Raw genomic sequence first — 72,089 nt, forward strand, 5'->3', positions numbered from 1 at the left:
TATATAACTTTTATTCAGGCAGAATATTCATCATCTGTATATTTTTAGCATCTAGGATAGGAGTCAAAACCTATGATCCTTGGGTCAAACCCAGTGTTCAGCCTGTTTTGTAAATAATGTTTTACTGGAACACATCCACCGCATTCTTTTATGTATGTCTGCTTTCAAGCTACCATGACAGAATTGAGTAGTTACGACAGAGACCAATGGTCTGCAAAGCCTAAACTATTTATTATCTGGTTCTTTATAATAAAAAATTTGTCAACCCCTATTAGGACACAAACTCACTCAAAGTTCCATTCCTTAGCAAATTTTTAATATCTTTCATAAAGTTCTTAAATTTTGTATGGTCTTGTATAATTTTATAATTAAAAAGTTCTATCAACAGTACTGCTCCATGTTGTCACCTTTAATCTCCATTTCTGAAACATTTTTAATAGTTTATAGACTAAGGCTTTTTGGTGTTGTTATAGAAGTTTTGATGCTTTGAACCAAACTGTTTATATGTATTTAACTATTTATGCCAACACTTCTTATTTAAATAAATTAGAAACTCAATAAATTTCCTTGGGAAAGGAATGAACTAAGAGCTTGTTTGATCTTTCTTGAAAAAAGACACTTACTCTTTATATTAATTTGCTTCAAACCTAAAATTTTTCTATTTTCCTAGGCAGGGTTTTTTTTTGAGTGGAGTTAGGGTATATAGTCATATCATGAGATTTACCAATTCCAATTTCTGACTTAGAATAATAGTAAGCCATCGCTTTCCTGATTCTCTTCATTTTCTCTCTTTCTGCCCTCAGCTTTGGCAGGAGAGCCATTCTAGCATCCACAGGCTTTACTTTCTGGAGAAACAGAGGGAGAACTGGCAAGGACTGATCAATAGGGATGACTTTCCCACACTGCTCTAGCAGAGACTGAGAGATCAGGGACATTATAAAAAATACATGAAGGAGTATTCCAGAAAGTCAGAGGCAAAAAGTTGCCAGAGTCCAAGTTGTCCTGTCCTGAAGAATTTCAAGCTACAGTTAGTTTGTCTTTACTTCTCCCCCAGGTATCCTGAAATTGCAATCCTGCTTCACTTTTCTTTAGAAAATATCTGACCAAACTAGGATCAGAACAAAAGCTCAACTGTTTTTCTAACACATATGTACACGAAAGCTACACAGTCCTTACAGGTATCCTCAAGATTGTTGCGTTTAGGCAAAAAAGAAGAGAGAAAGAGATCCCTTCGCTCCTGGCTGTGTACCATCATTATTCAATTATTAAAACTTTTTATCTTGAAGACGCCCTCCATTAATCCAAATAACATACAGCTGCTCTATTCTCTTTTCCATGGCAAGTTAAATTTCTTGAAATAACCAATTGAACTCCTCGTCTCCTTTTCCTTCTTAAGTGATTGCTATTCGTTTTCTGCTCCCGTAAATCCCCTGAATCTGGGATCCAAAATCATTTAACTTGTTTACCTTAAATTCACTGGAGACATTTTTTTCTATTTTCATTTGCATATAAGGTGATCTTTTGACAGCATTTGTTTCTTTTGATCCCTCTTTTTACTTCTATAAAGCCACAAAGCGACGCTCGAATCACACCACTCTCGTTTGAGAAAGATCTATGTTCAACTGCCTATTGCGCGTGTGTGCGTGAGAGTCTTCCAGACACATCATTGTCTCCCAAATCTGCCTGCTACCCAGTGGTCCATTTGAAGCAACTAGTGTTGATATTTACCAGTTGCCTAACATGGAAGACGTCCATTTGATTATGGCACTTCTCTGTTTGCAACTTTTCAATGGTTTGCATTTTCTTTTAGGAGGAAGTCTATACTCCTAAACCTCACTTATAAGAGCCATGATGATTTGGTCCCTTCTTCCTTCTCCAACCTCGCCTCTTAAACTAATATCCTTTACCCTCTATAATCCGGTAACTATCCCTGGATATTTATTTCAGTCCTTTCATGGTCCTATGTTTTTCTCATCTAAATCTTTATGCTCTCTCTCTGCCAGGAATATGTATCGCCACTCTGTGTGATGAGTATAGTGGGACGGGGGAAAGCATGTCTGTTGTATTACCATTATATCCCTACCCACAAGACAGGGCTTGGCATTGAGTTCACACTTGGTATAAGAGTGCACAGAAATACTCACACTTAGCAGTTACTCTGTTTCTGGATATTTTGACCCTAGAAGTTTTTGTTGTTGCTGTTATTGTGAACTTTTTGCTTGCTGGTTTTGAGGCAGACTGAAGAATTTTTTAATGTGCCTTTATGGAATGCTAAAGAAGCTTGAGAAAGAGCAGGTACAGAATTTATCACAGTGATGTTCTGCAAAGTCACCTTGTTTTGTTTTGCTTTGTTTTGTTTCCCTCTGGTGAGGATTAGCTCTGAGCTAACATCTGTCCCAGTTTTCCTCTTTTTTTTTTGTGGGATGCCTCCACAGCATGGCTGATGAGAGGAGTGTGTCTGCACACGAGATCCAAACCTGCGAACACTGGGCTGCTGAAGTGGAGTGCGGGGAACTTTAAGCATTCAGCCGCTGGGCTGGCCCCAAGTCTCTGTGTTTTGATGAAAAGCTCCAATCTTATTTTCTAGGGTCAGAACTCCAACCCTGGCTGTCCTTACTGTACGAGAGCCACCTTCCCAATGACAGCTATGGGGAAGGGCAGTTACCCTTAAAGGCTGCTACCTTGGACACCACAGTTCCTGACTGTTCTTTCAAGTATCAGAGAATTATGTAGATTACGTAAGCCAACGTCATGATATACCTGCACAGGAAAGGTTATATTTTCAATGATTTTACATATGTTGCAAATATTTTGTCATATTCCCCCCACCTATCTTACTTGTTGAGTTTATTATTTGACAATGTAGTTTTAAAATTTTAGATGCGTAGACTAAAAACAAAGAAAGAATGTTAACATTATTTTAACTTTCGTATTTCTAGCTTTAAATTGGTGTTACTAAATATGAATTTGAAATTGTATATATTTTATTTACTTTGTAATATTCAGTTTTTAAAACAGATGCTTCTGATTTTTAACAAAGAATATTCTATATTCATAATGGTAATAATAAACTTACCCAACATTTTTACTAGTTTAGGTGGTTGAGGTGCTTGAAGACGGCAATGTAAACATAGGCAGTATGCTCAGCTTTCTTCCACATGAGGTAATACAGACTTACAGAAGTTCTCAGACATTGAAACTGATACACGCCCTACCAATGCATTAATACTGCTACCTTTCCAAACAAGTAGTCCTAATTTTAGTCTATTAGATTCTATAACTGCAACCAAAATAAATTAAAAAAAAAAGGCATCAAGATAATTTGGAATGATGTGTGCAATTCAGTTCAAACCCAAAATATTCCTTCCAGCTTTTGCAGATTTTGCCACTATCACCCTTAGATTTTAAAAGTAATTTCAATAGCAAGATGATTATGTCAGCACCACTGAGCCCATCAAAGTGAAAGAATATCTTAAAGAGATACTAATACATGTGTATCATTAGCCATTAAAAATTTCCCCCCTGGTTATTGGACCAGATGGTGGGAGAAGCACATCTTGGAAACTACTTGGCTAACAGGATCATAACTTATCCAGAAGAAATAAAGATGCAAATTGACATACTTTGCTCCAAATCTTACTGAAAAGATATTCAAAAATAGAAAGAGTAGAGATTTGAAAATAAAAATTACTTTTTTAAAATGCAAGGCAAAACAAAAGATGGAATATGACCTAGGAAAAATATAGAAAATTAAATGCAGAAATGAAGGCATATAATCCACATGAAAACAACTATGGTAAGAGGTGGCTATATCTGTTGAATACACTATGGCAGTGGCAGAATGTCCAGACAAAAGCAATAGTATTTGATGAAGACAGTTACTATTTAAGCAATGACTACTTTCGATGCTGCTGCTACTAATATGAACAGACTTTTAACTTCACACAATTCAGCGAGTGATTGGTGATACACATGCCTATTAAATTTAATTCTGTCTATAAACTTTAATGGTGTTAGGGTTGAATAAACACAAGTTTTTGATGTAGATAAGGCAGTTCAGTGTTTGGAAGAGCCACAAATTTATCAGCTGACCTGCTGACTTACTACATAAACTTATCAAAGTTAATTATTTCCTGGACCTATATGATGAGCTCTTAAAGCATGGTGGTAATACATTATTTGCATAAATTGTGAGAAGGTGTGAAATTCCATTTATTTTATATCAGAAGGAACTTTTGTTCATTATAGTAAAGATGCTATGATAATTAGAAGGTATCGTGGATAGAATGTTGTAGATGACAACTATTTTCTTCCATCATGGCCCAGGTTTATGATTTATATATTAAGTTAGCACATACATATCACATCTGTGCAAGTAAAAATAACGTATACTCCTAAGAGATATAACATTTGAATTATAGAATGTATAATACCATAAGGTTAATTTTCTTGTACTTATTATTTTTTAAAATGACAAATGGCTTAGAAAATTGATCAGCTTGGATATACGAGCCTCACATGCTCCTATAAATCTTCAAATATATTTGCAAAGGTCTCATGTTCCTGTCACAAATACCAAGACCCGTCACCTCTCTGGTTGTGCTTCTCTCGGGACAGAAATAATTCAGCTGCCAGAAATAAGGATAATCTATTGGTCACCCCTACCTCTACCATCTGCCACAGCAAAGAATTTGTTCTGAGTTGGAGACAGATTTTAATCAACAACAAATTTGATTTCAATAACTTCTCAGGAAAACTTCTCACCAATTCCATTTTCTCGCTAAATGACAGACTAATGATCTCCTTTCATATTAAAGGGTCGGAGAGGAGAGTGAGTTTGTCCTAAGGCAGAGAGAACTTGAGCAGAGAGAGAAACTGATGCTACAATTCCATCCCATCTCTGTCCTACTAGTGGTTTCTCCCTCTCTTTCATTCCTCTTATAATACTTTCTTTTCCCCTAGTTCTTATCATCTGGCACACTATGTAGTAGTCCCTTTATTTGCTTATTATCTGTCTCCTTTCTAGTACATAAGCTCCATAATGCCAGGATGTTGTCTGTTTGCTTGACTACCATATGCCCAGTACCTGGAACATAGTACTGCCTGCCAAATAGTACACACTTAGTAAATATTTATTGAATTAAACCTTTCCCTTTATCCTGAAGTTCTTACCTCCTTAATTAATATCCCAAGTCACCTATGACCAGATTGTTTACTGCCTTTGCCACATTTCAAAAACAAGCTGGCTACTTAATTTATTGAGCCCAATAAAAAATAAAATTTTTCAAAAAGTTCTTAAGAATTTCAAGACAAAGAGAGCAGAGCATTCTACCAAGTGTGGGCACTTCTGAGTGTGGGGTCCTGTGCAACTGTAAGGGCTCGCACATCTGAAGCCAGATTTGTTCAAAATCCTTTATGTTTATATTTTTATATAACCAATAGGGGAACAAAGATATTCTTTCACATTCCTGGATATGCCATCATTTATGGATACCCGGCTAGAAAAGGGATCAAACTTTGGATAGGTGTTTGTTTAAGTGAAGTAGATGAATCAACAGAGAAGAAAAAGATTACAGGGAAGTCAAGATAGGGTGATATTGCCATTTAAAGTACACTTAAAAAAAAGGAATTTTATGTACCTCCAAGTTCACTGTTAATTATACATTAATATTAGACCTCTATAAGATTAATGATATTACATCTCAAAACTACACATATGTTGAGCTATGACATAGAGTGCTGTGCCAGCTGATGGTGATTCCATGTAAAGTGGTGTTTACTCTCAGTTTAACAGCCCGTGGATACCCAGGACTGGTGGAATTCGACATCTTTCTAACTTGAGGGGACAAAGTTGAAAGATTGCAAAGAAGACAATTGATATGCCAAGTAGGACTGCCTCAGCAGAAGAAGAGACAGAGTTAATCAGGACTCAAAATTAGTGTGGTACAAGGGAAAATGAGATATAATGGATCAAATGAGAAATGTTGGTGCTAGTGTCAAATTTCCCATTCTGTTGCAGCCTTCCTTTTGTGAGCCCTTTGGCACGTCATGCAGAGGTGAGCCTAGCAGGGTCAGAAGACAAAATTTAATCATGTGCATTTCGGAACCCAGATTTTTCCTGGAGTTTAGCGTTTACATAATCACAATCCCATAAATGCCAATCACAATAATTGCATAAGTGTATTTAATCTATTGTAAAACTACTTTAACTTAATAAAATGCTATGTTTAAACTAGATGTACAATTTCAGACTTACACCTAGGATTTATTCCAACGCCCTTAAGTGTCACTCCAAAAGAAAACCCATTTTGCTCACGCTTCCACTCCAGGACCTTAGAATCCCATTCTGTATGTGGTGCTTCTGAATATTCCAAGTATCTGGAATTAGAAAATATAGCTAGTCAAAGACACCATGAAGGAGAAGGAGCACTTCCTTTTTAACGTATGAAGAAACGCTAACTATTCATTTTAAAAAGAAAAGACACATTCAGGATAATGCAGTCTTGCTTTCTTATTCCAATGTGAAGTTTGTGTCTTGTCTATAAGAGTAAAAAGAAGAAAATGCTATAAAGACGTGAATTAAACATGTTTATACCAATTTAACCATTTAATGATATATTGGTAATATGTTTTGTTTCTTCAGTCTAGAAGTTTCTCTACCTTAACCTTCTAACAATAAAATACTACCATGCCTGTTTCTGGTGATTTACTTTATAATGATGTGACAGATGAATAATAGTTGTGAACAGCATTTAGTGGCTAATGTTAAGAATTTCCCCAAAGGAAAAGGATTTACGTGTAAAAAAAGGATGAAAGAAATTCTCATGGCAAAATTACATTTGAAAATAGGGTATTTAGAGGTGGGAAAACAGGTTTTCACAAAGCAGTGATCATACAAGAACAGCTGTGATGACTGGATCTCAGCCAAAACCTTCACAAAATCTCAATCCTGTTAGGACATAGCGACAAGGTGTCAAATTCCTCCATTAGTTAACAGCAGATAGGTCTTAATTAAATATTGGGCTCCTGCCATCATCATGTTGAAGGCAAATTAGACAGTAGACTTACTTGAAAATAATTATAAGACAAGGTGAGAAATACACCTTCGTAACAATATTCAATTCAGGTGACTTAGAATTGTGCCCTTTCTGACTTATTTCTTACACATTTTGTCACTTGATTTAGAAACTGAAAATCTAATTTTGCGATTAGACCATTGAGGTTTAAAGAGAAGGTGATGAATCCTTTTGTAAATGAGCCACGTTAGGCCTATGGTTGCATATTTTCTCCTTGAATATTTTTGTCACTTGCGTGGAAGCAAGAAATCAAGAAAAAAAAACACGCTTTTTTCATATCATTCTCCACTTTTCAAAGAGAGCCTTTTTGTTTTTTACTATCAGAAAATCAAAAAGTTAAAAGAGAAGGCTGTAGTATCTTTCCAATCAGCCCAAATGTCTTTTCTCTCCTAAGCTTCCTGTGCCTTCATTCAAGCTGCATCAGTGTTCCCTTACATTAGGGTCAAAACGCGATTTACTCTTCATTGAAACTCTAACTTTTTGGAAAAGTTAAGAAGTAACTTGTAGTTGTAAGACCCATGGTGCTCTTACAAACAAAATGTGGGAAAAATGTGGCAAATCATAATATCTAAAATTTTTAAATAAAGGTAATTTAAAACAGAAACTCCACCTTTTAATTTAATTTAATGTTTGTTTTGGCAGTAAAACTCTTATCCACTAGTTACTGTGTGAGATGTGTACAAAACATATAACAGATTTCTGTCTTCATGTACACCATAATCTTAATGAGAAGAAATGATATACCACACATATTGTTTAATAAAAGGAAAAGATCCTATGAAACAACTGCTCAAATGACTGTCTCCTCTACTAGAATGTAAATTCCACATAGGCGGGATTTTGAACTTTTTATTCACTCCTGAATCCACAAATCCTAGACCGGCAGTAAAACACACCCAGACAGTATCTCAGACACATGCACACACGCACACACACACAGAATAACTAATTTGTCACAGACAATAAACGCCATAAGATAGTAGTTAAGATAAACATAATCAAGGATTAGAGTACTCAAGAAAGTAAATATCCATGCTGGGTCTAGCTCTATACATTTGATTGTTGAAATATGAGCAGTATTTGGATAGACAAAGTCCAGGTGGGCATTTCAGGAAGTAGAAACTGTAGAAAAAAGACATGGGCCATAAGATGGACATTATGTTATTGTAGGGTGGTGGTGCAAGCAGACTGGTTGAAAAGGCAATCAGCAGCGGACTGGAGTGTGTTTATGTATGTGTGTGTGTGTGTAGAGAAGGTGTAGAAGGAATACACTGAGGACAGATAGCAAAGAGTTTCCAAGTCAGTTTGAAAAATTAGTCAATAAAAGAATAGTATATATATTTCAGGGTATTTTTCTTAACATTTTATTTCAAGATAATTTGCTTTCCTGATTTTTGTATCCTGGACTTTTATTTCTAGACTATTCAAACTGAATATAAGTGTGGCAAAAGGAGACAAATGATATAATGATGCTCTAAATCAGAGGTTAGCAAACTACGACCCATGGGTCAACTTCATCAGCCACCTGTTTTTGTAAATAAAGTTTTATTAGAACACAGTCACATCCATTCATATTATCTATGGCTGCTTTCACACTACAATGGCAGAGTTGAATAGTGGTGACAGAGAACATCTGGCCCATAAAGCCTAAAATATTTAACATCTGGCTCTTTACAAAATAAGTTTGTAAGCCCTTGCTCTAGATAAAGAGCAGAAAGCAAGGTGCTCACTGGAGGGGGTGTATTTCTACAAAAATTTATGCACCGTATGAAGATAGTTCACAGACAAAAGAGAAAATAACTCTTTCTGAATGTGGATAAACTGGGTTTCAAGGAGTGGATTAAGTTCCTAGAGTCACAGTCACATCTTTAATCCTTGAGTCTCATGTCTCAGGACGTGTAAGGCATTGCCATCTGTTAAAGTGAAGCCTAGTGTGAGGGACCTCACAGCTGGGAAGAGATGAGTGGTTTAGTAACTACTGCAAGAATATCAAAGAAGCCAGTATGGCATAATCAGTATGATAGCTGTTTTCTGCTGCTTAAGATAACTCTTTGCAGGTCAGTTTCTGTCTCTGTCTCTCACACACATATGAAAGCAGTATTTTACTAAAAACCCCCAATACACTGATAAATTTTATCAATTCAGGGAAAAACATCAGATAATCTGCAGCTGAATTACTTTAGCCCTTCATTTCTGTGTAATTCAGGAAATCTATATTTTAATAAATAGTATTGGAACTTTCGATTTGATTTTGAAGGTACCAGATGTGTGCATTAGGTTTCTTCCAACCCAACAAGATTTGTTTCAGAGTAAAAATATCAAGGAACAAATGGATAAGTAATTAAGTTTATGCCCTTGCTCTCAACTGATGCCCAGTATATATATATATATATATGCTGCAGATTATGATACTGGTGATAAAAAATATCACAAAGAAACACAAAATATTATACATGATATTATTAGCCATATTTGCAAAGTTAATCTTCGGGTCTTCTGTATGTCTTTCTTCAAAACCTTCCATGATGGAAAGACCATAGTCTTTAGAAACCAAAGAGATTTGGGATTACATTTGAGCTCTCAGTTATTAGGTACATGATTTTTGCAGCTTGCTTAAACTCAGTGAATCTCAGATTCCTCACCTGTAAAATAGGGATAATATTCCTGCCAAGTTAGTATTTCGGAGACTAAGAAGATAAAATGATGGAAAGGTCTAACACAGTGACTGACACAGAATAAATGCAGGTACCATAGTTTTTGTTGGCAGGTGCTTATGCCATTTATTTAGCCTCATTTTTTTATAAAAGTTTTGTTCTCTAAAAGTGTCATATTTTAAGGCCTTGTCCCCCAAACCACAAGCCCACTTATTGTTAGACAGCTATGTATAGAGCACACTATTGACGCTGACATCCCAACAGGCTGTACAGTCCGTGTGGGAGCTCTCACATGAATAATCCTGCAACAGATTACTGGTCATTTTAAAGCATCAAGTTTTAATTACATATCAGGTTTAATTTAATTTCTTCAATGCCATAGTTTGTATCATGTAGTGCAAACCCGCAATCCAAGTAAGAGCAGTAATCTTTTAAATGGTCTCCCTGCCCCTAATCATACCCTTCTCCAACTCCCGTTCACAGTGTTATCAACCAGGGTAAATTTTTACTACCAAAACCCTGCTTGTAATAGAGAGATGGAAATCCAGAGCCAGTGCTGGCTTTATATTGATTCATTTAAAACCTAAGTTCTTTCTCTCTCTTCTGCTTGCTAAATTGTCAACTTTTTCCTAAAGTAGTTGTTTCCCCCCTCACGGTTCTAGGATGGTTGCCAGTAACAACCAGGGCAAGAGAGTACTTTTATAAGATTGGCTAGCATTACATTGTATTGCATGACGGATCCAATTTCTTGGGTTGGTTTATCTTTAGACCAAAAGTTGCAACCCTAGAGCTGAGACTACAGCCTCCTCTTAGACACTGGAGCTGCGTGTTATCTGTTAGGATGAGGAGGAAGATAAATGGATGCTAGGTAATATTCACAACACAAAAAACATTTCTTACAATATTGCTTTCATACTCCCTTAGGTCTAGGAGGTCTAAGGCTCTTGCCCATTTGTGGCAAAGATATGGGCCACCTTCAGTTTACAGAACGTGTGGATAAACACATCTCTTATCCTGTGCAGCCCTATTGTCGGCAATCAGAAAATTCAGCCCATATCTTTTGCGGATTCTGTGCCACATGTTTTTCTGTCCCACAGGGGTGACTATGTGTATCTCCTGCAAGGGCTTTTGACATTGTTGCTCTGCAACACCAAAGGGTCCTTCCAATTGGTGTCCTCGATTGCCTTCAATTGACGTGGTGGTGATGTGCTCTCTTGGGTTAGTCTTAAGCCCCGTCCAAAGAGAGTCTGACAGTCCTTTTGCAATTTGGACTTCACTTCATACTCCACCCACAGGTCCTTTGCCAATCCTCCTCACTGAAGGAAGGCAGGGGTGCCATCAATTACAAAAGAGACCGTATTATAGGAATGCAATGATTCTGACCTAAAGAGCTCGAGAAGACATGGTGGAAGATAAGTTGTTCTACATTTACGCTATAAAATTCCAAAGGGTAGATTTAACATGACCAAAAAATGAGTCATCTTGCAGTTTCCTGCACACTCCATGTAAGACTTCTATTGTAGTCATCATCAATGAATCGCAATGACAATCTTTGAGAGAGTCGTTGAAAGCCAGTACTCATGGGTGACATGTTAGATGATGAACATCATCAGTGTAGCAGTTTCCTATGACTGCCATAAAAAATTACTACAAACTGAGTGGCTTAAAACAATAGGAATTTCCTTTTTCATACCTCTGGAGGCCATATGTTCAAAATTAAGGTGTAAACAGGCTTGGTTCCTTCTGGAGGCTCTGAGAGAGAACTAGTTCCATGCCTCTCTCCTGGCTTTTGGTGGCTGCTGGCAATCGTTGGCATTCCTTGGTTTTTAGCTGCATCGCATCAATCTCTACCTCCATCTTCACAAGGTCTTCTCTCCTGTGTCTTCTGTTTCTGTGTCCATATTTCCCTCTTCTTATAAGGACATGAGTCATTAGATTAGGGCACACCCTAATCCAGTATGATCTCATCTTAACTTGATTATATCTGCAAAGACCCTATTTCCAAATAAAGATCACATTCACCAAGGGTTAGGACTAGAACATATCTTTTGGGGAGACACAAATGAGTAATGATACAAGTGACATTAAATACATAGTATTAAGGAGTTTCAGAGGCATGCAAATCTATATAGTTTAAATATAAGTAGGTCCTGAAGCACCATGGCATTATGAGTGCTAACAGCATTGTTGCCTGTATTTCTTGGTGAGAGATATGAAATTAACCAATTATGGCATAATTGACAATAGAGAAAAGATGGTGCATGGGCACTAAGAAGGCTCTTCATGTGTACTGGTTGGGTGATAAATACATAAGAACCTCATCTCTACCAATTACTCAATCTTCATTGACAGATCCCTATAGCTCACACTGTCCTATAAGTCTTTAAATCTAATTGTTTATATAGAAAGGACTATCAAAAAGTATTTTGCTGAAGCTTCAGTCACCTGGCAGACTTAGTAGCAGCCCTAGTTACTCCCTTGATAAAATAATACCAAAGATCATGCATTTCCTGTGGTATCACCTAAGTTACACAACATTAATTTCTGTTCTTCCAGTACATGAACTAATTCAGAATAGTATTGTGTTGGGTTTAAACAGCTAGCCCATGGAATCTCTGAAAAGACTTTATATCTCCCAGAGTTATTCCTAAGAAAAAACATAAAAAAAGTTCCATTTTATCCCACTACACATTTGTAACAATATATTCGTGCATCTTTATTCACACCCACAAATTGTAGTTAGATTACATCTTCCTCTATGTTCCAAATTTGATTTACAATGACAGCTGATTACGTATTTCATCAAGTCTTCTAAGCAACTTATTTATAAACTATTTCTTTGGAAAGGCACACTTGTGGGTGGTTATGCCATTTGTTTTAGCCTAATTTTTTATAACAGTTTTGTTCTCTGAAAGTGTCATTTTTCTAGGCCTTGTCCCCTAAAGCACAAGACCACTTATTGTTAGATACCTATGTACAGAGTACAATATTGACACTAACATCCCAACAGGCTGTGTAGTCCATGTTAGAGCTCTCACATGAGTAATCCTGTAACAGATTATGGATCATTTTAAGGTGTCAGCTGTGTGCTGGCAACTAAACCATATCTTACATGAAGCCAAATCTCTTCATAAGGGGTACAGCACGGAAAGCTGTCATTGAATTCTCATGCTTCAACAGTAAGCTTTTAACTGATTCATTGAAAGTCAAGTCAAATCAAGAACTGAAAGATAACATGAAGCAAACCAGATCAATAACATCCTCGTGTCTTTTGGGAGACCCACTGACAGACTGTGGCTTCAATGCAGCATGAAGCTCCCAACCCAAAAAATGTACTCTTTGCACTTGTCTATTCTACAGCTGTCCAGGCAGGAGGCTAATGCTACAGTTGGACAGACAAGGGACATATATAATGGATGGGGGGAGTGGGGGTGGGGTAGTGGTGGTGAGATTTTTAGGATGCTCCACATTAACTAAATTTTATACCTAGAGTACAGAAGAGAGTTGCAAGAAATATTACCAAATATAACCAATTAGCAGCTTTCAAATCTAATATTTCGGAATCCAACCATTTAGGATGCATAGATGAGGTTTTCCAAAATAACAGCTCAACATTTATAGAGATAGAGGCCTTTAATTGGTTTTAGCCTATCTTTTCTAATTGTAATTCAACTAGAATATAATGTTTCTTTCTAAAATCAGTAGCATATTTGAAAGATTTATGTGACGACATTGGGAAAGGAATTTGGAGAAGAAGTTCATAATGGACAAGTGGTTGTAACTCCAGTTGTAAAAATTAGGCATCCTCTTTGATTTTATCTTCCTGTCACACACAGAACAAAATGACTTTATTATTTACTTTGAAATGTCTCCTCCATGCATTACTTCCTTTCCTATTTGGTGGTCACAACTACAATACAAATGCCATCACTAATGAACTTTTACATATTTTGTAGCACTATTAGAAAACCACTTTTTCAAGTAAGAGATGTAATATAAAGGTAGACTATTTTATTTGTAATAAAGGATAACACATTCAAAGTTACCATGATAACTGAAATATGAAATATAAATCCATACATAATAGAGTACCTAGAATTCAGTTCTGTCGTAAATCACCTAGAATTTGGTGCTGAAAGGAAAGATATTGACAATGAAGTTTTTTAGTCTAATGGGGTAAAGAGATATCTTGAACAGATAGCATGACATCATGCTGTTTTGAGGCATACAATTCTAACAGCCCTTTAGAAAATTAGGAAATCAAATTAGAAGGAGTTAATTTCAGATACAAAGCAGACATTTTTAAAAGTTTCTCTTTCAAAAATTATCTGATTAGGAATCTCAAATAGGGACATTTAACATTCAGGGGTTCTTTAAGACTGATAAGCCTATGAATAATCTGTCCCAAAATTTAAGAATTGAACTTCATAGATGCAGAGTTAGGGCAAGTTCATTTGTGAAAATCAATCCCTCTTCACAGGAGAGTTTTGTTTTAATGGCAACACCAAGATGGTCAGAATTTTAATACTGCCTATGAATTTTAATTAAATTAAAAATAATTTAATTATTAAATTACTAGAATTTAATAGTTTTAATACAAAATTTTGACATTGACCTAATACTATCTTCTGTCTTAATTTCTCATTTATTTTATACATGTTTATTGCAAACATGACATATTCAAATGCATATAGGAGCCAGGTAGATAACTCACAGCAGTGAAATTGTTGAAGGAAAAGATGTGAGAATCTCTGGAGCATGACAAACTGGATAAATGACACAAGATCGGTTAAGGGTGAGGGAGAAGCTTCTCTTTGCAGATACCATTTGGGAATGTATCTAGGTGGGACTAGTGTTTTGCAAATTTTTTTCTGAGAAGCCAAATTATTGTGTAAAATTTCACAAATATTAAATATTTATTCAAAATAAAATTTAAATACTATGTAGACCCAACACAAAAAGTCTGCAGGACAGATCTTGCCCAAGAACAATAAGTTTGCTAGTTCAGGCTGGAGAAAGTTTGCTAAATAATAATAAAAAAATGCCAGGTCTTGGCATAAAGATAATTAAGTTTCTTTTTGTCTTTCAAGAAGTTCACAGACTTAGGAAGGGAGATCAGGCCCATCCATCATATCTGCATTTTCAAGGCTAAAACAAGAGTACAAATGTAGGCACCTGGTTGTCCCCTCTCTTCCTCCAATCCCTGCACCTTCCCTCACCAAACAGAACATCTTAGCCCTCACATCCAAGCTCCATCCACAACCCCTTAGTCATCAGCGGAGGCTCAGGCCCAACATTAGGGCCTCGGGGTGAGCACATTAGCAGTAAAGTTACCTTTATGTAGCCTTAGGGAAAAGGACTATGGAGAGACTATAGATGAGTCTAGGGTCTAAGTTCCATGGTGAAGGAGCTGGGGCAGGCAACGGGTTCCAGGTAAGCATGTCTGCTTAGTTCCTACAGTTTACTCACAGTGAAAAGAGTAATGACCACTGGCAGGCAATATGGAGGTCTGTAAAGCATGCTACAGACGGCAGGTTCACAATGGCTGACTGTAAGGGTTGCACTAAGGGAGAACAAGAAATCGCATATTTTGGGCATTGCTTGATCACTTACCCTTTGTCCTCAGCTTTATGTCTAAAGAGCTTTATCCCCTGTGTAATGTACTTTGTGGCCACTTACTCTTTCAACAGGACATTCTGTTTGTACTCGGAGGTAGAAAAGTCTGTATAATCTGCTTTCTCATGGCTGAGTGAATGACTAACGTGCTGCATTGTAAAGAAGAATTATTTATTTTGCCCAGAAAATATTCTGCTAAGGAAGCAGCTTATGAATGTGTCTTAGAGGACACAGTGACAAATAGTTTTTCTATGGGGTTTCTTGTCTCTCCATGTTAAAGCGCTCTGAACTCAGTAACACTTCAAAGTCATAAAACATTACCTTCAGAGACATAGTTCTAAATGTTAAATTTTTGCTACCTCCTATATGTGAGTTGCAGGTGTTACGTTTTTGTACCTTTCAAAAAAGGGATTTTTGTAAGATATTATTAAGGTAAAGAAAGAAAGAGAGGAGAGAGAGAGGAGGGAAAAAAGGAAGGGAGAGAGGGAAGAAGGAAAGAAAGAAAGAAGGAATCTAATATTCCATTAAAAAGAAAGGATGCTTTTAGGGATGCTTAGAAACCTAGTTTGGAAATACTTTCATAAGCTGAACAGAGCTCTCCATTCCCCCTGCTAATGGCTTGTTAGTCCACAAGGAAGACAGTGCAAGAATGAGGTGCACGGGTTAAGCATCTCCGATAGCATAGCAATAAAATTGAACCAGCTGTTCTGAAACTCGTGGCAATTTTCAAGCAGAGTCAGTAGCACAGGTCCAGAAAAGAGCATTCTGGCATCACAGGGAATAATTTTAATAGTTTCGCTTATGCCCAGTGACTTGAGCATCCTCATTTGAGGGCTGAAATAGCAGTCATAAAGGCAACAAAGTTGTGATAAAAATGGATAATGAAGTTTGTTTGCCAGTATTTTCCTGTTCATTTTAATGTTATATTGTTCATAAGCGTTGAAGCATTGGTGTATTTGAAAAATCATTTTCATGAATGTATAAACCCATAAAAACCTTGAACTTAAAGTTTTAATTATTAATATATGTATGTTGTCCCACATGGGAGTACTCAGCAGAATTAAGATCACAGGCACTTGTGGAAACTGAAGTACTTATAGGGATAAATGTAATGAATACAAATGATATTTAGAAACAATTTAAAGTTCAAATGTAAATGAAACAATTCTTTAAAAATTTATGAGCATTTTTTGGGTTCAAGAAATATACAGGAAACTTGGTTTCCCGTGCTTGAAAAGTTGAACTATTCATTTATTCAAATTATTTCAGGAAGTCCAGGGTGGAAAATCTCCTTCTGACAAAACCTTGAAATCAAGAATTAGATTATGTAGGTCAGATTATCCAGAGGGGACCAAAACTGATTTCCATCCAGTAAGATATTCTATTGGCTGGTTATTTGAATTTTTTAAAAAGTTGTGATATTGAAATATCTCAACTGAAGCTAAGATAATACACCTGTTTGACAACAGAAGTAGCTGAGACTAGACATGAGAAGATAGAAGAGACAAATAGTGAATACAATATTTGTATTCTTAACAATACAAAACCAATTGTAAAATGGCATATGCAAAATTCAAGTACTCTCTTGTGTAATGTTTTATGTTGATTTTTAATTTTTTCTTCTATGGAGATAATTACTTTCATTAATTAATGAGATAATTTAAATTTCTAAATCAGGTACTAAATGTATATGAATAATTATGGGATACTCCCTCTAAAAGTATTGCTTACTTCATCTACGTTTTCATGTCTTCTGTCATTAAGAATACTCATGTAACCGTTAAATACAATTTTATAGCTTAAAGTGCCTAGCAAATTTTACTATCAAGCATTTGGCAATGAACTGCTTATCTATTTGTTTCTAGACACTACTACACATTTTTCCTTACACAATATGTTAATGTAGCACATTGTCATATTGTTTACAAATAAACCACAAAAATAAAACCCTGAAAATGTGGAAATTGCATGTGCAATAGAAGCTTCCTTAATGACCTACTAATGCAGCAGCTTGCTGGATTCCAACCTATTTCCTCCATTCTCTGCAATATATTTACTAGTAAGCATGCCCTTGGAACACTGATGACTATTAGGTTACTTACAAACAGATCTTGGCACCTGTAGTTACCAGGACTTGAGCCGAGTGCCAGTCAAGAGTCCACTGAGGCTATTCTCAACTCACTTGTGCCAGTTAAAACTGCGAAAGGTACTAGGTGATTTAATTAAGTACTACATAGTTTGCAGATATCTATGTGCCAAAGAAACGAGTGTGTGTGTGTGTATTTACATGGAAACTATTTCTAATGCTTTGGAAAGACTCAGTAAAAGAAAACTAATTTTAAAATGCTTTTAAAATATCTGTGGTTATGGGGCTGGCCCCGTGGCCGAGTGGTTAGGTTCCCACGCTCCGCTGCAGGTGGCCCAGTGTTTTGTTAGTTCGAATCCTGGGCGCGGACATGGCACTGCTCATCAAACCACGCTGAGGCAGCGTCCCACATGCCACAACTAGAAGGACCCACAACGAAGAATACACAGCTATGTACCGGAGGGCTTTGGGGAGAAAAAGGAAAAAATAAAATCTTTAAAAAAAAAAATCTGTGGTTATTACAACTCTAAAATGTTGGAGGAAATGATAAAATTTTAAAAAATTTGTATTCAAATTTAATTATGAGTTGACTTGTAAAAGATTTTTTGTTTTGTTTTGTTTATCTCTTCTCTTTAATTTCTCACCTCACTTACTCTAAAAAAACCTTAAAATCACTGACACCATCTTGAATTATGGGGAGAACACCAATCTATAAATCCATTTTCAATAAAAAGGCTTTGGTTGCACTTACAAATATTTGCCAGTAACTGTGTATTAACATGCTTTAAACCAAATATTCCAAAAATATGCATGAACATTTAAAAAAAATTCAAACTTGTTGTGACTATTTCAATTCAATGGCTTCAGAATAAAATGGTTTCTTCTCTGTGTTCTTTTGGGTCTTTTTAATGCAGGGATGTAAGACGCACTTCTGAAAGAGGAATTAATACTCAAAGAATTTAATATGATCATATTAATTTTCTACAAAGATGAGATGACTTCAAATGTAATGAATTAATCTATATATGCATGAGTAATCTTTCAGAAATAGTTGTGAAAAACATGGAAGCATACCTCTGCTGGGTTTAGTTGGCTCCATGCTCTTATGTTATCCTTCTGCAAAGCAATGTTCATTTTCACTGCATTTGTTCATTTTTCTATTCAACCATTTTACTCATTGCCATGCAGATATCTTACTTAAAAGAAATCACTTTCTCAGTTCAGAGACCTTATTAAGTTGCATTTAGAAGGACTTGGGCGAGGCCAAGATCCATTGTCCAGTAAGAAACAGATTGAATAAGCTGGTGGATTCAACATGCATCAGGGGAACTTCTGAGGAAGATGAAAACATGAGCAGGTCCTCTAACTTTCTTTCCAAGACCAGGACTAAATGATCAAAGAATATAAGAAGAAAAAACCTTTATCTGTATAAATGTGAAAATCAGAAACGGCCGCCACTTTCTATGCCAAACTCCTAGGAATTTCGTCCTATTAAGTCAAGATTTAAAAAGACCATAAAGAGCAACCTCAAACTTTTTTTCAAAAGAAAGCAGGAAGTCTGTAGAGAAAAGCCTAGCAGGGCCTCTGCAAATGTCTTTAATTGTAGAAAATTAAAGGCTCTGAGAGAATGAGGGACAGTCTAATTTAAATAATTTTCCATTGAACATTAGACAGCATCTGTGGAAGCTAAGAAAACACATCCCTCAGACCTCCCCCCACATAAAGCATAACTGATTGATGACCTCATCTGGTGGTCTTTCTGGATCCATCATCACTTTCACACAATGGTCACCCTTTCCAAAGGCCTCTGCCCGCTAGTGACTAGGCACAGCAGTGGTCCTAATGCAGTTCCAGTTCCATTCCTCTGAGACATGAGACTCCTCCAACTGGAGATTTTGGCTCCAGGACTCCCTTTCAGCCTGGCTGAACCTGCTTTGGAATTGTGTTGCAACTGAGTTGCAGTCTGCATCTCTACATACCAAGCCCCCTTCCCTCCCTCTCTCCTTCACTGATGGAAAACCTACATGGTGTCTGAAGGCTCTCCCTGCCTTCTTTGGTTTCCTGCTAATTGTCCTTCACAGTTGTTTCCATACATACATCTCTTGCACATGTAATCTCACTCACTACCTGGCAGGCAAAAAGATACCATTGTGTTCAGTATGTGAAAAGGTGGCAGCCCAATTGTTAAAGAATTAACGTGTCCCAGGGTGACCTGAGAAAATCTCTTAACATAGGGAAATGCCCCTTCAGGTGCAATATTTCAGGCATTTTGAAAGATATGGGGGAATTGTGACTACAAGGAAAAAGTGGAATTGACTAGTGACTCTTACACTGAATTGATGCCTGTTGAGGAACATTAACAAACAGTTATAAGTTAAACACAAGGACTCTTATCCCTTGCAGTGAAAGCAGACACAACAGACCAAAAGACTGAGCAACTGGTAGTTACAACCACAGAGTTCTAGAGACACTTACATGTGAAATTTAATGTTCAGCTAAAGTAGGTCTAACAGGCTAAGATCAGGGTGGCCATTAGGAATTCCTGAGATTCTGGAACATGAAATGGGGAAATCTGTAAGGATGCTGTAAGGATTTTTGTTCTGAGGATCTCCTTGGAGCCTTCAGAGCTTGTAGAGGTGATGCATTCTTCCTTAGTAAGAGCTAAAACACATCCATTGTTGGCAGATACTGCAGAGGGCTCTCCCCAGTAAGTCAACAGTTACTTCCCAAAGAAGACTCTCCACTTATTGTCCTCACTGCCAGGCCAATAGCTAGGGTTAAATCCCACCATAACACTGCTGAGGAAATGCTGGGCCTGAAGATGGAAGAGAGACATTATTCACTGAAAGAGCTACAAGCATTAGCTAGAATGTTCCATAGGAACCTAGGCAGTAAGAATGGGAATAGATTTTCAGAGTGCTCTCTCAAGAAGGGCCGACTGCAGGACTGGATTAAAGAATTCATTGATTTGGGGGTACATTTTTGGGGGACATTGGCAAGTACACCAATGGATGGAGAAAACTGTCTACTAAAGACAGTTTGTCCCTTAGAAACCCAGAGAAAAAGATGTCTGGAGTGAGTAAAATGGAAAGAATAAAGAGGCTGAGGGAAGTGGGAATGCTGGAGTGGAAATATGCAAGCCTAGATAAACTACTAGAGGATTTCCTTCCATAGGAGGCCCAAATGCGAAATTCACCAGGACCACTAAGAAGTTCAATAGTAGAATTCCTCTGAAGACCAGAGATGACAGAGAAATGGGATTCAGAAATGGAATTGTTAATAGTCATAGGAATGACAAGGTCACCAAAGTAACAGAAACCTGGGAAGTGAGTACAAACACTAGAAACCAGCAAGCCACAAGTACCCTAAAGACAGGCAAGCCTGTCCACAGGAAGTGGTGGAAATAGCTGATAGAGTATGGATGGAGTCTCTAGGAAGAAAATAAGCATGCAGCCAACAGTCTACCAAGCATGTGCAACCAGAAATAGGAAAGCGTAGGAGATTAGACTAATGGCAGCCACCTCAATAAAAAGCTACGATCCCTCATTAAGTTCTCAGACTTTAGACCCAGAAGCCATGAATTGAAAAGGTGTCTGTGTCCCTGGGAGGAAGACACCTATAGTAACATGGTAAATATAAACTATAATGACTAGTCCTTCCCTCAAAGGAGTCTCTGGTCATTCATTCAGGTGACTGTACTCCTGAGAAAGTATAATATTTAGACATTTTAGATTATTGTACATATGTTCTGAATTGACATTGATACCTAGAACCCCAAAGCATCATCCTGTGCCTGCTGGTAGAGTGGGAACCTATGGAGCAAGATAATAAATGGAATCTTTGCTAAGCCTGGCTCATATTGAGCCCAATGGGTCCAAGCATCACTTAGCAGTTATTTCTCTAGTCACTGAATGTATAATTGGAATTGATATACTTGGCAACTTGCTTAAACCCCACACTGTTTCCTTAGTCTGTGGATTAAAAGCTATTTTTTTTATAAATACCAAATAGAAACCTCTGAAACTGCCCTCTCAAGCCAAAATAGTAAATCATAGATAATAACGCAGGGGTAGAGGGAATGGCAAAGATTAGTCTTGCCACTTGTGTTAGTTTGGTAAGGCTGCCATAACAAAATATCCCAGACTGAATGGCTTAAACAACAAAAATGTATTGTTTCACAGTTTTGGAGGCTAAAAGTCTAAGCTCACGATGTCAGCTGGTTTGGTTTCTTCTGAGACTTCTCTCCTTGGCCTGCAGATGGCCACCTTCTCTCTATGTCCTCCCATAGTCTTTCCTCTGTGCATACATACGTCTGTGTTCCAATCTCCTCTTCCAGCAGGAGCCCACCTATATATATATATATATAGCCCACCCTATAATCTAATTTTACCTTAATTATCTCTTTAAATCCATATTCAAATACAGTCACACTCTGAGGGACTGGGAGAGAGGGCTTCAGTATATGAATTTAGAGGGACATATTCTAACCCATACCACCACTGAAGCATAAAAGCTGCAGGAGTGGCAGGTGGTCTTCAAAATATCTCTATTTACTTCTCCAGTCTGGCCCCTGAAGCCAGTGGGTGGCTCCTGGAGAATGACTGTAGACTACCACAAGTACAGCAAAGTAGCAGACTAATAGCAGATGCTGTGCCAGGCATGATATCATTTCTAGAGTGCACTGAGAAAGCCTCAGGTACGTAGTATTTGGCCATTGATTTCTTGACTGATTTCTTTTCTATTTAGATTAGCAAGATCAGGAAGAGTTCACAATCACGTGGGGCAGGCAACAATATTTACTCACAGCTTTGTGTCAAAGCTCTGTTAACTCTCAAAGCTTCTATTATGACATAGTCTGAACAGACAGCCTGAAGTAAGTAGTCTGGACAACTTGGACCTTCCACTAAGCTTATAATGATTCATTACACCAGTGGAATCACGCTGATTGGACAGGATAAGCAAGAGGTGAGTGACCCACTGGAAGTCCGGTAGACAAATGTGATCCAGACAGTGCCTGATAACCCTATGAAGATTTGAGAACCTGCAACTTTTGGGGGGAGCAGGGGTTAAGGATGTGCTATGACATCCTCTCCAAACTAAAAAGCATGATTGTGCTTTACACTCCTTGACAGAATAATCCTACTCTAGTCTACACAGCAAGTAACAAGGAAGACAGCTGACTTTGGATGAGGACCGGGCTGGGGAGAAGCCTTTCAGAAGACTCAGGTTGTGGTGCAAGTAGCCCTGCTGGTTGGGCCACACAGTTCAGCAGGTTCTTCAGTGTTGACTTATCTACGGTGGGAAGATATGCACTGTGGAGCTGATAGCAAACCCCAGCTAGAGCATCACAACAGAAACCCTCTGGATTTGAGAACAAAGCCATCCATCTGCACCAGAAAATTATATGCCTGTTAAGAAACAGGCCTGGTAGAGACAGAATGTTTGACTATGCTGCTCTAAGTCACAACGTGCACAAAAAAGCCCGTTTTGAGTTGGGTTTTATAAGACTTGGCAAATCATAAATTTGATGAAGCCCAGTAACTGACCATTATAAAATGGAAAAGATGCATCTGGATTGAGCCTCTGTAGGACAAGTGGGCACGAGTAAGCTATATGACCAGATATACCAGACCTTCCTGTCATCTGCCAGGGTTGCATCAGTGCCCTTCTCCAAATTTGTGCTTTTGGCTGTATTGGAGAGGAAGAGGTCCCATTCAATCAGCTGAAGGAGTAGGAAAAAATCTGAAATTGGTTTACGGGTTGTCAATATCAGAATATGAGTGCAAGATGAAAACTGGCATCAGCTGTACTTTGGCCCCATTTCAGCACAGCCTTGAATGACAGTAAAGAGGAAAAATAATCAATATTTCAGAGCTGCAATCAATGCATTTGTTTATCCACTTTATGTGAAAAGAGAAGTCACCTGCTGTAATAATATATATGGAAGTCTAGACAAGAGTAAAGTGGTTGAATATATAGGAATGGGCACAAGGAGTGAAGACTTTTGTATTATAGGTTTATGCCCACCAGAGAATATCACCAGAGAAGAGGCACTGAGCAACTAAGTAGACAAAATTACTGAAAAGACAGTTGGTGATAACCAGTCTTTGTCGTCAGCCTCTCTTAAACTGGTGGAGTAGGCACAGGAAAATAGTGCGACAGTGACACAGAGGGATACTATATATGGGACCAACAGCATTAACTACCATTTATCAATGTTAATCTAGCTACTGATGCCTTTGAATGTCCAACAAAGACCAATGCTAAGCCCCAATATAGCACTATTCCTCAAGGAGATCAATGGCCTCTTGATGGCAAGTTGACTATTTCAGCTTCTTTTCATCCTAGAAGGGCTTGTGGTTTGTCTTCAGACATATGGATACCTCTTCTAGATAAGTATTTGCCCTTCTTTTCAGTAAAGTCTCAGTCAGAAGTACTCTCCAGGGGCTTGTGGAATGCCTCATATACTTCCATTGTATGGAATCCCATCTAATATAGAATCTGATCAAGCGATCCACTTCATAGCAAAGAATGTGTGGGAGTGGACCAATGCCCATAGTGTCAATTGGTCATATCACATATTGCACCATCCAGAAGCAGCCAGCCTAACTTAATACAGGAAGAACATTCTAAAGGTACAGTTGAAGTTCAAAATTGAAAGGACTGTTCTAAAGACATTTATATGGTACTTTATCTTAAAAAGCAATTATGTATGGATTGAGAAACCAAGGGGTGGAAACAAGGCAGGCCCTGCTTACCATCATCCCAGTCGCCTCTTGAGAGATTTTGTGCTTCCTATTCCCACAATCATAGGCCTTGAAGGAGTGGAGATCCTGGTCTCCAAAGAGGACACACTCTTACAACAGAATATTGCAAAGATCTCTTTGGACTCTATGTCCAGAGACTAGCAGATGAGAAGAGAAATCATCATCATGGCTTCCTTAACACAACAAGGGCAAGAAGGAACACGTGTGGAACCCAGGTGATCCATTTTGGCACTTCCTGTACTCATTGACCCATTGTATCTGTAAATGGACAGAGACAACAACCTTAGTTTGAAAAGGGCATGATCACCAAGGGCTCAGACATCACAAATGAATGTTTGGGTACAGCACTAGGCAAATTACCGAGATCTCCCAAGGAGATGTCTGAGGATGAGAAGAATTTTGAATAGATAGTGTAGGAGGAAAAGGATAAATATCAGCTGTGACCCAGAGATCAGATGCAGCAAAAGAGGCTATAGTTTGTTCTGCTAGCCCCTTCTTCTAAATTTCTTTTCAGGAAGAGACGTCAAGGAAATCATGGAGCTGCTGCATAAATCAACATGAAGTAGATCTGTGCAACAAAAGGCATGGACTATGATGGCCAATAAAAAGCCCCAGCAGCCACCTTTTGGGAGCTGTAATCACATTCTTACCAAGGCCACACTTCCCTTGGCCTACTTCCAGTGAATGATGACTGAGCATGGCAACAGGACAAAGGCAGGATAATTCCTACAAGATGTGAAATTCTTCCAATGGGTGATTTTGACTTGAGGCTTCCTCCCTATTTTGGCCAAAATGTTCATAGAACTATGTTATAATCTGAGCTTCTTCTCTACTTTTTCTTATCTCACTCTCCTTCACAAAAGTCAGAACTGCATCACAGACTGAAGGCTCTCTCCAGCCTCACTAGCTTGTTCCTCTTTAACTTTTAAAAGCATTTCCCTCCAATAAATCTCTTTCACATCTAAACCTATTGTGTATTGTGTCTGCTTTTTAGAGGATCTGAACTAACACACCATCTTAGAAGTTGCTCTTGGAAGACTGAGCATTGTGAAATCAGCTTATTTATATTAAAACAAAACAGCTCTTATTTTTACTTGAAATCACATTAAAGCTATAGATCAATTTAGGAAGAATTTTGTTTGGAGTTTTGTTTTTAAAGATTGTCCCTGAGCTAACATCTGTTGCCAATCTTTTTTTTTTTATTTTTCTTCTCTCCAGAGCTCTCCAGTACATAGTTGTATATTCTAGATGTAGGCTCCTCTAATTCTGCTATGTGAGATGCCACCTCAGCGTGGCTTGATGAGCAGTGCTAGTTCGACAGCCAGGATCCAAACTGGTGAAATCCTGGGCCGCCGAAGCGAGGCGTGTAAACTCAACCACTCGGCCACAGGGCTGACCCCTGTTCAGACATTTAAATCAACAAAACACAAAACGGTTTCTTGAAACACTCAGGTTAAAAAGAAAAGGATCATTTTGAAAATATTAATATAAACACGATGTTTCATAATATATGGCATATAGCATGCTTTGCAGGCAGAGGAATATTAACATCAAATTTTGTATTGTTACATAAAAAATGAAAAAAACAGTATTAAATTCAATAGGTTGGAAAACTAATTAATGAACTTAATGATAGTGAGATAAAGAAAAGTAATAAAAAATGAGAGCAGTATTAATAAAAAATAAAAAAGATGAACTATAAGAATTCAGTTGAAAAATCAAGATCTGTTTGTTTGGAATGGCCAGTAATATTCACGAATCTCTAAGCAGCATAATACAGAAAACAACCTTTCCTGCTCCAGGCTCCACTCAAAGTCGGCTTCCTTCTCCATTACCTGCTGTATGGGCTGCAGCATATTCCTAGGTGTGGAAATGTTGCTTTCAGAATCCAAAGTGGACTGCCAGGAGCTGTGCAAAACCGTAAGTATTTTTAATTACAAATAAACTTTACACATAGCTCTGCACTAATAAATGCTGAATGGAGTAGACTGTTTTATGTAAAATATGAATCAGCAATTTATATTGTCTCAGGGAGAAACCCAAAAAGACTAAGAAGGAATAAAATTAGAGGAAGAGTTCAGAAATATTACTATAATTAAAGGTGAGGATTACCAGCTAATTTTAAAAGTATGTTACTTCAACATCTGAAGAAACATTTGACTGATGTTACATAAGCACAACCTAGAAAAGATGAAAACCTTCCCATATCATGTTAACAATTGCTAGCACTCTTGGAATTAGGAAGACATTTCTATGAAAGGACATTCACTGAAACATTGTTGTGGTTGGGAGAATTTAGAAATAGTATGAATGTTCAATAATAGGAGATTGACTTAATAGATTTTGATACAACTCCATAGTAAAAACTGTATTATAGCAGAGATTTCAATGAGAAATATGAAAATGTTTATATTTAGTTGAGTGAAAATTATAATGTACAAACTTAGATATGCAGCATGATTTCCATTTTCTGAAATATGATCATATGCATATGGACAAAGATCATATATATTTGTGTATATATTTTTATATTTTTCATTTTTTTCTGGATGAGTAGCTTATTGATGTTTAGATAAAATTTGTGTACTGAGAGTGGGAAAAATCAGTTCTTTGATTTTTCCAAGCTTATTTGCAAGGGATTAAGTGGATAGATATGTCTGAAAAAATCTCCTGGACGTCCTTTCTTTTCCTATAAAGAAACACAACGATCACTTTCGTTGAGAGCTTTTGGTAAAGCAAAATTACTTTCTTGTTTTTTATCCATCGGAGAGCAGTTATACACCCAAAATCAATCAGAGTGAAAAATACCACATAGGGTTCTTTAGGCACTTGTATGCTACACAAATGTTGTACTGGCATTTTGCTGAATAGCAGCACAGGGTGATAAAATCATAAAATAGTCCCTGAAGTCCAGTAAAATATTGGACATAGGACACTGGTGACTGTGCAGAGCTGTTGGCCAGCACTACTTTGCAAATCGATAAGGCAGAAACAATAAGGCTTAATCCAGGAGAGAAAAAGACAAAAATACGCAGAAAAAAAAAACTGTGTTAAAAATTAAACTTTCACAAAGCAAAGAAGAAATATATTCCACAACACTGAAATTAAAGGAATGATTATTTTAATAGTATACAGTGACATTATATCTACTCACCATCAATATGACGTTTTTATAAGTAGACAACTAAATTATTTATCTATTCTTTATCAAGAAAGCTTTCTTCAGTAATTGATACCTGATACTAACCAGCTTTTAGTACAATTTGGGCCAAGTGAGCAGTGGACCAGGAGAGATGAGGGCTGGCGCCAGTGCTCTGAGGCATTGTTACATGGGGAACTTAGGTTTTAACCTTTGTGAAATCATGGAATCGTTAGTCTTGACTTTACAATTATGCTCAGACTTTCTCTCCTCTCCTTTGTCTTGCCCCCAGCAGAGAAGCAATTCAACCTTTTAATATTTAAAAAGTCTATTTCTGGGCTATTAGGAGAGAGATAGAATGTTGAAAAGGATTGTTATTAATTTGATCTGTAGTTTTAGGAGTAGCCAGGGGTGAGAGCTGGGGATCAAGTGTAAGGATTTATAATACAAGAATAACTTAACCAGGCTGTTCTGTGACTCAACACACACAGACACACACACACACACACACACACACACACACACTGTTAAGCTATTTATCAGAGAGCATCTGGGAACAAGAGATATCTATACACTCAGTTTCTAGGAAGACAGTAAATATGGAAAAAGGGGTAAAGGTCATTATTTTACAATTGAGTTCAGAAAAAGAAGACCCCTAAATACCAATTTCTTCTCGTACTTTCTGCTCCCTTGCAAGATAGGAAATAGTGGAACCGAGTGCCCAGAATGACTTTAGACTCTTGGCTTATAAAATATTGGTGCAGAACCACAGTATCTCTAATAACTGAGGGATATAGATCTTGTTAGATAAGCATTAATTCATGACCAAGCAATTGTATGTTAAAATGACATATTTAGGGTCTAGTTTCCAGTTCTGCATATAAGGATCTTGAAAGTTGCCACACTGTCCTAATACTAAGTAAAAAGCTGAACAGATTTAAAAATTAACAACTCTTCTTGGATCTCTCAGAGAGGGGAGGACACAGGGCATACCACTGCCCCCTAGATTGGAGAGTCAGACAGAATCTAGGGAGTCTGGGCTGACCTGACAGAGATCCCTAGATGAAACCACCGTGAGGACCACAGTGGGGAGGGAGGGTAGGAAACCTGAACTGTAATTGAAGACTTGTTGGAGGCTCAGTGTGGACAAGTCTGAGAGTTAAAAACTCCAGGGGAACCCAATCATAGAGGTGCCCCCACAAGACTATAAAATGTACTTTGAGGAACTTGACCGGGTTCTCACAGTAAATATTAGAGAAAAATCATCCAGCAAGAGGATAGAAAAAGGAACCATTTTTAAATACTCCAGGGCACTCTGTTCTTCTTAACAAGACATGCCCTCTGGGGAAACTAGTTAACTAAAGCCTAAGAAAGAGAGAAAGGAACCGAAGGAACAATAATGACTGAGAATCTCCCCAAATTAATGACAGACACCAAACCACAGATCCAGGAATCTCAGGGAAAACCAAGCAGAATAAATGCAAAAACCACCCCACAAACTACACCTGCGCATATCATTTTCAAACTACAGGAAATCCAACATAAAGAAAAGTCCTAAAAGAAGCCAGAGGGGGAAAAAACACCTTACTGACAGAGGAACAAATATAAAAATTACCTCTGACTTCTCCTCAGAAACCATGAAAGCAAGAAGGCAGTAGCAAGAAATATTTAAAATGTTGAGAGAAAAAGACACCAACTTAGAATTCTGTACCCTATGAAATTATCTTCAAAAGAGAAGAAATAAAGACTTCCTCAGACAGATAAAAATTGAGGGACTATGTTGCCAGGAGGCTTGTCTTGCAAGAAATATTTTGAAGAGTTCTTTAGAGGGAGAGATGCAGCTGGGAGGCTGGCCCAGTCTCGGCAAGAGTTACGCCCAGGGCTCTGGGGTGCCCTCAGGCAGGCCTTACCTGAGCAGTGGAGCATCCTGTGGCAGCAACGAAGGAGCTGAGGCTGCCAAGTGCCCTGGAGGCCACAGTCTTGAACTGAAGAGGAAAGCTCTTCAAGCTGGCACTGCCCAGCAGAGCACTTTTCTTCCCATAGCATGGCCCAGCCAGGCCCATTGAGGTGGGTGCAGATCCTGTGTTTTCCAGTCCCGGGGGGCCAGTGCACAGCCTTCCAGGTTGCCTAAGCTCATGGAGACAGCAGGCAGAGATGAGTGGTCCTTTCTAGGCCAGACCTGTCTCTTGGTCCCTCCGGGTCCTGGCACTTGGGTCCGGACCTTGCCCCCAGCGGGACCCGAAGTGAACACCAACTAAGGTGAAACTATTTCAGGATGCCTTCCATCTTTTTTGTTTTTTTGGGGAAGATTAGCCCTGAGCTAACATCTGCTGCCAACCCTCCTCTTTTTGCTAAGGAAGACTGGCCCTGAGCTAACATCCTTGCCCATCTTCCTCTACTTTATATGTGGGACACCTACCACAGCATGGCATGCCAAGTGGTGCCATGTCCACACCTGGGATCCGAACCAGTGAACCATGGGTCACTGAGAAGTGGAACATAGGAACTTAACCATTGTGCCACTGGGCTGGCCCCAGGATGCCCTCCATCTTAACTTACAATTTAAAAAATCTTCTTAGTACCCAAAATGGGCCCTCAGGTTTTCTATAAGACCTCTGAGTTGTTCCTCCCAGCCAGAAGATGCCCCAGCCGTCCAGACCAAATTGAAGAAGACTCTAGCCAAATCTAATATAAGGAATATTGTGGTGGTGGATGGAGTTTGACACTCCATTTTTGCTGTCAGGCACTTCATATAAAGACCTGATGCCACATGATTTGGCTAAAGCAGCATTTTCAAGTTTGTTGCATTGGACCAGTGTCCCAAAGGAAGCTGCTGATTACATCATCTTTGGCACACTTATATTGGAAATGACAACAAGTAATGTGGCTAGAGAGGCTGCCCTCGGAGCTGGCTTTTCCAACGAGACTCCTGCTCACGCTGTCACCATGGCTTTCATCTCTGCTAACCAAGCCATGACCACAAGTGTTGGCTTGATTGCTTCTGGCCAGTATGATGTGGTCATGGCAGGTGGTATAGAGTTAAAGTTGGGTGTCCCTATTTATCATTCAAGGAAAATTATTCCTCATCTCAATTTGCCCAAAACTCTGGCTCAGCAACTATCTTTAATCCCTAAATTCAGATTGAATTTGCTATCACCTGAGTTCCTTGAGGTGGTTGAGTTCCCCACTAGTGAGACTGTGGGCCACTTTGCAGACCTACTGGCCTCTGCCTTTGATGTTTCGCTACCAGCACAGGATGGGTACATGCTGCACTTGCACAGCCTGGCCAAGAGGGCACAGGATGAGGGACTCCTGTCTGATGTACTGTGCAAAGTAAAGTACCAGGAAAAGATACAATTACCAAAGATAATGGCATTCATCTTTCCTCCCTGGAGCAGATGGCGAAACAAAAACCTGCATTCATCAAGTCCTATAGGACAGTGACTGCTGCAAATTCTTTCCTGACCCACGGTACCTCCATAGTATTGATTACAACAGAAGCAAAAGCTCTTGCTATACGTTATAAGCCAAGGGCATATTTGAAGGACTTTGTGTACATGTTTCAGGATCCAAAAGATCAACTTTTACTAGGACCAACATACACTACTCCAAAAATTTTAGAAAAGGTAAGATTAACAATGGCTGATATTGATGCTTTTGAATTACACAAAGCTTTCTCAGGTCACATTTTGGGTAATTTTAAAGCTGTAGATTCTTATTGAACAAAACTATATGAGTAGAAAAACCAAGGTTGGATTGCCTCCTTTGGAGAAGTTTAACAACTGAGGTAGATCACTGTCCCTGGGACACCCATTTGGAACCACTGGCTGCCAATAGGTAACAGAAGCAAGGAGGCCAGTATGGTTTAGTGGCTGCCTGTGCAGCTGGATGGCATGACCATGCTATGATAGAGGAAGCTTATCCAAAATAATACATCAAGAAGAGGTGACCTGGAGTTTCTGTGCAACACTCACACTAGGCAATGCCATTTCAGTGTTTTACTAAATGGCGTCTATGGTTCCTAGAGCCTCGTAGGAAAGCAAAATTTGTGACCTTCTGTTAAATACTTTGCAATTAAGCCTTGCTAGTGTTCTGAGCTTTCCAATAATAATGGCTTATTACTCTTTCCGGGATTTCTTAATCACAAGAATTTCGCATAGTGATATGTTTAAGCAATTGTTTTTGGCCTCTATGTTCATTAAAGACTAAATGAATGGTTGCAATTTGGGAAAGAGTTTAGCTGAGACTCGGAATCATCTTTGTAACATTTGCACATCATACTTATTCCTATTTGTGACCTAAAGATAAGTGTTTTCTATAAAATATAAACCAATACGCCTAAATTAGCTTAATTATGGAAAAACAATTCAGAATCTAAACATCACTGAAAACTTACAGTAAATGTTTATATACATAAAAACCATGTTGGTTAACCTTAATAAAGTGGAGAAGTATTGGGGAAAATAAAAGTTCTTTAGAGACAAAGAAAATGATGTAAGTCAGAAAGTAAGATCTACATAAAGAAAAGAAGATCATCAAAAAAGGAATAGGTGAAGATAAAATAAAAACTTTTATTTTTCTTATTCTTAATTGGTCTAACAGATGTTTCATCAAAATAATAATACCAACAATGTATTCGATTATGTATGCTTATGTATATATCATATGTGTATGCTTACGTATGCTTATATATAAGTGAAAAGAATGGCAGCAATAATACAAAATATGAGAAGAAGAAATTAGGATCATTTTGTTATTATAAATTACTCACACTCCCCATGAAGTAGTATACTGTCATTTGAAAGTGGGCTCAATTTAGTTGTATGTGTATATTGTACACCCTAGGGCAACCACAAAACTAGTAAAAAAACAAAATCCCGCAACCTCCCCCAACACAAAGAAGTGTAAGCTATATGCTAAGAAAGGTGAGAAATTGGAATCATATAAAATGCTCATTTAAAACCACAAAAAGCATAAAAAGAGTGAAAGACAAAAACGGAGACAAAGAACAAGAGCATCAAGTAGAAAACAGTAGCAAATATGGTAGGTGTGATTCAAATATGTCAATAATCACTTTGAAAATCAATGACCTAAATGCACCAATTGAAAGATAAAATTGTCAGAATGCACCAATTGAAAGATAAATATTGTCAGAGTGAATCAAAAAAACAAGACTCAATTATATGATGTCTCCAAGAAACTCATTTTAAATGTAAAGATGCATATAGAGTAAAAGTAAATGGATGAAGAAAAGTATACTAATTCTAATTCTAATCAGAAGAAAGCAAGAGTAGCTATATTAATTTCAGACAAAGTGGTTTTCAAAACAAAGAAGCTTATAAGGGATAAAGAAGGGTATTATGTAATGATAAGGGAGTCAATTCTCGAAGAAGACATAACAACCTTTAACATGTATATACCTAACAACAGAGAATCAGACTATCAGAGGCAAAAATTATGAACTACAAGAAGAAAGAGATGAATCCACTATCACAGTTGGACACTTGAAGACCCCTCTCTCAGAAATGGACAGATTCCTCAGGTAGAATATCAGCAAGGGCATAGTTGAACTCAAAATACAATTGACATCTATAGACCAAATCCTCCAACACCAGCAGCATGCACATTGCTTTCAAGCATACATGGAACATTCCTCACTATACACCACATTCTTGGCCATAAAACACACCTTATCAAATGTAAAAGAATAGAAATCATAAAATGTCTACTCTCAGATCACAATGGAATTAAGCTAGAAATCAATAATAGATAACTAGAAAATACCCAATAATGTAGAGATTAAACAACATACTTCTAAATAACGCATAGGTCAAAGAAGACATCTCAGGAAAAATTCAAAAACATTTTTTCCTAGATGAAAATGAAAAAATAACATCAAAATTTGTGAAACGCAACAGCAGTGCTTATATGAAAATTTATACCATTGAATGCATATATTAGAAAAAAAGAAAGCTCTAAAATCAATAATCTAAGTTTCCACATTAAGAAACTAGAAAGAGAACAGAAAATTAAATCCAAAGGAAGCAGAAGAAAAGAAATTATAAGAATTAGAGCAGAAGCCAATGGAATTTAAAAGAGGAAATCAATAGATTAAATCAACAAAACCAAAGCTGTTTCTTTGACAAGATCAAATAAATTGATAAGCCTTTAGCCAGGTTAAATAAGGAAAAAAGAGTGGACACAAATGACTAACATCAGAAATGAAAAAAGGGACAACACTATAGACCCTATGAACGTTAAAAGGAACGTTAAAGGAATACTATGAACAACTCTACGCCCACGAATTTGATAACTCAGATGAAATGAACCAATTTCTTTAAAGATCTAGTTTACCAGAATTCACACAAGAGAAATAGACAATCTGAATAGCCCTACATTTATTAGAGAAATTAAATCAATAAGCAGTAACCTTCCAAAACAGGAAGCACCAGGCCCAGATGGGTTCACTGGTGAATTATACCAAACAGTTAATGAATAAATCATACCAATTCTCAAAAACTTTTTTTAGAGGATGGAAGCAGAAGGAATACTTCCTAATTCATTCTACGTGGCCAGTTTCACCCTGATATCAAAACCAGAGAAAGACATTATAAGAAAAGAAAATTGCAGACCAATATCTTTCATGAACACAGATGCAAAATCCTCATCAAAATATTAGCATGTGGATTGGGCCTGCCCAGTGGCATAGTGGTTAAGTTCACGCGCTCTGCTCTGGTGGCCCAGGTTTTGCTGGTTCTGATCCCTGGCACGGACCTATGCACCGATTATCAGGCCATGCTGTGGCGGGAATCTCACATACAAAATAGAGGAAGATGGACATGGACGTTAGCTCAGGGCCAGTGATCCTCAGCAAAAAGAGGAGGATTGGCGGCATAGGTTAGCTGAGGGCTAATCTTCCTCAAAAAAAAAAAAAATAGCAACTTGAATCCAACAATGTGTAAAATGAATTATGCACTACAATAAAGTAGTATTTATCCCAGGTATGCAAGGCATGTTCAGCATTCAAAATCAATTAGGTATTTGATTATTATTGAAGGTAATCCTTCAATAGTCTAAAAAAGCAAAATCACATGATTGTATCAATAGATGCAGAAACAGTGTTTGATAAAATCCAACCACCATTTATGATAAACACTTTCAGTAAACTTGGAATAGAGCCAAATATTCTCAACTTGATAAAGAATATCTATAAAAACCCTCCAGCTAATATCATATTTAATGGTAGGAAACTTGAAGTTTTCTCACTAGGATCAGAACAAGGCAAGGATGCCTCCTCTCACCACTATTTCTCAACACTGTCCTAGACAATAAGACAAGAAAGGAAGTAAAAGGTATATAGATTGGGAAGGGAGGAATAAAATGATCTCTGTTTTAGATAACATGATAACTTGTGTAAAAAATCTGAAAGAATTGACAAAAAACTCCTGAAACTAACAGCAATTATAATAAAGTTGGAGGGTACAAAGTTAATATGCAAAAGTCAATCACTTTCCTATATATTAGCAATAAATAAGTCTAATTTGAAATTAAAATCATGATACCATTTACATAAGCACTCAAAAAAATAAAATAGGTATAAATTCAACAAGATATGTCCAAGATCCATATGAGGAAAACCATAAAAAATGATTAATAAAATAAAAGAAGAATTAATTAAATTGAGAGTCCATGGTCATTTACAGTAAGATTCAATATTGTCAAGATGTCAGTTCTTCCCATCTCAATCTATAGATTCAATGCACTCCCAATTAAAATCCCAGAAAGTTATTTTGTGGATCTGGAAAAAATGATTCTAAAGTCAGAATAGTCAACAAAATATTGAAGAACAAAGTTAGAATACCAAAAATACCTCACTTCAAGACTTATTACAAAGCTACAGTAATCAAGAAAGCATGAAATTGGTGAAAGACTAGAAAACTGATTGGTAGAACAGAATAGAGAGCCCAGAAGGAGACCCACATAAATATAGTCAACTGATTTTTGACAAAGGTGCAATGGCAATTCCAAGGAGCAAAAATAATTTCTTGAAGAAATGGTGCTGGAACAATTAGACATCCACACACAAAAAAATGAATCTAGACACAGACCTTAGGCCCTTCACAAAAATTAACTCAAAATGAATCACAGATTTAAGTGTAAAATGCAAACTTATAAAACTCCTAGAAGGTAACATAGTAGAAAAGCTAGATTACCTTGGGTATGGTGATGACTTTTTAAATGCAGCACTAAAATCATGATCCATGAAAGCAATAATTGATAAGATGAACTTCATCAAATTTACAAGCTTCTGTCCTGCAAAAGACAATGTCAAAAGAATGAGAAGACTAAGCCATAGACTGGGAGAAAATATTTGCAAAAAATCCATCTGATAAAGGATTGTTGTCCAAAATATACAAAGAACACTTAAAACTCAGAAGTAAGAAAACAAACTACCTGATTAAAAAATGGGCCAAAGACCTTCAGTGAGGTATACCTCACCAAAAAAGATATATAGATGGTAAATAAGTATATGAAAGATGCTCCACATCATGTCATGAGGGAAATACAAATTAAAATGAGATACTACTGCAAACCTATTATAACGGCCAAAGTCCAGAACACAGACAAAACCGAACGTTGATGAGCATGTGGAGCAACATGAATTCTAACTGATTGCTGGTGGCAATGGAAGGTGGTATGGACACTTGGGAAGATGATTTGGTGGTTTCTTAAAAAACTAAACATACTCTTACCATATGATCCAGCAATCATGCTACTTGGTATTTACCCAAAGGTTTTGAAAACTTATGTCCATACACAAAAACCTGCACGTGGATGTGTATGACAGATTTGTTCATAATTGCCCAAATGGGAGCAACCAAGACTTCATCAGGAGAATGAATAAACTGTGATACATCCAGAAAATGGAATATTATTCAATGCTAAAAAGAAATGAGCTACCAAGCCATGAAAAGACATGCAGGAATCTTAAATGCACATTACTAAGTGAAAGAAAGCCATCTGAAAAGTCTCTATCTATCTATCTACCTAGCTATATATATATATATATATACTGTCTGATTCCAACTCTATCACATTCTGGAAAAGGCAAAATAACGGAGACAGTATAAAGGCCAGGGGTTGCAAGTGGGGACGGTAGGAGGGAGAGATGAATATGTGGAGGAGAGAGGATTTCAGGGCAGTGAAAACTCTATTTCATACTTGTTGATATATATATGTCATTATACATTTGTCCAGCCCCACAGAAGGCACAACTCCAAGAGTGAACTATAATGAAGACTATAGACTTTGGGTGATTACGGTGTGTTAATGTGGGTTTGCCAGTTATTAAAAAAGTACCACTTGGTGGTGGATGTTGATAATAGGGGAGGCTGTGCATGTGTGGAGGCAGGGGATTTGTGGGAACTCTCTGCACCTTCCCCTTGATTTGTTGTGAATCTAAAACTTCTCTAAAGAAATAAAGTCTTAATAAAACAACAAGCATTTTTTAAATCATATATTCAACAGAGAAGAAAATTAGGTTTGTTTTAGAGGTGAAGAGGAGGAAAATTCCTCATGCTGAACATGTAGAATTATATAAACTAAAGGCAGCATCAGGAAAGAGATAAGCAGGAGTGTGAACTGTTGGATTTAGCTTGAAAGTAGAAGAGGGAGCAACCAGGGAATTTCCCAGGATATGGTTCTGAAGAGGCCAACTGATTGCCAAAACCCATGTTTTCATAAGATTATTTGGAAGACCTCTAGGCCCCTCTGAAGTTTGCTTTTATTTTTGTCATAAGACATTTCTCATCAGTAGCCTCCAGAACAGACATGTAAAGAATAGTCAGTTAAGAAGATCTTTAATTTGTCCTGCAGAGGAATGATGCATCAATAAAAACCTATTACACAATCAATATTTCAGGAAGCCTGGAGAATATGTGCTCGCTGGTGGCACTCTACATAATTGTTTTAAAGGAAAGGTGAACATTCCTTCCTAGCCTTTTTTACGGATGCTAGATATTCCATCAGAGAATATCAAACTATCCATTTCACTAATAAGGAAGTGCTGTTTCATTGAGGAAACTATTGGTAGTCCAATGAAAAAAGCAATGACACATTCAGGGGAAAATGGTCACATAAATGAATATCCCCTCACATTACTGTAGAACAATTACTCGAGGGAAAGTATCCTTAGCAGAACTAAGGCCATGAGAAATAAGATCTCTACAATTGCCATTGTGACCAGTTCCAGTCCTTACCTACTCATTCTAAAACTTCCACTTTTCAACAACAATTCTAATTTCCAAATTTAGGAAAAAAAACATCATCAGCACCTTGCTATTTCTTCCTATCTTTTTTGTCCATGCAAGAGTTTAGGATTCTTAAATACTAACTTCCTAAAACATTTTCAAAGAATATATTGATTCATTTATCTCTCCAACCATCTTTTCACCTACCCAACTTTCTACTGCCTACTTACCTATCCTACTTGCCTTATCTCTCTCTCTCTCTCTCTCTCTCTCTATCTACCTATTTATCTATCTATCTATATCTGTCTCAACAAGAGTTTCACATGGAACACCTTATCACAAATTATTCTTTGCTAACATGCTTTAAAACTCAAAAAGACTTTTAAAACTCTATACAGAAATTGTCACTGCAATATAAAACTATCAATGTGCGTTCAATGTTTTGTTGAGTAAAGTCCTTTTGGTTTGTTATAATATTGGTCTGAATTCAAAAATTTACTTGTTTTGAAATTATATTTTCTCTAAGTTTATAGTCAAAATTATTCTTATTTAAATGAATCTGCTATCATTTGAGCTGAATTAATTCTATTCTTAACAGAATGAGAATAGTTTTTTTACTAAGCTAAACTCTGTTGAAGACATTTGTACAAAACTTAACAATAAAGATGAAAAATTCTTAGGTAGGCTTATATCTGATAGCCTTACGGATTTTAAATCCTCTTTATTTTTAACGCTCCTTGTACATATTCTTACAGAATGCAATTCAGTGTTTGAGGCAAACTCAATTACCAAAATTCACAGCGTATGAGAAACTTTAAGCTATGTTTAAAGATACTATTGAGATGTGGGAAAAAATGTGGACTGCTACAGAAAGCCATACCCAGAAAGTAAGATAAATATTTATCTACTCAAGGAGAGAATGTGTAACTTCTCTTAAGATTTGCAGGATTATTTGATATAATCTGTAATGCTGTCTCATATTATAAAGCAAATAATCGCTGGGGCTTTAAAAATGTTATAAGCACCCAAAAGTTAAAAAATTTCCCTTTTTTTTACTTACAATTTATATCTGCAGTTACTATGTTTTGTAGATTTCTAATATATTTGTTTCCTACTATTTTTATATTATTCCAGAAAGTTTCCATTTATCAGAAAAATTTTATAAATATAAGGATTGTTTAGTATCTCTACATCTGATGTTTTATCATCAAGAAGAGGAGAAATGTAATTACAATAATAATGTCAGTGAATACTTTAAATTCCCCTACCCCCATGTACCCAAGTGACTGGAAAGAGGAGAGTGTGGATAGGAAATCAGGACGGGGAAATGAAGAATTTTTTAAAATCTAGTGGTTCTTAGAGTTAAGTAAGAGAGGAAAAAGAATGGAGGGAGGTAAAAGGAAAACACAAGCTTTTGTTTTTAGATCAAACGCCTGCTATTGGGGTAGAGTGAATAGGAATGATTAGACAGATAGATAGATAAATAGATGTGTATCCCACACATTCATATGTTGAAGTGCTAACCAGTACCTCAGAATGTGTCTGTGTCTGAAGATTGGGCCTTTAAAGAGGTAATTAAGTTGAAATGAGGCCATAGGGTGATCCCCAATTCAATCTCACTGTTGACCTTGTAAGAAGAGGAAATTCGGACACACAAAGAGACACTAGGGGTGCACTTACACAGAAGGACAACCACCTACAACCATCTACAAGAGGGAGGCCATCTACAAGCCAAGGAAAGAGGCCTCAGGAGAAATCAACCCTGCTGACACTTTAATCTTGGACTTCCAGCCTCTAGAACTGTAAAAAAATACATTTGTGTTGTTTAAGCCACCCAATCTTTGATATTTTGCTATGACAGCCTAAGAAAAATAAAACAATAGATATTTTTCTCTGTCCCCATGTTAGATTCTGTGAGGAGACTGCCTTTTAGAGTGTCCCTCTGTTAATTGAGCAGGCCCAACAGAGAAATGTCCCACCAGCTGTCATGCCCACAATTTCCCTAAGCTCCTGCAATTTAGGTAAGACAGGTTTTCCTGTGTGTTCCCTGTGGGACACATAGAGTCAAGGGACTTGTCATTGTGTACGTCCTTCACTGTGGTAAGGGGTAAGGGGACCCAAAATGGAGGTTGTAGGGTCAGATGTCCTAAGTCATAAATACAATAGAGGCTGTGACTGGTGACACAGAAATTTGCAGTCTCAGCAAGAGCTGGCCAGGAACTTAGTATTTAATATGATATGGTGTCGTCAAAACTACCAAAGACCCACAGGGCAGAAAAAGGACAAGCACATGGATCTAAAGCCACCTTCTCTTTGCAGTAGGGGCAAGTAAGATTTCCTCGTAACATAGATACAAATCTGAGAAGGAGGAGAGAAGGAAACATCCTAAAAAAAACAGAAAACCCTATGTATTCACAAAATACCAAATAGTGTTTAAAACGGAAGGAATCGTGGTATCTTTAAATTATAGCAGTGAGCCCACTGTCCATGTAATGCCCACTACCCTGGCCTAAGAGGACTCATGAATACTGCTGGGTACCTTGATTTTTGGTTAAATCACATACACAAGGAAAGAAACCATAATCCCCTAGACACTCTCATTTCTCCACCACAAGTGCACATTTCTTGTTTGTTAAACTCATCAAAGGTAATCCTAGGCTATTCTATTAGATGTGTTTGAGCTATTGAAGTTGCTGCTCACAGTAATGTTTCAGTTGATGTTAAAATAACAGAACATATTTTATTATTTCATAAGAAAAGAAGTCTGACAGGAGGCAAGGAAACGAGTCTCTAGAAGGATGACTAATTCCTAACCCCCACTGAATGGAGGGTCTAAAGGAGCTTAAGCACAGCAGTGCCTGCCATGATTGTCTTAGGAAATGGAGTGAATGTGTCTTCAGTGAGGAAGCATAAATGAAGCTAATTATAAGGACAGGAAAGTAAAGAATGGAAAACAAATATGGGGGGGTGGAGGAAGGGGCAGAAAAATTAGTAAACATTAATGTTTGCACCTTATTTAAATTATATGATTTCAAAATATTCCCATCAAAACATCTTTCTAAACCTTTGTTCCTCAAGGGTCTAGGGCAGGGGTCAGAAAACTATAGTCTGTCAGGAAATTCAAACTTTTGCCAGGCCTTATATCAGAAATGAGGGGCCGGCCCAGTGGCACAGTGGTTAAGTTCGCACGTTCCGCTTCTCAGTGGCCAGGGGTTTGCCGGTTCGGATCCCGGGTGTGGACATGGCACTGCTTGGCAAGCCATGTGTGGTAGGTATCCCACATATAAGTAGAGGAAGATGGGCACGGATGTTAGCTCAGGGCCAGTCTTCCTCAAAAAAAAAAAGAAATGGAAGAGGGGGCTATCATTACTGATTCAATGGACACTAAAAAGGTAATAAAGGAATATTATGAATAATTGTATGTCCACAAATTAAATAACCTGGATTAAAAGGACCAATTCTTTGAAACACGCAGCTGCCAAAACTCACACTGGGATAAATAGAAAGTATGAATAGTACTATAGCTTTTAAAATAATTGAATCAATAACTAGTAACCTCCCCAAAAAGAAAACATTAGGCCCAGATGGATTCACTGGTGAATTCTACCAAATATTTAGGGAAGGAATGATACTAAATCTCTATACCTTGTTTCAGAAAATAAAAGCAAGGGGCCTATTCCTAACTCATCCTATGAGTCCAGCACTACCCTAATACAAAACCCAGACAAAGACATGAAAGAAAAACTACAGATAAATATCTTATAACATAAATGCAAAATCCTCAATAAAATGTTAGCAAGTGTAATCCAACAATGTATAAAAAGAATTATACACAATTATCAAGTGGGATTTATTTCCTGTATGCAATGGAGACAGGAATTGGATTTATGTAGCCACAAACCAAGGGATACCTGGAGCAACCAGAATCTGGAAGGGGGAATGGAGGATTTACTCCTAGAACCTTTGGAGGAACCACAGCCCTACTGGCATCTTGATTTCAGACTTCTGTCCTCCGGAACGGAGAGAATAAATTTCTCCTGTGCAAGTCAGCAAGTTGGTGATAATTTGCTATAGCAGCCACAGGAAAATAATACAATGCTTAGTAAAGTAATCCAAGTTTTTGAAACCAAATGTCTTATATTCCTTTGTAAATGTCCGTAATGTGCTGAGGATTGTTGAGAGAGCTGCTATCCTAGTCATTCTGGATAACCCTACCCAGCATCTCTCTTAGACACAGGTTCAAGTGGCGAAAGGAAGAGGATTTAACTTTGTGTTCTGTGTTCCAGTGTACCACTGTCAGAGCTCTTCTCAAAACCTCCTCTCTGATGAAATTTGGAAAGAATAAGTGTGATTTGGATATGATTGCTTAGTGCAGAAAAATAGAAAATTCACAGCAGGCATGATATAAAAGCTGGAAGTGATTCTTTCAGCAGGGAAAGGAAACAGAGTAACAAGTAAACACTACTGGCCTTCTATTTAAAGATTGTAAGAAGACGACTAATTTTACTAGGCCTGAGCTAATTGCCATATTCTGGATTGAAATTTAAAAAGTTGGAACAAAATCGTTTTTAAACTAGGAAATCTCTTATGTCTTTTTTTTTTCTTTTGAGGAAGATTAGCCCTGAGCTAACTGCTGCCAATTCTCCTCTTTTTTTTCTGAGGAAGACTGGCCCTGAGCTAACATCCGTGCTCATCTTCCTCTACTTTATGTGTGGGACGCCTACCACAGCATGGCTTGCCAAGCAGTGCCACGTCCGCACCCGGGATCCGAACCAGCGGGCAAACCCGGGGCCGCCGAGAAGCGGAACGTGCGCACTTAACTGCTGCACCACCAGGCCGGCCCTCCTATGTCTTTATTGCAGGTGGGATGTGAGTTTTGGAGACGTCTTTAGTAACGTATTGAAACAGATTGTTTGAAAAATATGTTAAACAGATGGTGTAATGAATACAACTCAGCAGAGTTTGTCCAGTCTTAAAATGTCACAGCAACACTGATTGTTGTGATTTTATGGACTTTTTTCCTAAATTTTTCAAAAGTATTTAAAAACATATTGTGCAAAAAAAATCATTCCACAATTAGGTATAACTTATTAATGATCAACAAGATAGGTAACCATCTCTTTATTATAAATTTAACTACTTTGGCCACTAATAAAATTAATGTTAAGTATCTTTTGAATTTGAAAATAAATCTTTACATACTTGGGTATTGTGTGCTTGTTTTATAATAAGATCAAGATTAGTTTTAGATAGTGCAAATAAATATATTAATGTCCGGCAATCTGCGATAAGTAATATTTCTAGGATACATTTGATAAAGTACTATGGAAAATCATGCTGAAAAATATTACAATAACAGAAATATTGCAGTAATATGTCATTAAGAGAAAAAATACAAAATAGTTATATGACATGATCCATTATGAATAACATATCTGTATGTGTATACATGTACATTTGTGCATTTTTCCATAAAATACACTATAAGCTTCAACATATTCACAACGATCATCTCTATAGTTGGTTTTACTTTTCATTGAATTCTGTATTTTCTAAATAATTCTGCTTCAATAAAAATATTATGTCTTTGCATTCTAGGTCATTCTAAAATAATTTTGATTTGCTAAATCTAAGTTTCTCTGCACATCCTCCGTAAAGCCATACAGATCAACAAGGAGAGCAAATAAAACTAAATATAACCCATATCTCAGCAGATCAGGAGACAGAGATTACTACAAACCTCAATTTATGCATGATTGGAGAAGTAAACATATACCAGTAGGTGGCTCATGGCAGAGCCCTGAGTTGAGAATGCATGGAATCTGAAGAGATGGCATGTGGAAGAGACGAGGGGAGCAGAGGGCTCAAGGGTGATGGAGCAAAAAAAAAATCATTCCAGAAAGAAAAATTCCTTTTGCTATATAAGAAAACAAAAAACAAAAAACTACTGAGAACAAGTCTCAGACCTGATAGATCTCAGCAGGAGATAAAGGGAAGACCTTTGAACACATATAATGACTGAGGTGGAAGTCATAAATACCAATTGCTTCTGGAAGTTTAGGGAGTAAATAGAGAAGGGGCAGTAATGTGTGGACATGCAGAAGTGAATAGAAGGAAAGAAGAAAGTGGTGAAATTAGGGGACACTGAAAAAGTAAATTACGAAGTTGAAAGACACACTAAATGGCCCCCTCAATACCATCAAAGGAAAAAGTTATATGTTAGAAACCAAAATTACACTTCACTATATTGACTGAAGAGGATAGTCTTGAACTGATGGTCTTGTGAGATACTTCTAACCCCAAACAGCTGCCCCTCAAAGAAACAACAAAAAGGAATCTAAAATTGAGCAAATAGCTATTAAGAAGACAATAGAAAAGAAGAATCAAAATATTTCAACAGGTGTAAATTCTTCTTTAAAAAAAAGCAGAAGAAAACTCCAGTGGAAAACTTCAAGCTCAACTAATTAAGCAAGCATTAGAAAATAGTAGGAGAAAAAAGCCCCATAAATAACTTCAAAAACTAAAAACATAAATGGACAAAATCCAGGAAAATACAAAATGGTGATTGAATTTAAGATCAGAAATGAAGAAAAAGATAAAATTATATCAGAAATAAAGACTAAATTATAATATTCATAAGTAGGAATAAATTCAACACAAAATTATTGCATTTGAACATCAAGAAGACAAAAATCATGACTACAGAAGAGCTACACAACTTTAACACAGACAATGAAGACGTTGAGATTACTAAAGATTTTGTTTCCCTTGGTTCAGTCATCAATTTAAATGGAGAGTGTGGCCAAGAAACAAAGAGAAGACTGAGACTCGGAAGGGCATCAATGAAAGAATTGGGAAAGATCATCAGTGTAAAGAGGTGTCATTAGAGACTCAAGCCAAGATTATCCACATCCTTGTATTCCCAATCACTAGGAGGGTGCAAAAGCTAGACAGTGAAGAAGGCTGATGGGAAAAAAAAAAAAAAATGATTTGTTTCAAATATGGTGTGGAAGAGAGCTCTATGGACGCCCTATGCCAGAAAGACGAATAAGCTGGTCCTAGAACAAATTGATCCTGAACTGTCGCTGGAGGCTCCATAAAGGCATCTATAGTCATGAGTCTACAGAAGCTGAGTAGGGCTGTTGAGGACGGGACATTGTGGACATCATTCAGTCATAGGATCACCAGGAGTCAGAGCTGACTTGAGGGCACATAGCAGCAACACTGAAAAAACAGTAAGAAAATCAAGACAGTGAAAGTGGGAGACAGAGTTTGAAAGGATGAGGGAGAAAGTAGCTCAAACTGAAGAGAAGGAAAGACAAGTGTATAGGTAACTGCAGATTCTGAAGAACATACTGACAGGGCCCACCACGTGCCTGAGGAAACCGACCTAGAGTAGTTGACTCTAAGCCACATCCCAGCAATATTTTTAGACCAAGAGCATTATTGGACTTAAAAGAAAGAAAAAAGTGTCCTGGATTCCTAGGGAAAAGAGCAAATTTCATATAAATGTAAACTCTCTGTAAGTAATTTGCTGAAGGATGAGCATCATTCAACACAGACATCACTGGGAAAATTTCATCAAAACAACTGATAGTGGACGTTTAATATATGCAATTGTAGATTTATAATTAAAAGTTGGAGACAAGAATAAGGTATAAATGTCCTAACAAAGGAGAAATAGCAGGTCTAAATTATAGGAGAAGAGGAGAGAAATGTGAAAATAGAATAAGCTCATTGCTACATAGGAAGTAATAGGCAGGTATCAAAAGACACTGTTTAAAAAGTAGCAAATCGGATGATATTAGGTTGAACATATGAAAGTACTGATACCCAGCCATCTTTGAAATAGCAATTCAACTCCTAGGTATGTCCTCTGTGTAAACATTTATGTCTACCAAAAGATATACACAAGAATGTGCAGAGAACTTTTATTTATGCTAGTTCCAAACTTGGAATGACTCAAATGTCCATGAACAGGATAATGGAAAAATAAATTGTGGTATATTCATACAGTGGTATAGTACAGGCAACAGCAAGGATGGTTTATCTCAAGCTCTAACTCGTATGAATCTCATAGACATTATGTTGAACTAGAGAAGACAGGCAAAATGAAGTATATGCTGTGTGACTACATTTATTTGAAGTCCAAAAGTAGGCAAATGAATCTGTGATAATAAAAGTTAATATAGTGGCTACTTTTGCAGACAGATGGACTCGAGGCTTACAGGGCTGTTATTATTTTGTGTCTTACAGTGAGTGGTGACGATACAGGGGAACATATTTGCATGAATTCATCGAGCTGAACATTTAATTTTTGTAAACTTTATGCATTTATATAAAATTTTAAGAAAAAATTTTAAGCTGCGTAAATACTATAAAAAGCTTGTATTGTTAAGGTAAATAGATGACAAAAATCATTCAGAATAATTTTACATAGTTAGTTTCTTAATTATGCTATTTAGCAACTGATCAACTTGCGAGCCTAGGAATTCCTAGTCAACTTTATAGGGTGACTTTCCCAAGCTCCTCCCTCTCCGTAATCTCCTCTAACTGTCTTGTTCCCTGAGAATCGTTTAATCTGTCCTCAGGTCAGAAAGTTGGGCTTTAAATAGCTGCTGTGCCACAAGTTTTCCCAACTGCTCTCTGGGGCAAAAAGGTGGGAGAACAGAGAGGGTTTGCCCCATCCTCTTAAGGTTATAGTCACTGGTCAGAGCTGAAGTTTCTCTTCCCTGAGCTCTTTGTAGTCCTTTGGACTCCTGTATCTGCTGCTGCCACTGTGGATGGCACCATGGGATTGCTTGGGACCCAATAGAATGGAAAACTGAAAATGAAACTTCCACGTATTCCTGCACTCTGAAGATTAGGAGCTCCCTAGCATATAAACCCTGCAGTTAGCATTAGGTTATTGTTCAGGTTAGGATATAATGAATGTCCAAAATTGTATCTGTTCGTATACGTTGGTGTGCTTGGATGTATGCATGCGTGACAACTTTCACTCAGTAATCCCTCAGAAAAATATAAAATCATTTTACATATATATCATTGAGACTATGTTTCAAATTCTTTGTCATTGTACCCCAAATTCTTTTATGCTTTTGCTGAAAACAGCAACAAATCAGTGTTTAAATTTTAATAGTGAAGGATTTTTAATGCATGAGGAAATATAAGAACACTTTAGCACTATTCACAGTCAAATAAAAATCAGTCCCAAATTTCTGCACTCTTTTTACTTTGGTACGTTTGAAACTTTTAATTGTTTAGTTTAGTTTAAATCTCTCAGCTGTGAAGTGTTTGTATTGCAAGAGAAGTCGTATTCTTCCTACAATAAGACTGCTGCACAAGAAAATCAGTATCAAGTGGAGTTATATAAGTCATAATGGCAAAAAATAAGTATTTTGAATTAAATATAATATGTCCTGCTAAGAAATAAAATGCCATATTTTGATCATGCCTTGAGGAAAAAACCAAGCAAATCCATTTTAACAACTTCAAAAGCCTATCTTAATAATATGCAGTCCTCTTTATTTTATGTTATCCTGCAGATTTTATTAAAAGCGCATTTAAACAGAGAAAGAAACCATATGTGCATGTAACTTCTGCTTAGTTTATTGTTGACAGTATTTATCCTTAATATGTACTAATTCTTTTATCAAAAATATATGAGGAAAATGTATAATGTACTTTTATGAATGCAAAATACAAATTAATTTATTGGAGAATACAGTTGATATTATCCATTTGAAATTAAAGAAAATAAGAAGGTTTTTAATATTATTCCTGTATCTTTTTCACATAATAAAATTCTATTTTAGAATAGTTTTAGATTTACAGACAAGTTACAATGTTAGTACAGAGTTCCCATATACCCCACACCCCGTTTTCCCTATTAGTAACATCTTACATTAGAAAGGTATATTTGTCACACTAATGAACCAATACCGATACATTAATTAAGTCCATACTTTACATGATTTCTTTAATTTTTAGATAATGTCTTTTTTGTTTCGGGATCTCATCCCAGATACAACATAGTCATCAGGTCTCTGCAGGCCCTTCTAGACTGTGACATTTTCTCAGATTTTTTGATAACCTTGACAGTTTTAAGGAGTACTGATAGTATTTTATAGACTGTCCTTCAATTTGGGTATGCCTGATTTTTTTTTCTCTCAATATTAGGCAAGGCTTATGGTTTTTGGGGGAGGAAAATCACAAGGTAAAGTGCTATTCTCATCACACCATATGAAAGGTACATGCCATCAACATCACTTACCCCGTTGATATTAACCTTCATCTTCTGGATGACATAGTGCTTGTCACGTCTCTGCACTGTAAACTTACGATTTTTTGCTTCATTTGCATACTGTGCTTCTTGGAGGAAGTCACTTTGTGCAGTCCACACTTAAAGAAGAAAAAGTAGAGAGTACTGACATAAATTGTGTGAAATTCTTCTGCTCATATTGGCCTATCCTCCTCCCATTTTATTTATTCATTTAATCATTTATCTGCATCAATATGGATTCATGAGGATTTATTTTATCCCTTGAGCTATAATCCAGTTTAGTATTAGTCATTTTACTGCTCCAATTATTCTGGCTTCGGCTATTGGGAGGTCTCAAAGGTGGTTCCTGTGTTCCTTTAAAATACCTTAATTGTTTTATAATTCCATACTTCCTGGCACTGCAAGATGCTCCATGTTAATCTTTGATTTTCCATGCTCAAGAATCAGCCGTTTCTCCATGAAAACTGAGTTATTTTTAAATTTATTTTTATTATTTATTTATTCATTTATCCATTTTTTTTTATGAGGAAGGTTAGCCCTGAGCTAACATCTGCCACCAATCCTCCTGTTTTTGCTGAGGAAGATTGGCCCTGAGCTAACATCTGTCCCCATCTTCCTTGATTTAATATGTGGGACCCCTGCCACAGAATGGTTTAATAAGTGGTGCATAGGTCTGTGCCCAGGATCCAAACCAGTGATCCCTGGGCCGCAAAAGAGGAGAGAACAATCTTAACCACTGTGCCACCAGGCTGGCCCTCCAAGTTCTTTTTATTAGAGAATGGTGTTAGAAATCAAGACCTTTGCACTTGTGTGTTTTTCTTATTTTATTTATTTATTTACTTTTTAAGGTATGCTTTTATTTTGGTTGGTTGAGGAAGATTGGCCCTGATCTAACATCTGTTGCCAGCCTTCGTCTTTGTTCTTTTTCTCCCCAGAGCCCCAGTACATAGTTGTATCTCCTAGTTGTAAGTCCTTCTAGTTCTTCTATGTGGGAGGCCACCACAGCATGACTTGGTGCATGGTGTGTAGGTCTGTGTCCAGGATCCAAACCGGGGAACTCTGGAGAACTGTATTCTCCAAAGCGGAGTGTGCAAACTTAACCACTACGCCACTGCGCCGGCCCTGTTCTTATTTTAATGACAAGACAGTACATTAAATTGGTTAAAAAATCCACATCACAGAAAATGTATTCAATGAAAAATAAATATTTCTCTTACATTCACATTTCTCTTTATTTTCTCAAATTTCAGACGTACCTTGATATTTTCTAGACAATTACACATCTCTCTAAACATCTTCTGATCTATTATTTCTAGTTACATAAATGGCAAGGTAGGTGGCCCATCCACTGAGTTTTCTTTCTTTTCACATCATTTCAGATAGAAACAGTAGTTATACGGATACATAGGTGGAGATAGATAGCCCATTGTTAAGACAGACTCTAATTTTTTAAGTTGGAAAAATGAAACTCAACAATGGACCTTTAGTTTGTTTCCATCCTGTTGATGTTTTACAAACATCAGTATGATAAGTATATAATTTCATAAATTGATTAATATTCTTTAATGAAAATAGGCAAATATGGATGGCTTTATAACTATGTCTGGCTGCTTAATAAAAATCTAGCTAAACAGAACATAAGCCTTTTGGATGAAACCAGCAGCCAAGTCCTAACAAAGCCTTCTTGACCAGGAAGCTCTAATTGTCACACAGTTGAATATATGTTTCCTGCCCCCCTTTCAAGTCTCCTATAAACATGTAAATTATAATAAGGTGGAATCTCTTTTGTGACATTCTCTTTATGATTTTTCAGCCATGCCTGGCCCCAAGTAGTCTTTCTGTAGGATACTTCAAGCTTCAGAATTGTGAGATTCTCCAACAAGCTCTACTTTATATTACCACCACTTGGCAAGAGTGGTTCATGTCTATGTACCCCTGAGCAGAGTATTTTGAATCCTGATAAGGATTTATGTATATTACTTGTATGAGCTCAGCTAGAAGCTATAATAGTTACAATGATGGTGAAAAACAAAAGTGTAAATACCTCAACGTTAAATCAAGAATGGATTTGGTTGCTTTGGCTAGGCAGATACTCATGTAAGTTGATAGGCTAATGTGAAAATGGAGAACCAATTTCCCTTTTAAGGTCAGAGGCAAGAGACAGACATTGAAAGTCAATTTTCCATTCCCTTTCCAGGAGGAGGTGAAACACTTTTATGAGCTTAGTATGTACTGAATCTTACAAGCTTATAAAGATGGTTATTATTATTATCATCATTTACATAGACTACACTTACTATTTTTAGAGAGCCTATATAACTTATGTGGTTATTCTGCAGATGCAGGTGTGTGAATATACTGATCGAACAAGTGCTCTATGACTCTACTGTTTGCTTCTAGAATGGTCACACAAATGCATGACTAAGAACATCTGTATTCCTTACAGCTACCAAAGACATAATGAACTAATGTCTGTGGGAGGAAAAAAATTATCCGTCTCTTACAAGATTCATAGAAGTTGGGTATTATGCATTATTTTCTGGAAGCCATCTCTGTTTGGCACTGTACTGTAAACTATGAAAGCTTTAACAATAGCATCACCATTTTTGAAAATACGGCAACTGAATATTTTGCTGCCTTTACTGGCATTTGGATGCAGCCTTTGACATTGCTAATGCCTTTTTTTCTATACTCGTCGAAAAGATAACAATCCATGTGCTTACCTCGAGGAGGGCGTACACATTTCCCGTCCTTCTACAGAGTTATTTTAATTCCCCCAAAAGCATAACATCAATAGGCTGGACAAATCTTTAACATTGTGAACTACTAGTTGGTGGTCAAATATTTAACTATATTCATAAAATTTTCATATTGGCCACCTCCACCAGCATTGCATTTCATGCTTTCCAAGTGCTGTCTATTCAAGAATAAGTAAAAAACCCCACAGTTGTACAACTTGGGTGTAAAATTCTAATATCTGATAAGAAAGAAATCATGGGATTTGCAGGTATCAATTGTAAATAAGTTAATTTCTTTGACTGTAGAACAGGACACAACTCATACCTGGAAATTTAACTAAATCTTCTACATGGAGTAATCAACAAGCAACTCAGAGTGAGTGGGGAGCCCCTAGATATAAAATCCCTAGAAAGAGTCTTACTACCAAAAAAGAAAAAAGCCAGACATTGGGTCTTATATGCCCCTCAGAACTTATGGGATTATAGGCACATGTGACTAATTTTACAGTTGACCTAAGACTTTGGCAACAATACCATTTTGTCATTGTTGCTTTGTTTCCACAAACCCCTAGGCTTTTTGATTCAGACTTTCACCCAATATTAAAAATAAGATGCCTCTCCTGAGCTGTTCCTTGGCACCAGTGGAAGCAGAACATACAACCAAAAGAAAAGATGAGACTTCCTAACCCATCACAATCTCCTGGCAATGAATATCGAAAGCTCTTAAGTTTGGAAAAATTCCAAAAATTTCCAAAATTGTGGAGTTACAATTGTGCATCCAATTAGAGCCCTAAATGTAAGCCGATGTTTGAAATTCATGGCTTCCCGCCCTCCCTCCAGTACTCAGGCACAGAGATAGTGCAGACCTCTGCCTACAAGAGGACTTCACACACAGGATTTGACACTAGCTGAGAAAATACTCATTACTAATTAAACATCCCACTGGTTTTTAACTGTCCAATAAACAGTTAATTCAAGGCAGCTAAACCTTAGTTTTAAAACTATCCACCATGGTAATGGCAAAATGCTAAGAGCCAGACACTGGATATTCTGCACAATCCTTTAAACTTAAGGCAGTGCTCTCAGCCACAGAGACTACTGCGGCAGTTCTCGTCCAGTGATTGATAGAGGCCTGGGCATCTTGGCTTAATTGAGTGCAGCTCTGAAGAGATGCTCTAGCTCTAGAGCTTCCGAGGGCATCGAGGGAGGGCTTTGCGTTAGGTTGTTGTTAGGCCTATATTGCAGATTCACTTCTCTCTGTGCTCAGTCCTGCTTCCTTCTCTTCCTTTCAACATGTTTGGATGCAAGCAATACCACTTAATAAACAGCCTGCACCTTAAACTCCAACTCAGAGAGATTTTCTTTGAGAACTCAACATACAACATCTGACATTCCTGCAAAAAAAAAAATTAATCTGAAATTCTTATTCAATGATGTGTTTCGCAGGGGGTAAATGCGCAGGCACGACGAGCCTAGAAGATGAGATGCTGGAGTCAGATGCTTCAGCTCTACGTGGAGTAAGGGTGGATGTGACAGCTCTAAATACAGCTCTGATGCAGGTCTTTGTGTTGGTAATTGAAATACCTCAGGTGTCTAGGGTCATTTTCTGTGATACAATTTTTTGCAACGGTGAAATAAAAGGAAAAATTCTAAACAAAAAGTCAACCTTCTTATCTACTTTATATTAAAACTGTCTAAAAATACTAAGAGGTTATCCAGAAAATGGAGTTGAGTTTTTGGTTCAAGATTTTTTTCGCTTGATGAATGCCTAGCAGGAAATTCAAATATTGAGGGAACATGAGAAAAATCATTCTGTGGGACTTTCTTGGACATTGCGGAACATCTAGGATCCCACTAAAGGCCGGTAGATCTCCACAATCATCGAGGCCACGAAAATACCCCCACAGTTTCCAAAACTTCTCCTAGGGGACAGTGTATTGAAAGCCAACGATGTAGGAAATTTTAGGCTATTGAAGGACTGAATGAGAAAGGAAATCACTGGAGGTTATTGAGCAAATGAGCACATTATATAACTTATTTTTAATAGGATTTCTAACCTGTTGTAGTAAAAACTGTCCGAAAGTGAATAGCTAAAAACATAAGTATGCATTTATTGTTTGTTTCATTTTTTAAATCAAATTTATTAAGATCTATTCAAACAATAAACTGCATATATTAAAATTGTATAATATAATAAGTTTGGACATATGTATATATCTGGGAACCATCACAACAATTGAGATATGAATGCATCTATCACTGTGGAAAGGTTACACCTATTCCTTTGTAATCCCTCCACAATGGCCCTTCTGTGCCCTACACTGCCATTACCTGGCAACAATCTGTTTTCTGTTACTATAGATTAATTTGCATTTTCTAGAAATTTATATAAATGAAGTCACATGGGACATACCTTTTTGGTCTGGCTTTCTGAAAAGTATTTCATTGTATGGATATACCACAGTTTGTGTATCCATTTACCTGTTGATGGACTATTAGATTGTTTCTCAATTTGGCTGCTAAAAATATAGCTGCTGTGAATATTCATGTACAAGTCTCTTTATGGGCATATGCTTTTCTTTCTTGAGTAAAAGCCTAAGAGTAGATGGGTGGATCATGTGATAATCTACATTTAATCTCTTGAACAACTGCCAATTTTTCAAGTGAGATTTATCACTTTACCTTCCTATCAGCAGTGTATAAACAGTTGCAGTTACTCCATAGCCTTGCCAACACTTGCTATGTTCAGTTTTAATTTTAGACAGTTTTAATTTTAGACATTCTATTAAGCATGAGTGGTATCTCATGATGTTTCTAATTTGAATACCACTAATGACTAATGATATCGAGAACCTTTTCATGTGCTTAATTGCTATTAGGATATTTTCTTTGCTGAATGGTCTGTTCAAATTTTTTGCTTTTTTTACAGAAAAAAATTAAGCTGCCTGTTTTTTTATTATTGCTTTGAGAGTTTTTACATATTCCCATTATACCTTCTTTATCAGATATACAGTATGCAAATATTTTCTCCCGGTCTGTATTTTGTGTGTGTTTTCTCTTAAAAGTGTTTATCAAAGAGCAGAATGTTTTAATTTTTATAAAGTCAAATTTATCAATTTTTCTTTTATGGAGCAAGCTTTTGGTATTACATGTAAGAAATTGTTGTCATACTCAAACTCACAAAGATTTTCTTCTAAAAAATTTATACGAAAAAATAACTAAAAATGGATCAAGGACTGAAATATAAAGCCTAAAAGTATAAGTAATTTAGGAGAAAACATAGGAGGACATTTTTTATTCTTGTTTATGAAAAGATTTATTAGAATCAACACCAAAAGCACTATCATCAAAGGAAAAAAGTGGTATTATATTTCGCTAGATGTGAATAGTCTTTGATAAACATCATTAAGGGAATGAAAAGAGAGACACAGACTAGCAAAGGATATATAAAGAACTTTCAGGACTCAAGACTCAAAGCAAAATCCAATCAAAAATTGGCAAAAGAATTAAACAGACACTTAGCCAAGAGTATGTATGGGTAGCAAAAAGCACAGGACAAGATGCTCAGTGTCATTTATTCTTACAGGAATACAAGAGAAAACATCAAGAGGAAATACTACATAAATGTTTGAACGGTTAAAATGATCATGAAAAAAAGAAACCCTACAATCTTAAGTTAGGAAAGATTCATAGCCACTGAAACCCCCATGCAATGCTTTGGGAATGTAAAATGATACTGTTACTTTGTAAAGTATTTTGCAGATCTCATAAAGTTGAACATGAAATTATCAACCTCTGTTACTCAGAAGTTTTTAGCAAAGCAAAATGACCACTTTTGTGGAAAATGGAAATCCTGTACAGAAAATCCTTTATTTAAATGTTTATTGTGTTGTTATTTGTAAATGCCCCCAAAAGGGAACTAATCCCAGTTTCCTCCAACAGGTAAACAGATAAATAAATTGTGGTACATTCATGAAATTGACTACTTCTCAGTAATGAAAAGAAACTACTCTTGATATACACAGCAACCTGGATAAGTCTCAAATGGATTACGTTAAATGAAAAGCAACAAACTCAAAAGCCTACCAGATCTGAGCACGTGATCAGGTTCCGTTATATGATACTATTTATATGACATTCTGGACAAGGGAAAATTATAGGAACTGGAAACAGATCAGCGGCTGCTAGTTGCTGAGAGTGCTGAAGGATTGAACACAAAGGGTTAAGGGAGAACTGGGTGGGGGCAGGCAGGGTGGATGGACTGCTTTGCCTTGATTAAGGCGGCAGTTACATGACTCTATGCATTTGTTAAAACTCAGAGAATTGTACAGGACAAAGGGAAAATTTTACTGCATAATGATAACCTCTAATATAAAAAGGCGAATAAGGAATTATGCGATGATATATTGACTGTTTGTAGAAAATTGAAATTTATTTGCCATAACCTATATAAAATAGGTCAGTTTACTCCATGGATTTCACTTTTTATATTACATGTGTATCTTTAAAAAAATAAGGTGAAAACATATTTACCCCTAAAATTATAATTTAATCCAAATTGCTGTATTTTTTATTAGGGACTCTTTCACCTTTATTATTTTACTATTAAAATATTTTAATAATCTAAGTCTCTTGTTTGAAAATGGCATTTAAATTATTTATAAAACCTATGTAAATAAAGCAGATGGTAATTTTACTTTTCAGAAATATAAAAAATGCTACATGATTATTAGTTATTCAAATCACATATATTGCAGAGAATATTTTCATTATATATGCATTTTATAAATTATTGTAGTAATCAAGTAAATTCCTTTTAGGTTTTACTTACAAAGAATGTTTGTTTAATTTTATCTATGTAAAGCGTCGTAAATATCACAGTTAAAAATAAGAATTAATTACATTAAACAAAAATTTGTGGCACAAAAAGTGGTCCCCAAATTATTCCGAAAAAAAAATACCCTTTGTACAATTTGGATACTTATCTTTCAGCTTAGATTTTTTTTAAAACAGCCTGAATAACACAGCAGAATACTGTTCCTTGCAGAATGCTGTGGGAAGGATGTTAAACACCGTAAGGACCACGTGACGCAGATGAGGTGAGAAGCAGTCAGCACATTGCTGGTTTAGTATCTGCTAGTGGTATGTTTGCTCTCTCTTTATAGCTCTGGGATGCATACTTTTGAGAAGTTTTATACACTTGGTGTTTTCAGTCTCCACTTCTATAAACTCTCTTTTTCTTAGCACTGTAGACTTATGATCCTGGGTATTGTAAAATATGATTGTTAAAATATTGATTTCCCAAATGGGCAAAACAAGTCGCACTACATAAATATTTTATGCTCTCTGTTCTCCTCTATCATTACCTCCTCATTGTTAGAAAACACCTAAGGGTTATGATATGACTTCCCTTACCATTCTGTTCACCAAGTTAGCAGGAAAAATGGTATAGTTACGCAGCACTGCCTAACTTCAAGACTAAATTAATGATACATAAAACGTTTCCTTTCTTAAATACCATAAATTGATTATTAGTTCTGTATAAAATAGCAATCATCATAATAATATAGAAATGTTAACCAAGTTGAACTAAAAAATATCCAATTTTTAAATAATTTTAATTGAAGGGAAGAATATTGGTGTTACCTAAAAGCAGCAAAAATTTGTAATGGGTTATGAAATTTAATTTAAACACAATATGTGTGAATTTAAAGAGATATAGGATGTATTACAGGACAGAAATTTGACTTCCTATCATCCATCAAATTAAACAGTTCCCAAATGTTTTGGTCTCAGTACACATTTACACTCTTATTGAGGACTCACAAAACCTTTTGGTTATGTGCGTTATGTCCATCATTATCCACCACGTAATATTAAAACAGAAAATTTAAAAAACATTTATTCTTCAAAATTATGAAGAATAGCAATAATAAATCTAACTACTATGAATAATTGTTATAGTGTAACACAATTTTACTAAAAATAATAAAACATAGCATGTCTTTAAAACAAAGTATTTAGCGAGAAGGACAGCATTGTTTTACATTTTAGCAAATGTCTTTTATGTTCGTCTTAACAGAAGTCAGGCAGATTCTCATATCTATTTCTTCATTCAATATATTGTTTTGGTTGAAGGATAATGGAGAAAATCTGACCAACTATGTACATGCAGTTGGAAAAGTTAAGGGTGACTTTTTCAGATAATTGCAGATATTCTTTGATTTTCTCCAAAATTTAGCAAGTGATAGCTCCTTAAAGGTTGACTGCAGTATGGGATCTGAAACCATACCAATAAACTATGGTACTCTTTTACACTATAATCCATTGGTTTGTCCTGTTACTTTCAATCAGTTACTCGTGCATAGTTTTGTAATATCATGTATCGTTTATTTTGAAAATACGGATCACTGAGTCATATAAATCTTCCAAACTTTGAGAGTATAAAATATGAAAAATATCTATTTATTAACATCTCTACCCATCTCATCAAAAAAAGTTTTGAGTATTTGAAATTGCCAAACTCACGGTAGAAGATACAAGATTCCAAAATTCTAATTTTTGCTCAAAAATTCAAAATTTGTTATTGGTAATAAATACTGTCATTTGCTTTTTCTGTAGTGTCAGTCTCACTTGTTCATTTTCTCAATAAAAATCTTTCAATTACCAAAGTCTGAATAATCATATTTTATTTTTCTTTCATTTTTTAAGTAAAGTAACATTTGATTAAAAAAATGGCTACTTCAACTAGAAACTCAAAGTATTCTTTTGTTCCTTGTGACAACCATCATAATTTGGTACTCAGAAGTGCTTTATGCATGCTCCTTATCTCAATGCATGGATATTAGAAATGCATAATTCAGTCTTAGAGATCTAATAAAATTAATAATTTTTACTGTATCATCTATGGCATTCTTAGATAAACTAGAATTTTAAATTTTATTGCAGATGGAAAGTAGTGAAGAAAGCAATGACTACACACAATTTGGTGCCACTGCCTTGACTCGCACTGAGGTGACCGAAGGCTTACCTATTGTAGACTTTGAGGCGTCAGGGCCAGTGCTGACACACTGAGAATGGGAAATTTCATCTTAGCATGGCCAGGAAAAGAGCTTTATCCCTGCAGAATCTCTTCAGTTGTCTTGTAGATCCATAATGGTGTGTGGACCACACTTTGAGAATGGTTCGTTTAATCCATTATGGAGGTTTAATTATGAAAATAATTATGAAAATACCATCCAGTTTCTTGATGATTACAAAAACATTTAATTTTTGCTTACTTGTTTGTTGATAAGATGTGGAAAATGCTAAGTGCAAAGGGGAATGCAGATTTTTACTATTTATATCATTAAGAATCAGAAGCTTTGAGATTACTTAAAAAATAAGCAAACAATTATGTCTAAGAAAATATTTTATTTAATTCTTTAAATTTCTAGTTAATTAAAATTGAAACTACTGAATGGGCAAATCTTCACACATGTATTTTGATTAAAGTCTCCAAATACTTACATTAAACATCATTCAAACATATTTTAGCTCAGAAAGCAATGTGATGAATCAAGATAATGAAACAAAGATAATTGTTTTAAAATATTTATTATTATATGTGTTGGTTGTACAAGCTACTATGAATTTAATGTTACTAGTTTATTCAAAATTACTTGGAACTTATACATAAAGTATTGAAAAATAAAGTAGTCTTGCCCTTTAGGCAAACACAAAATAGCATTTATGTAATGTCAAAGTTTCTTAGGAAATTCATTTAACAATACATTGGTTAAAACTGAATTAGAACAGTTAAAATATTAGATAAACGTAGGGACATTTATTGTTCTTATCTCAAGTTAGTAACCTAAAGCATCGTCACTATTCTCTGAAGTAAGCAGAATGTCACTCAATAATTGCAATTATTAAATTATTGAAAATGACTCAACTAAAATGATTTGATGAAGAACTTCAGCTTCCGGTTATGATGGATTGTGGACTAAAAAAGGTCATATAAACTCTATTTCTGTAAAATAAAATAAAAAAACTAGACAAAAGTTAACTAAAAATTATTTTCTGACTTTACATACAGATAACACAAGATTCTGATCCCTAAGTAAAGGAAACAAACTAGTTGATCTCTACCATTCCCTCAGCTTTCTTATAGGAAGCACTTTTCAGAACGCTGATCAAGGAGGAAAATCCTCAACAGAACACATTAGTCACACTGACTTAAAGGCAAAATGATGAGACTTGAGGTCTAGGAGTCGCAGAGAAGAGCTCCAGAGAAGAAGCTATACAGGAAAAGAATACAGATATGCATATGTATTCCTCTGAGTCTCGTCTGAATACTAAGAACTGTAGGCAAAGAGGTTCTCAACAAATATTGCGAAAGACAGAAGATGAGGGTTTTAAAGTATTGAATCTGTTAACCTAGATTTCTATAATCACTAAAAATATATTTCAAAACTTAAAGATTTTTTTGAACAAAGGTTGAGAGAATTCATTTCCAAAAATCCTGCAGTATAAGAAATGATAAAGGAAGTTTTCAGACAGAAGTAAAATAAAACCAAACAAGTTAAAAAGTTGTATCTATATAAGGAATAAAAATGTGACAAATAGTAACCACTTGAATAAATAAAAAATATTTTTCTTATTCTTTAATTCTTTAAAAAATAGGCTAAATAGTCTATTTAAAAAAAAGAAAGATTGTATTATGGGGTTTAAAATAAGCGTAATAGTAAAAGATTTGGCCACTATATGAAAAAGTATGTATTAGTTTCCTAGGGTTGCCATAACAATTTACCACAAATCTTGTGGCATGAAAACAGCTGAAATTTATTCTCTCACAGCTTTGGAGGCTGTAAATCTGAAACCAAAGTGTCGGTGGGGTCATGCTACCCCCAAAGGCTCTCGGGAAGAATCTGCTCCATGCCTTTTTCCTAGCTTTTGGTGGTTTCAAACAATCACTGGCATTCCTTGACTTACAGCCGCATCACTTCAAGTGCTGCCCCCATTTTCGTATGACTCTCTTCCCTCTGTGTGTGTGTGTATGCATTTTTGTACAAATTTCCCTCTTCTCATAAGGACACCAGCCCTGTTGGATTTAGGTCATACCCTAAACCAGTATGACCTCATCTTAACTAGATTACATCTGCTAAAACCCTATTTCCAAACAAGGCCATGTTCACAGGTTTGGAATGGACAAAAATTTCTGAGGAACACTGTTAAATTCACTGCAAATTACAAGTAGCAAAATGGATGTACGTCATTGTAAGGTATATACGTTATACACAAAGTGGCATAATATTATTTGAACAAAAACTGGTATATTAAAGATGCGATTGTAAATTCAACCAATAAAAAAGAAAACAAAGAGATATACATAAGAAGCCAACAATGAAAACAACTGAGTTCCCCCAAAAATTCAGTTTATAGAACAGAGCAGAAAAAAGAGAGAAAAGGAATCAAAAATACAACCAAATAGTATAAATACAAAACTATAACTGGGGCCGGCTCTGTGGCCGAGTGGTTAAGTTCACGAGCTCCGCTGAGGCGGCCCAGGGTTCGGATCCTGGGCGCGGACATGGCACCGCTCGTTAGGCCACGTTGAGGCGGCATCCCACATCCCACAACTAGAAGGACCTGCAAATAAGATATACAACTGTGTACAGGGTGGGGTTTGGGGAGATAAAGCAGAAAAAAAAAAAAAACAAAAAGATTGGCAACAGTTGTTAGCCCAGGTGCCAATCCTTAAAAAAAAAAGAAAAAAAAAAGGAAGATTGGCAACAGTTGTTAGCCCAGGTGCCAATCTTTAAAAAGAAAAAAAATAAATAATAAAAAAAACTATAACCATGGTGGTATTAAAAAATAATAGCAATAACACAACGAATGTTTAAAGAGTCTAAATACTTCAATTAAAATACTGATATTTTCACACTGGACTGGACAGCAAAACTAAACTATCTTCTGTTTACAAAAACCACATTTTACATATAAAGTCAGATATATATTGAAAGTAAAACGATCAGACTCCCACTGACCCCTAAGTAGCTAGACTATAGGAATAAAAACAGGCATAAAATATAAACAGGAGCATCACTGTCGGAAAAAAAGAATCAGTAACCTTGAAGACAACTCTAGAGAGATTATGCAGTCTGAAGGCCAGAGAGGGGAAAAAGCTATAAGGAAAAATGAACAGGGCCTCAGAAAAGTGTGGGGCACCATTGGGTGCACTAACATAAACTTAATGAAATCCCAGAAGGAGAGGAGAGAGAAAGAAATAAAAAGTATTTAAAGAAATAGTGACTAACAACTTTCCAAAATAGGGTGAAAGAACATTAATCTAGACATCCAAGAAACTCAATGAACTACATGTAGGACCATGGCACAGGGATCCACACTCACACATATCCTGGTCAAAATGTTGAAAGCCAAAGATAAAGATAAATCTTGAAATTTATTAGAGAAAAATGATTCATCATGTAAAAGAAAACCCCAAAAGATTGTTAGCTAACTTTTTATCATAAACAATGGGGGAAAAAAGGCAGTGGGATGACATGCTTAAAATACTGGAAGCAAAAAATAAATAAGAGCAAAAAATCATAGACCACTTCACAAATAAATTCTACCAAACATTTAAAGAAGAGTTAATAGCTATCCTTCTCAAACTGTTCCAAAACATTGAAGAGGAAACAATGCTTCCAAACTCATTCTAAAAGGCCAGTATTACCCTGATACCAAAACCAGACAAAGACACTACAAAGAAACAGAAAATTACAATCTGATATCCCTGATGAACATGGGTGCAAAAATCCTTGACAAAATATGAGCAAATCAATTTCAACAATACAGTAAAAGCATCATACACCATAACCAAGTGGAATTTATCCCAGAGATGCAAGGATGGTTCAATATCTGCAAATCAATCAACATCATATACCACATTAATAAAATGAAGCATAAAATCATATGATCATTTCAATAGATGCATAAAATCATTTGACAAAATTCAACATCCATTTATGATAAAAACTTTCAACAAACTGTGTATAGAGGGAACATACCTCAATATAACAAAGGCCATCTATGACAAACCCATAGCTAACATACTCAACAGTGAAAAGCTGAAAGCATTTCATCTAAAATCATGAGTAAGAGAAGGATGCCACTCTTGTCACTTTTCCTTAACACAGTATTGGAAGTCCTAACCACAGCAATCAGACAAGAAAAAGAAATAAAAGGCATCCAAATTTGAAAGGAAGAAGTAAAACCTAAAGACTCCACCAAAAAAATATTAGAAATAATAAATGAATTCAGTAAAGTTGCAGGATACAAAATCAACATACAGAAATATGTTGTGTTTCTATTTACTAATAAACACTCAGAAAGGGAAATTAAGGAAACAATATCTTTTGCAATTGCATCAAAAAGAATAAAATACCTAGGAATAAATTTAACCAAAGAGGTGAAAGACATATACTCTGAAAACTATAAGGCATTGATGAAAGAAATTGAAGACAACAAAAATAAATGGAAAGATATACTGTTCTCAGGAATTGGAAGAATTAATGTTGTTTAAACTTACATACTACCCAAAGAAATCTACAGATTCAATGTAAACTCTATCAAAGTACCAACGGCATTTTTCACAGAACTAGAACAAAGAATCCTAAAATTTGCAGGGAACCACAAAAGACTCTGAATAGTCAAAGCAATCTCGAGAAAGAAGAACAAAGCTGGAGATACCATGTTTCCTTATTTTAAACTATACTGCAAAGCTATAGTAGTCAAAACAGTATGGTATTGGCACAAAAACAGACACATAGATCAATAGAACAGAAATAAGTCCATGCTTATATGGTCAACTAACCTATGACAGATGAGGCAAGACTATACAATGGAGAAAAGACAGTCTCTTCAATAAATGGTGCCAGGAAAAACAGATAGATACATGAACCATTTTCTTACACCATATACAAAAACTAACTCAAAATGAATTACAGATTTAAATGTAAGACCTAAAACCATGAAACTCCTAAAGAAAACATAGGGAGTGAGCTCTTTGACATCAGTCTTAGCAATATCTTTTTGAATATGTCTCCTCAGGCAAGGGTAACAAAAGCAAAAATAAACAAGTGGGACTACATCAAACTAAAAACCTTTTGCACAATGAAGGAAATCATCAACAAAATTAAATGGCAACCACTGAATGGGAAATGATATTTGCAGATGATATATCCAATAAGGAGTTAATATCAAATTTAAATAAAGAACACATACAATTCAATGTCAGATAAACAAGCAATTCAATTAAAAAACGGCAAGGGACTTACATACACATTTTTCCAAAGAAGACAGACAGATGGCCAACAGACACATAAAAAGATGCTCAACATCACTAATCATCATAGAAATGCAAATCAAAGCCACAAAGAGATATCATCTCACACCTGTCAGAATGGCTATTATCAAAAAGACAACAAATAACAAGTCTTGGCGAGGATGTGGAGAAAAGGGAACCCTCATATATTGTTGGTGGGAATGTAAATTGGTGCAGCCATTATGAAAATCAATATGGAGTTTCCTCAAAAAATTAAAACTTGAACTTACCAAACAACCCAGCAATTCCACTTCTGGGTATTCATCCAAAGCAAAGGAAAACACTAATTTGAAAAGATATATATACCCCTATGTTCATTGCTGTATTATTAACAATAGTCAAGATGTGGAAGCAACCTAAGAGTCCATTGACAGAAAAAAGGATAAGGAAGACATGGTATATATATATATATACAATGGAATGTTACTCAGCCATAAAAAGAAGGAAATCTTGCCATTTGTAACAACATGGATGGACCTAGACGGTATTATGGTAAGTGAAATAAGTAAACAGAGAGAGACAAAAACTGTAAGATTTCACTTATGTGTGGAATCCAAAAAACAAAACCAACCAACAAAACAAAACAGAAACAAACTCATGATAACAAAGAACAAACTGGTGGTCACAGAAGGAAATGGGTTAGGGGATGGGTGAAATAGATGAAGGGAATTAAGAAGAACAAACTTCCAGTTATAAAATAAATAAGTCCTGGGGATGTAACGTACAGCATAAGGAAAATAGTCAATGATATTGTAATAACCTTGTATGGTGACAGATCATTACTAGACTTTTGTGGTGATCATTTCATAATGTATATAAATACCAAATCACTAAATTTTACATGTGAAACTAATATAGTAAAGTATGTCAACTATACTTCAATTAGGGAAAGAAAGGGTATATAATCTGCAACTGGGAGGGAATCAAGTCCTAGAGATTTAATGTAGAGTATAGTGAATATAGCCAATAATATTATATTATAATCATCAAACTTGCTAAGGAACTACATCTTAATTATTCCCATCACAAAAAAAGAATAGCAGTTATGTGACATGATAGAGGTGTTAACTATTGCTACAATAGCAATCATATTACAAATTATAAATGTTTCAAAGCAACATGTAGTACAGCTTAAATGTACACAATGTTATATGTCAAATATATTTCAATAAAAAATGCCAAAAAAGAATGTTATATAAATGAAATCATACACTAAAAATATAACTAAAAAACTGTAAACCATCAAAGATTCTTATCCTGCCAAATTATATTTCAAAAATGAAGGCAAAATGTCATTCACAGATGAACAAAAATTCAGAGAATTTGTTGTTGGCCCACTTGCCTTGTAAGGATTACTAAAGGAAAATCTTTGGACTGAAAGCAAGTGACACGAGAAAGTAATTCAAATTCACACAAAAAAGAGTGTCAATAAAGGAAATTATGTAGCTACTACTAAAAGACTGTAAAATTTCATATTTCTTCTCCTTTCTCCTCTGAGCAGTTTTAAAGTAAAACCACATAAAATAATATGTGTATGATCATATGCTTGGGCTTTTAACAGAGAGAGATGTACAATGTTTGGCAGTAATAGCACAAGGGAGAGAGGTGGGAATAGCTGTATGGCAGTAAGGAAATGATGTCCGATGGTAACTCCCATTCATAGGAAGAAATGAAGAGAACCAGAAAGGGTAAATATAAGGTTAATATAACTAACTTTATAAATACATACTTATTTTCCTTTCTTCTCTCAGCTTTTTTAAAAATATAAAATTACATAAAGTAATAATTATAAAAATGTGCTTATAATATATAGATATAATACTTATACCAATAATACATCAAAAGGGGTCAGGGATGGGTCATAGAATAGTTGTTTCTATATTTAACTTTTTTTAGTTATTATATATCTTGTCGACGAAAATAATCCAGAACCAATCTGTACATGAAAATTTGGGTGAGTTTATTCTGAGCTGAAATCTGAGGACCATGGCCCGGGGCCTTTCTTCCCAAAGGAGGAAAGGGCACCGAAGAAGTGGGGTGCACAGAGTGGTTAGATACCCCCAAACAGGGTGTTTCACATATGATTGAAATGTCCCTCCCACAATAGTCACAAGAGTGCCCTGTCGGCACAGCATTTGATGGACACAGCAGGTAGTGGGTCTGCTATCTTGATGGGCATAGCAGGAGGCAAAGTCTATTGTCTCGAGCTGGGCAGTCACAGGCGAGTGCAGCAATCGGTTTCTAGCTTAAGGAAAGATGATTAATGCTTAAGGAGACACCAACGTTGGGAGGGGGAGGGAAGTTGCACCTTTACCTCAAGGGCCTTTGTTCTTGCCATAGGGAATCTCTTAAGCAGGTATACAATGCATGCTCAGCGGCCTCGGTCAGGACCTTTTGGAAAGAAAAGGTCAGGCCGAATTAGGTTTATACCAAATGGCTTCCTCATATTCTCCAATATATCCTATTGCTTGCCATTTTTATTTGTCAATCTGAAATAGAATATGTTAAGATATATATTAGTCAGGGATCTCCAGAGCAACAGAACCAATAAGATTGTGTAAGTATATAGAAAGAAATTTATTTTAAGGAACTGACTTATGCAATTATGGAGGATGGCAAGTCCAAAATCTGCAGTCTCTAGGTATAATCTATCCTGAGACACAACATCTCTACTTTTGTGAACTTGTGAAACACAAGAAACAAGTTACTTGCTTCCAAAATACAATGATAAGAAAGGCATAGGAAAAGTTACAGACGCTTCCTCTGAAAAGGTAGAAAATGGAAAAAAAAAAAAAAAGAAGAAGAAGAAGAAGTCACCAGTCCCGAGAAATTTTGAATTCCCGCCTGGCCTGTCAATTCTATTAGGTTACAAGGCCTGGAAATAATTCTCTGTGGTTCAAAGCTCTGCCCTTTGAGTTCATGGCTTCTCCCTCTAGGCTGTGGCTCCACCCTCAGTCATCGTTCCTTTGTCTTGAAGGGTAGCAAGTGTTTTAAATGGAGTAGTTTTATCAACCTATTTCTAGCCTATGGAATTTTGAGAGTCTGACAACATTCTTCTCTTTTATCCTTGCTCTGCCCCTGTCAGTCTAAACTGGTATAAAATTCTCATGAACCTATGACTCTCCCATTAATGTCACAAAGCCTTACTCCATTAGACAAGAGGCTCCCCCGCAGATCTTCCCAGGATAATCCTATCTCTATTCCAGGCTTCTGCTGAGGTGGCTGAAAGGATCCAAGTCACATGACTCATCTCTTCAAATAGCCCTTTGTGTAACTGATTCCTTTGATTGTTTGACCCTTTTGAGGAACTAAAGGTCTTCTACACTTTTGGCTGTCTCTGCAGAGCATATGTTTTTTGACAATGAATCTCTAAATTTTAGCAACTTTTGCAATCTGGGTAGACTGAGAATTTCCCAAATCATCAAGTACTGGTTCCTTTTTCCTTAACAATTATTGCCGTCTTCTATCTATTTTCTTCACATTTTACTGTAAGCAGCAAGAAGAAACCATAGCAAACCTCAAGCACATTGCTTGGAAAACTCTTCAGCTAAATGTATAAGTTCGCTGTTTACAAAATTTGTTATTCATGTAACTACAGGCCCCAATTCAGCTTAGCTTTCTGCTACTATATAACAAGGATCCCCTTTCCTCCCGTTTCCATTGACATCTAGCTCATTTCCATCTAAGCACCCTGGCAATGCTTTTCAAGTTCGAATTTTGACGAACCGTGTGTTCATGGTGATATATGTTTTCTGTAACATGCACCTCATTTCCTACTACATTTTTACCAGCAGAGCTAACATTCATACTTTCACTCACACTTTGTTCAAGACAATCTAGTTTATTCTATCATGTTTTTCACTATTCTTTCAGCCTCTTCCCATGCCCCAGTTCCAAAGTCACTTCCACATTCTTGTGTTTGTTACAGTAGCATTCCACCTTCAGATAGCAAAATCTGTTAGTTTCCCATTGACGCTGTACAAATTATCACAAACTTAGTGGCTTAAAACAGCATAAATTTATTATCTTCTAATTCTGTAGGTCAGAAGACTGACGTGGGTCTTGCTAGGGTATGGTTAAGGTGTTGTCAGGGCTGTGTTCTTTCTGGAGGCTCCAGTGAAAAATCAGTTTTTTGGGAAAGGTTCTGAAAAAGATGTTGAAATTTACATAGAAGAAATAATATCTAAGATGTAGCTGAAAATTCCATATGATTTTGTTATTTTCAAAGCCAATTAGATTGCTCCATTAACAGATTTCCTGAGCCGAGTTTTAAAGATGTGGGATTTTTTTAAGCAGTTGAATAAGGTAGCAAGTATATAAAATTCTTTTAAAGTTATATTTTATAATATTGTATAATATTTATAATGTAATACAATATTATATTTTAAAAAGCTATCTTAAGTCTACTTCTCAAAATACTTAGACAACATCTAATTCAAGTATTGTAGAAAATTTTACTTTATCACATTGTTTCATGGGGTATTGCAACATCATTATCAAACAAGTCTTTGTGCACAGGAGTTTTACACAAGCTGAAAACTCTTTTTTCTAGTCTATAGCATTGAAGAGGAAGAAATTTCCTAATTTGTCAGCAACTCATGAGCACCCTATCCTGACACAGCTAGCCCCCAAATCCTACTTCTTCACCAATCTCTGCTAAAAATCAGCTGTTTTTAGGATGGAGATATGTAGCAGAGTGATGACAGGAATTATTTAGCAGCTGACAATCCTAATCAATCATCTTCTTTCTTTCTTCTTTTCTTTTGCACTATAATGTCAATTTTTTAATGAGCTTAATACAATTTTTAGATAATCAAATTGTATTAGTAATTAACTTTTGGCAGAATTGCAGAAGTCCATAGCTATGATAGAATAAGGCTTGGCTTCAGCTTATTATCACTCTTTTCCTTAGCCATTTGGCATTTGGCGAAAATCCACATCCACCAGAACTCTTCAGTGAAACCAAGAGGAGAAGCAGTTAAAGAACTAAGCTTCGAAGCGCACTTTTTTTTTTTGTTGGGAGAGGGTGAGCTGGGAGGGCATCTAAGAAGGAGAAAATACCTTTCTTAGGATTAAGGAGATTCCTGTCAGTCTAGTTTCCATAAACTTAAGAAAATATTGAATTCCTAGGAAGAGTAAAGAATTATATGTGAAAATTTTAATTAGGGATCAAAGAACATAAATAGCCATAAGACATTCTTAACTTTATTTACTGTGAAGTAAACGGTCTTAGAAGAGCAGATTCATCAGAGATAGAACAGAAGTTAGATTGCAACTAGTTTGGAGAGAAAATAGAAGCAAAACCAATGGACTACTTCATGAGAACAAGTGAAAGCAACTGATGGTATATTTTCAGTGTGTAGTTGTATATATTCTTTCAAAAATTTGCTAAAGTTTATATGAAAATGATAAGTATCTAAAATATTCAAAACAATTTTGAAAAAGAAGAACAAAGTTGAGAACTTGTGCTACCAGATTTCAAAACTTACAATAAAGCCGTAATAATCAATACAGCATAGCATTGGTGCATGAATAGCCAAATAGATGAATGGAGCAAGATTGAAAGTCCAAAAATAAACCACACACTTATGGCTGATTGATTTTCAATAAAAATACTTTGATAAACAGAATGCCCACCAGAAAAAATAATAAAATTAGACCCTTTCCTCATACCATATACTGAAATTAAATAAAAATGAATCATAGGCCTAAATGTAAAACCTAAAACTATTAAGCTTCTAGAAAGGAACAGGAAAAAAGGGCTTCATGATCTGGGTTTGGGCAATGATTTTTTAGTTTCATCAGGAAAATCCGTAAAAGAAAAAATTAATAATTCACACTTCATCAATATAAACAATTTCTTCATAAGGGACCACTAAGTTAGAGAAGAGACAAGCTACAGACTGGTAGAAAACATTTGCAAAGCACATATCCAATAAAGGACTTGTATCCACAATACATAAAGAACTTTTATAACTCAATAAGAAAACAATCCAATTAAAATAAGCCAATGGTTTTCATAGATATTCTACTAAGGAAGATGTACAAATGACTAAGAAGAACATTAAGAGATGTTCAATGTCATTAGTCATTAGAGAAATGCGCATAAAACCAAAATAAGATACTACTGCACACCCGCTAGAATGGGTATAGTAAAGTGAGACAGAAAATACCAAGTGTTGGTGAAGATGGGCAGAAACTGGGACCCTCATGTGCACTGGTGGATATACAAAATGGTACAGCCACTTTGGAAAAGAGTTTGGCAGCTTATCTTAAACATTTTTAGCATAAACTTATCATACATCATAATAATTTCCTCCTAAGAATCTACCCAAAACAAATGAAAACACCAGTCTATGCAAAGACATAAATGTCAGTGTATATAACAGCTTCATTCCTAATAGCCAAAACCTGAAAAGAATAATATATTCATTGACTGGTGAGTGGCTAAAAATATGCAGTATAGACATACAATGAAATACTGTTCAGCAATAAAAAGGAACAGATTATTGATACATACTACAAAACATGTATAAACCTCCAAATATTATCCAGTGAAAGAAGCCACATACCGTATGATTCTTTTTATACGAAATGTCTAGGAAAGGCACTTTTATAGAGAAAGAAAGCAGATCAAATGATCCGAAAGTCTTAGGGAGGGAGTGGAGGTTGACAGCAAAGGGACAGGAAGAAATTTTTGGAATGAAGAAAATGTTCTAAAACTACATCATGATGATGGCTGCACAATTCTATAAATTTAATAAAAATCACTTAATTGTAGATTTACAATGGGTGAATTTCATGTTACTTAAGTTATCTCACAAAAATATGTAAAGAAAACTGGCATTTCTTGAGGTGTGAACCTCATGGTACTAATACTTTTCAGAATCTGGATGAATCAGGAGTCATTTCCAAATGGGTGTTTATAACATTTCCAAGTATTTAGAGAATTTATCCACACCATTTTTTTTTTATTTAATGACCTCAGATGTTATTTTAAAAGTAAGGCAAAAGAAATAACATAGATATCTATAAAATTAGGATTTTGAAAAACTTTCACATCTGTGATTTAATTTACAAACTTCCTCAAACCTAGTTAGATTAGTATCTCCTTATTTTACAAATGAAAAAACTAAATAAGAGAGAGTAATAGTGGTTTGATCAAACTCATTGCTAGTAAGGGTTATTCAGGCCTTGAATCTGACACCGAGTTTGTTGGCATTTTTACTGCAATCCTATTTATGTTATGTCACTAATTTACTCAAAAACAGTAAAATAAGTAGTATTTTATTATAATTGCTTTGCCCCTCTTTTTGATTTTCCAACATTTAATTTACTGTTTTGTTCACGTTTTGTGCTTATGTTCTGTTTTTATAGGATTTACTAATATTGCTTCTCTTTATAAAAATTGTTCAAATTGTTTGAAAAGTCTGGGTAAAAATACAAAGGAAAATATCACCTTGGATCTAATTATGAAGCCATACTTCATGAAATTGAAGCAGCTTTGACGTTGACAGTTTTATGATTTTACCAGAAGGTGCTAAGGAAGATTTTCACGCATCTATGTCATGACTCCAATTACCTGGCACTCATTATAAAATCTCATTGATATTAAAGTGCACTCATGTTTCAGAGAGGTTAAAACATACATATTGTAGACATTTTGGTAGATTTATTTTCTGGTCTCATATTTCGCTTTCTCTTTAAAAAGATATAAATATGTATATAATTAAACACATTAAAATATACACATTTACCCATATGTAAATGTATATGTTTCATAAATATTTTCCCATTTCATTAAAAAGTTGTCTAAATCCTTTTATTACATATCTGTAGTATTTCTTTGTTAGGTGTATTATCATACATTTAACCTCTCTGCTATTTATAAAATTTGGAGATTTTGCCTTCTTTCATCCCTGTTAAAATACACTTAAATGTATATATTTGAGTAAAATATTTCATACATCTTTAATCACTTGGAAATGAATTATTAGAATTAGAATTAGTGGATCAAAGGTAAACTAATTTATGACTTTTGATACAAATTCTGTGTTGGTAACTAAAATTCTTTCTGTACATACAAAATAAGAACAGATTTTCCATGTGCTATCATAATTAGATAGATATTCACAGTTCCTAAATTTTGATTTTAAATTATAGACTTTCACGCCTCACAGATAACATTTTTTTAAAAAATGTGAAATTAGCAATATATTATGAATGAGTTAAAAAAAAAAGAGGGCCCCCTTGCTAAGTTATCTTCCCTTGGAGCCATGTAAAGGCATGCAATGATAGTACCATTTGACACTCAAAAACAGAGGCCTGAGTTAAGGAAATCTCATGGGAAATCATAATACTACTTATGCCTCACGTATTTATTAATTTACTTATACTATACCATGTTCCAGCAGATTTAAGTTTTATAAGATAAAAATGTCAAAATAATATATATCTAATTTGTGGCCCTGACTCTAGCTTAGCTTAAAATCACTTAGAGAATAAGTGACACAAAGTTGTTTTTGGAGTTGGATTTTTGCAGATATTTGTTACTGTTGATGTGTGTGTGTGTGTGTGTGTGTGTGATGTGTACATGTCTGCAAGCAGGTACAGCTGTGTGTCAACCTGAGACTGACAATTTGATATTGCACACAGTCCTGTAATTTCTGACTCACAAGTCTGCTTATCACCTCATGGGTTTTATGAACTCCTCCTTGAAATGAAAGACTCTGGGTTATAAATATGCTAATATACTAAATATTTGTTCTATTGAACTGAATTGAGTTGACTCTAGAAAGAGGAAAATAAAAGCAGTATCATAATTTAGTATCATTTTGTTTCAGACAAAAATGCAATAGGTTGGGAGCCGGCCCACGTCCAAGTGGTTAAGTTCATGTGCTCCACTTCCATGACCCAGGGTTTCGCCAGCTCAGATCCTGGGCACAGACTTACCATGGCTTATCAAGCCATACTGAGTTGGTGTCCCACACAGCAGAGCCAGAAGGACCTACAACTAGAATATACAACTATGTACTTGGGAGCCTTGGAGAGAAGAGGAAAAAAAAAAAAGATTGACAACAGATATTAGCTCAGATGCCAATCTTTAAAAAAAAA

General features: G+C 36.0%; 1 pseudogene; it reads left to right on the plus strand.

Annotated features, from left to right (window-relative positions):
* Positions 1-29,876: 29,876 nt before the first annotated feature.
* LOC124236730 (trifunctional enzyme subunit beta, mitochondrial-like) lies at positions 29,877-31,269 on the plus strand (annotated as a pseudogene).
* Positions 31,270-72,089: the final 40,820 nt, after the last annotated feature.

The sequence above is a fragment of the Equus quagga genome, chromosome 3 (assembly GCF_021613505.1).
Source record: "Equus quagga isolate Etosha38 chromosome 3, UCLA_HA_Equagga_1.0, whole genome shotgun sequence".
Lineage (NCBI taxonomy): Eukaryota > Metazoa > Chordata > Mammalia > Perissodactyla > Equidae > Equus > Equus quagga.